At 38.2% G+C, this 72089-nt stretch overlaps 1 protein-coding gene across 1 annotated transcript; it reads left to right on the top strand.

Moving 5' to 3' along the window:
- The first annotated feature begins 15219 nt into the window (after positions 1-15219).
- Anxa1 (annexin A1) lies at positions 15220-32184 on the top strand. Its single transcript, XM_070035754.1, has 13 exons — positions 15220-15389; positions 21152-21231; positions 21331-21439; positions 21945-22039; positions 23101-23214; positions 24134-24224; positions 26207-26286; positions 26928-26984; positions 27791-27884; positions 28697-28792; positions 29777-29835; positions 30870-30992; positions 31819-32184. Exons 2-13 carry the CDS (start codon positions 21166-21168, stop codon positions 31873-31875), a joined length of 1041 nt encoding a protein of 346 aa, XP_069891855.1. The 5' UTR covers positions 15220-15389; positions 21152-21165; the 3' UTR covers positions 31876-32184.
- Positions 32185-72089: the final 39905 nt, after the last annotated feature.

The following is a 72089-nucleotide window of genomic DNA, read 5'->3' on the forward strand; positions in this document are numbered from 1 at the left end:
AAATGTTTTATAACTCAAATGATGACCTTTACTAGTTAGTCATATGTATTAAGAACATCAAGATTTTTGTTTTTGTTTTGGTGAGGAGTGTTGTGAATATTGGGTGGTTTTGATGAATGTCAGATGTACACATGTATGCACACATTTAAATGAATTTTTCTGCTCCACAGCATATATGTTTCATACATACATGTGGTATACTTGATCATACATGAGACATACCGCATGTCTATTCCATGGAGGATCAAACCTTATAGGAATAAAATGTATCTACTACAGCAGAGTGGATCACTGGCTCCTTAGACAACACTTGGAGAATGAGAGTTCCTTCTACCCTACAAGTTAGCAGATAGAGGATTGGCATTCCTGAGTCTCTGCTCATCTTTGTATCCCTTTGTCCTTTTCAGAGAAGTTCAAGCTTGCCTGAAGGTCTCAGTATGTGTGTGAGTACAAACAACAGGGTGGAATCGGTTGAGTTTCAGTCTTAAACCACAAGGACCTCAGCTAGTCAAACATAAATAAACACTACCATCTCATTCTCTAGTCTCCTGCCCACCTGAGAGCCATGCCCTGTGAACGTTTTATGTTTCAGAGTTTCATAGTCATGGGTATAGAAAGTCTGTTGATTAACTGGAAATGTGTTTTGTATTCACCAGAGCTTAGAGAAACAAAGAGAGTTAATTCAGGTTTACCAGGAAGATTGAATTTCCTTCTGGCTCATTTAATCAAGTATCTCTGTACTGACCTCATAAAAAGCCCTTATTTAATAACCTGTCCAAACCAGGCAGGTACTAACAGTACTTCTTTTATCTTTGATCCTCTAACTTAGTTCATCACTCCACCCTGCTACCTTCACTTCAGTTTTTTAAAGTTATAAATCCAAGTGAGGTTTAGTGTTTCTTACAATGAGTTCATTCTAAATACCATTGTAGTCACTCAAAGTTTGTTTGTTAATAAAACGTCTATAAGAGCTTATCACACAAGAAAACCATTTGTCATCATTGTCACAAGATGGTTAAAAATAAAGTGTCTTACTTTCAGATGAAGAAAGAGAAGAAAGAAGAATGTTAGAGTGTAGAAACTGAAACTAGAATTGATTTCATAGATATGAATTTTCCATACCTGTTGTTCAACCAGGGGACTTGGATTGAATTGTGGAACGGGTCAGTTTTGGCTCCCATTCATCCTGTCCAAACAGTACTATCAGATGTCATTCCAACAACAGAATGTAAACCAGATGGTCTTGACTGATTTTTTTTTTATCAGTAGAGTTCTTGTCCAAATGAACTAATTCTGAGATAGGGACATCCCATTGTTTATTATTCAATTAATATTCACTTATTTATTTGTTTTTAGAGATTTGATGTTTCATTATGTTGCCAAGACTAGCTTTGGAATCTGAGATCTTTCTGCCACAGCCTGCTAGGTACCTGGAATTATAAACAGGTGCTAATTTACCTGGCATTAAAAAGTATATTTTTAAGTGAGTACCATGTATCATATACTGTGCTGAAGGATGGGAGCAATAAGAAATAAAGTAATTTCCAGATGTTTGGAAATATAAAACTCAGACAGAATTATACAGATAACTTCACAAGTAAACCATCTCTCTATATATGTGTTATATATGTTTAATTTAATATATATGAATTTCAGATACATGAATATATATGAATATATAGAGAGAGATGCTAACTCACTCAAGAGAACTTTAGCATAATCTCCATCATAAGTACCAATTATAAATTTATTTTTCTAATTCTGACTCTATATGTGCATCCAAATCCCCATTATCCTTTGAGTCTTATGGAACATGGCTGCATTGATGGTAATGCCACGCTGGTCTCATTTCAAATTCTCACTTAATTCATCTTTCTTGAGAAAAAAAATCCCTAAATTTTGTATTTTTCTTTAAACCTTGACCCACTGTAACAATGAGATGCACAAGACACTATGTTGAAAACAAACTTTACAATTTCAAGGAGGGGGAGGGAGGAGTTGGGGAGGTATGGAGGGAAGGGATGGTAGGGGAAAAACAAAGGAGGAGGTAACAATGCTTGATAGGAAATGTGCTTACTCAATGACCTTACTCATATAACTGTAACTCGTGGCTCTCACAGAGAAGGAGGAATGACAAGGAAGGAAGTCGTAGCCCTTCCCTGCAGGTTGGAAATTGGGGAAAGAAGAACAGGAAGGAAGGAAGGAAGGAAGGAAGGAAGGAAGGAAGGAAGGAAGGAAGGAAGGAAGGAAGGAAGGAAGGAAGGAAGGAGAAAGAAAGAAGGAAAGAAGAAAGAAAAGAAGAAAATGATATTTAATCTATCTGTAGTCTTCCCATTTTTATGACATTTTGGTATTATGTAAGGGATGTAAACTCATGCTCTAATTTTATAAATTTTGAGTCTTATGCTATTTCTCATTATTATAACATTGATAGAATTTTATTTAAAACATGGATAAGATTTATAACTTCTGTATGAGTCACACTTGAGTGACCCAGAGGACATGTACTTAAAAATGAAAATCAATAATACCGAAGATAATTCTATCACTAAGAGCATATTTAATTGACTAAACTTGATATAAACTTCTTGCAATGTTACCCTTTTCTTGAGATTCATCAGTTGCATAATTTTCAAGATCTTGCATTTCCCTCTGGAACCTATTTCTTTAACCTCTTCCCTAGTCAAATATTCTTGCCTTTATTTAGTTCATTGGAAGAGCTCTATAACAATTACTAATTAACTATTAACATCCATCAAATTCCACCCCACTTCACATAATGTGAAGAGTTGTTGTTAAATACTATTCGAGCTAGATTTAAGGGATTTACCTTTTCTGATTCCCCTCCTCTACCACCCAGCATTTATTGGCCCCAGTGTAATGAGGCATTACTTCTTAATTTGATTTTTAATTTCAGAGACAGCACTGATAATGGCTTGTCCACTATTTCCTTTTCCAAAATCCATTTGTGACACACATTTTTAAGAGTGGAGCATTGAATTCAAATGCTTCAAAGGTCTATTTTTTATTTTTGCCTTATGTTGTCTCTTTTTTAATTGAAAATTACATTTTTATTGAAAATTGACTATGCTTATAACCAGATAAGCTAAGTCCTGAGACAAATAATTTCCATTTGTGATGTATTGGCTGTAACCACTTACCACATAAGGCAAAAAACAAAAACAAAAACAAAAAAAACTGAAATAAGGATACAGGTTGACCCATTGTAACAATGTGGTGTACAAAACACTATGTTGAAAATGAACTTTACAACTTGGGAGGGAGAAGTTGGGGAGGTGGGGAGGGAAGGGACCGTAGGGGAAAAACAAAGGAGAGGGTAACAGTGCTTGATAGGAAATGTATTCATTACCTTACTTGTGTAACTGCAACCCCTCTGTACACTATTTTACAATAAAAAAAATTTAAAAATTGATTTCAAAGTCTGCACTATTTAGGAACAGACTATTGAAATCCCTTAGGGAGAGAAAGAGTCATCTTACTTTTCTGACATAATACAACTTGTCTCATTAAAGTGTAAATTTTTTGAAGGTAAGCATTTTTTTCGTCTTGTTTATCACAAAATTCTTAGCGTCTAATTGCAAACAGTTTCTGCAAAGTTAACATTGCTGTGGAATATTTTTGGAATGGAACTCTAAATGTATGAGATCCTATGAATAATTTAGGTATGAGTAAGAACATGTTCTTTAAAAAAAAAAATCTAGTTGAGAAGGGAGGGGACAAAAAAAAAAAAGATACCTACAAATTCCAGTGGCCTGCTTCTATGTTCAAGATCCAACCAATGACTTTGCTTTCAAGAGAAGTAACACCTCTTCTGAAAGAATTGGGAAATTAGGCTTTCAATGCTGGCTTTAGTTCTGGGATGTAAAATAAGAGGATTTCAATAGACCAAGCTCCACAGCAGAGAATGTCTTGCTCAAAAGTCAGTGTTAAAATTCCTTCTGAGCCTATATAAGACTAGCATGAATACTGTATCTCCATCTCCGTGGCTGAAACAACTTCACTGGAAGCAATTAAACACACAGCTTCTGCAAGACAAGTATTTTAAGTAATTCCCAGGGACCTCCCTTAGGGGGTGTAAAAATGTGGCATTAACCACTTCTTAAAGTGAAAGCAGTCATTTGAAAAAAAAAAAAAAAACAATAGTTCTAGTTTTCTTACGAGCTCCTAGTTCCATTTTAAACTTCTGCCCTGTTTTGAAGTGCCACTTCCTATTAAAGAAACACATAGGTATTTCAAGAAAAGGGACAATATTATTTTCAAAACGAACTGTGCAGTTCCACCCACCCTCTCTGGCTCCCCCCCTTCTTCCTTACTTCTGGGCAAATTTTAAAGCTATGATTCATCACACCACAGCCAGAGAGTTTTGTAACTCCTCCAGTGCAAGTTTGTTCACAAAATGGATTCTTCTTTGCCCATAAATTCTATTTATGGCAATGACCTTCACTGTGTAACAATCCTCTTTGATAAAGTATTTTTTCAACAAAACCTAGTCTATAGAGGTTTTATTTTTTAACAAAAACTTTTTTTTCAAATTTTTTATTGTGATTAAATGGTTACATAATTTCCCAAATTTCACAGTATTGTGGCATAGTGATGCTCAGTTAAAGTCACAAACACATTCTAATTTTCCTGGAGCAAATTGTCTATCATGGTCTATAACATTTATGAGTTCTATGAGATTTACGATACAGTTATTTCTTCCACATTGGGTGGTATGAACATTTCTTTTGTTTTGCATAGCATCAGCTGTTCCCTCTTTCCCAATTGTTCCCTCCCTCCCATCACTGCCATTGAGTTGCTTAGTTCACTTTGGTCATTGTCCAGTGCAGCTGATGGGTCCCGCTGTTGTATGTTTTTCCCTGATTCCCTCTAGTTCTGTGTCATCTTCTTGGTTTCTCTCCGGTGTGCACATATATACCATACATGTGATCAGCAGCATGGGGTTATTTAGTAGTGATTCGACCAGATGAGTGGAAGTCCTTTGTTTCTTAAGCCCTGTTAATTTTGTTGTATCACCTAACATTTTGGATTTAACATCCACTTATCAGGGAGACCATATTTGTCTCTTTGCTCTTGGCTTACCTCGCTCAACATGATTTCTTCTAGCTCCATCCATTTCCCTGCAAATGCCATTACTTTGTCATTTCTAATGGCTGCATAATATTCCATTGTGTATAGATACCACAATTTTTGGATCCATTCATCTGTGGTGGGACATCTGGGTTGTTTCCATATCCTGGCTATGGTGAACAGTGCTACAATAAACATGGAGGTGCATGTGTCCTTGTATCCTGGTTCCTGTTGTTGAGTATAGATGCCTAGAAGTGGTATGACTGGGTCATAGGGAAGGTCAATATTTAGCTTTCTTAGGACCCTCCAGACTGTTTTCCAAAGTGGTTGTATAAGTGTACATTCCCACCAGCAGTGTAATAGGGTTCCTTTCTCTACATCCCCTCCAGCATTTGTCGTTGGCTGACTTAACAAAAACTTTTATAGTTATTTTAAACTTAGTGTTCTCTCTCAAACAAAGTAGAGATGCAACGTAACTTAGATGTTTCAGGTCCAAGGAAGTTAGGAGACTTTCTGATTTAAGAAGTTTATGAGGAAGGCTTTCTGATCTGCATTTCATTTCCATATTGCAAATATCAAATGATATAAAGAATATTTACCTAACCCATCATTTCTAATCCCAGGGAGTCTTCTGTGCTCCCTCTCTACCCAACTAAGCCTTTATTCTCTTTACACTTAGAAGACTTTGAGCAAATTTACCTGTGTCCACAATAAATAAGCCTTAGCCCCAGCAGCTGACTTCTTCGTGTCCCAGGTGGAAATTAAACCTCGAGGTGCACATTGCAAGCACCTGCCACAGCCTCTTAAACATGCAAAACCTCCAGCAGCCAACAAGATACAGTTTCCAGTCGGGAGGGGAGCTTCTCATGTAGCCAAAAGGCCTTTAATTCTCTGGATTGCCAACTGTAAATCCAGTAGCTGAATTTGAATTTCTTGGGTTCTTCTGCACCTGGCGATCACAGGTGGAATTTAGAATTGTTTCTCTTTCACTTTTTGCTTATTTTTAGTCTTTCCAAAACAAAAAAGGAGAAAAAAAAGACTACTGATTATATATCAGGTTTAAGGGAAATGTTAGAATTTGCATGTTTGACCTTGAGCTTAAAGATGTAATCATAGTTATAAAAGTTTGCTGCTGACCAGTGTTCCCCTGCCTTTCTTATGTTATGATGCTCTCATGTTAAGGTAATTTCATGATCTTCTGTCTTTGAATATATATATATATATATATATACATATATGTATATATATATATATATATAGAGAGAGAGAGAGAGAGAGAGAGAGACAGAGAGAGACAGAGATATCTGAAAAGGGTAAGAGAATGTATTGTATATACTAAGTGGCTGCACATTAGTCTCTTCCAATAGATCTATATGTGAGAACACTGAAAGTAATTTTAAGCTATCCAGTTATTAAAACTGGCTCTGTCCCCAGCTGTTATGATAGCTGTTGAAGAAACACATGTTGTTGCAAAACTAAAGCCTGTCCATCTTCCTTAAACAACAGTTACGGCTGTCTTGCAACATAAAAGTGGAAGTTGCTCAGGGATCTTGTCAAAAAATCAGAGATAGGTCAGGCAGGGTGGTACACATCTGTAATCCCAGCTTCTAAGAAGTTGGAGGCCTAAGGATTGCAGGCTGAGGCCAGTCTTTGTACACAGTTGAGGTTCAATTCCTAGAGTGGCAAAGATCAGTGGCCATGTCCTGTGCCACCTCACTGGGATCAATTTTCCATGTCATCAGAGATAAGGATCAATCATGGGATAATTCTGCTTTCCATTCCTTTTCTTAAATCCAGAAAAATGACAAAATAGGTGCTTGTTTTCTTTTTGGGCTTCCACATTCTTGGCAGTGCTGATGAGCATTGATTGCACTTCGGAAGGCCTGGCAAGGCAATCTATGACCTAAAAGAAGACAACAAATAAGAATGCTAGCAGGTCTGGAACCTTCCCTGGGATCTGAGGGATGCATCTATCCCAGGACTGATTCCTCGCCCATGTCTTGACTTGTGCAAGGCATTCTTCTCTCTAATCTTTCCCAAATATCTTCCCTTTGAAAATTTTGTGCCCAACAGATATATAGGTGACCTACAATGGAAGAGATACCTGGTCTTAGAAGCAAAAGTCTTTCTCTGTATTGTTTCTTATCTAATCATGTCGAGTTATCTGATCTGTCTTATCTAATCTGTCGAGTTATGCTGTTTTCCTTCTCTATCTTCATTATCTTACTTTAATCATCATTCTTAATTCCCCCCCCCCACTAAAAAAAAAATCATTCGTTTTTCTACCCCACAACTAGGGAGTTTTGCCCTTCTTTTTTCTTCTTACCATTAAGTGCAAGTGTGCATAAGTGAATACACATTCATTTCGTTTTTGTGTAGCTAAGTGCTGCTGGTATTTACCACCAACTCCTCCTTAGTACCCACGCCCTTCTCAAACTCCTTTCTCCTCTCTGTGCTGCCCAAGCATTAAGAAGGTGACTCCATCTTAGTTTCAAATTTCACAACCCAGGTTAAGTTCTTTCTTAACTATTCTGTGGTCTTTAGAGAGTTTTCACATCTTCCTTCCTGATCTTGTTATGACAGGGCTAATTTCTCTTGGTTGGTTTGTTGCCTGACCTTCAGATGAATCCTCTGCTGTGTATATTTTATTTTTATAGTCCCTGACAAATTTGAATGTGTGTGTGTGTGTTTGTGTGTGTGTGTTGTTCATGGGGTTGAACTTGGTACCTGGACACTGTCCGTGAGCTATTGTGCTCAAGGCTAGTGCTCTACTACTTTGAGCCACAGCTTTTCCGGAGTTAATTGGATATTAAAGTCTCATGCACTTTACTCAGCCTCATGAGTAGTTAGGATATAGGGTGAGCCACTGACACCTGACCCAAATGGTTTTGTAAACAAACAAGCAAGCACAGGGCTCATCAACTTCTCTGTGGGAGCATTAAGATTTGTATTTTTGAATACCTGTTTTCTTCCTGTTGGTTCTTAAGTTTGCTGGCTTTTTTTTTTTTTATTGTTGTTTGTTTTTTGCTTGGTTGGTGTTTTTTGTTGTTGTTCTTTTTTTTTTTTTTGGTGTTTTTCTCTGAGTCATTTGTAAGAGCTCCTAGATCATGAGCCTTTGGCTAATGCATTAAAAATGTTGAAAAACATTGAAACACAATGCAAACAACAACCCATTCCAAAGAGGCTATCTGAGTGTATAGAAGAAGAGTCAGATTTTTGCTTGTCATTTTTTGTTGTTGCATACTACTTACTTTTTCTTCATCATGTATTGCTTTCATAATACAGCGAACTAGAGAGCATTAAAAAACACAGAAACAGATATTGACTTTTGACACTTTAAAAGAGAATCTACTGATATGGTTATTTTTTTCACATGTGGGATTTTCTTTTTTATTTATTAAAAATATCTCACACTGATGTTAGGATTCCAGGCAAGAATAAGTCTCTCAAGCCAGATAATATATATTATTTTATAGAAATAACATAGAAATAGAATAGAAACAAAAATAACAAATATAAATATGTATTGGATATAACATGCAATATTACATATTTTCACATAGTATTTGATGAGGATGCAGTTTTTTATTGTTTTGGGTTAAATGTTTAAATATTTTTTAGGTTGTTATTTAAAAGAAAACTGAAAACAGATATAGTTCTTCAATTTAAGGAGGTGACTGTCTTGTCACTATCATAACCAGAGTTGACAATGATCATCTGAATACTTTCTACATCATAAAATGGAAATGTAAAATTTGAGATATGTATTTTAAAGTATTTTCAATTATTGTAATTATAAATTGTTAATAAATATATCAAGAATTATATAGTCAAATTGGCTTCTTTCGTTAACAGATTTTTAAGGGAAATTTTATTTTTTTATTTAATTTTATTGTCAAGGTGATGTACAGCAGGGTTAGTTACATATAATGGGAAATTTTAGTTTTATGAAAAAGCGATCAGAAATACAGATAATTTTCATACATTGCATTTCCCACTAAATTCTTCTGTTATTAATATTTTGCATTGGTGTTTTGCATTTGTTATATGTAGGAACCAATATTGAAAGATTATTTTAACTGCCTCAGTAGATGTAAGGGCTGATTCTTCATGTTGTTGGGCTTGACAAATGCATAATAACCACATTATATATATATATATATATATATATGTATGTATAATATCAGTTTCACTTCTAAGAATCTCCTATGCTGCACCCTATCACAGGTGCTTCTGATAGTACCTGACCACTAGCATCCACTGACCTGTTATTTTTTGTCCCGACCTGCAGGATATCAACGAGGGCAGTGAACCTAAGCGAGAAGGAATGAAGGGACAAGAGACATGAAGAATGACAGCAAGACAGGGGTTCTGATCAAGCTGCAAATTTTTATTTTTTCACACAGGGGTATTTATATGCTTGGAACAAGGAAGCTTTTTCATTGGCCGTTAAGGAAGCTTTTTCATTGGCCATAGCAGTTCAGGATGTTTGTTTAGGGCAGGGGGAAAGGGTGGTCTTTAGCAGTTGCAGGATGTTTACTTAGGGCAGGATGAGGGTCGGATTCTGTAAACTCAGCCTCAAGATGTTCCAGTGAGATAGTCAAGATTATTATGTTGAGAGACTCAACTTTTGGCTCCCGACAATTTTTCTCTGGTTTTTCTGTCTGCAGAATGCATGTTGTTGGAATCTGTTTATACATATGTATACATATCTAGCTTTCCATACTGGCTTCCTACCTCTAGCAACTTTTACCTAGGATTCTTCTTTATCTCTGTTGATCTTGGTAAAATGTCTTTTGGTCTTTGAATGATATTTTATCGCATGAATGTGCCAGTTGTCCTATTCTTTCATCTTTTGAATGTACCTTGTTTGTTTCTAATTCTTGGTAACTATTAATAAATTGTTGTTATTTTTTGCCAAGGGATGGGATTATGTAGATGCACATTTCCCATTTATTTGAGAAAACCTAGGAATATGATTGCAGGATTGCATGGAAAACACTATATTTAAATTCTCAAGAAACTAGCAGATTGCATCTTCCAAAGAATTGTGTCCTTTTGCATTCCTACCATTAGTGAATGAGAATTCTTCTCAGCTGGGACTTTGAACAAATATCTGTTGATCAAATGATATTATCATGCTATGAATTTATGCCTTTTTCCCCTCAAAGGGTTTTGCTAGCAGTGGATTAGAATCCGGAGAGAAAAAAAAACTTACTTTAAAAGTACAGATAAGGAAAGATTAAGGAAAATATTTGTGTACAAAGTATTTAACCCTTAGGCTCTTGCTAAGAATCTTGAAATTTCACAATTTTGTAGTTAAATAACTGCTTTGATCTCTTTGAAACAAAAAGTAGAATTTTACCTTTTGACCCTAGCACATATCTTAATTTTCTCCCTCCCCCCAAACTGGTTGCCTATTTCTTGGAATAAAATTTGACATAATTGTGAAGATGACACATTATTTTTCTTCTTTCTATAATACACGGGAAGAATAGTACAATCCAAAATAAAAAAAAAAGACTTACAAAAAATGTGAACCATAGTTTGATACTGCTTGTAGGCTTATAATAATATTTGTCAAGTCTCTAGTAAATGATACTAAGTCATCACTGCAGTTGAATTTTTATCTTACCTAGGATAATAACATTTTTAACCCAATACAGAAAATGTATAGAAGGAAAGAGACAAGGTTTTGCATAATTTATTAGCAATTACTATCTGGTAATTGCTGAATGATAGTTTGAGAATGGAAAAAAAACCTAACACTCCGTTAAGTTAAAAGTTAAATTAAAGAGGTACACATTGAAAATAACAATGGTTTTAACACCTCACCCTAAAATCCCAGTGTCTTCCTGGGACTAGATCTAATGATCAATTTTCGGTTTTTTTGAGATATGGAAATTCTAGTCTCAGGTTCTTCAAATCCTGCTCAGTTTGTTGGAGACAGGGTGATGCCCTCTTTCTCTCTTATTGAATCTACTGAGAAAGAGAAAGGTAATCCATCAAAGGGTTAAAGCAGATCTTATGCCTGATGTACTCAGGGAACTTCAGCCCTTTCTTCTTGCACATAGATGCATTGCCTTTTATTTTCTTCCATTAAGGCCCAATAAAGATGCAGCCTTAGCCTTCTATAGGACTACTTCATTAGTAATATTCTTCTTATTCCATGTGATGCTGGTAATAACTGAGCAATAACAAAATAATAACAACCTCATGAAGTGTGGATGTGTATCTATGGGAGAGAGACAGGAAAGGAAATTATGGAGGGAGAGAGACAGGGAAGGTGAGTGGAAAAAAAATTTGAGGTCAAGGAGGAAATCACTTAGAGTACTATGCTTGAAAAAGTCATTTTCATTGGCTGTAAATAGCTGGTGGGAGGAAGCTGTGGGGAGATTTGGGGACTTCAGCAGAGCGCGATCCTTCGTGATTCCTTCATGATTCTGTCTTCCACCTGCAGAGAGATGTGTTTAGATAGGGCTTATTAATAAAGAGGGACAAGACATCTTACTAACAGGAAATTTTGTTTGACGCTTGCTCTGTTGTGCTATGTGAGGGTTGCCATTTTGTCGTGCAATATTCTTTCTCCTCACTATGTGATTTAAATATGATGTGACAATGCAGTGTGTACTGGTTATTCTTCACCGGATTTCTGGTCTGCTCTTTCCTTATTTTATGCTCTTTCTTTTTTTTTTTTTTGAAACAATGGAGCTGTGAATCACCACCTTCTAGAAACAGTAAGAGTGGTGAGTCACGTCTCAGCAGTTACAGTGTGTGTGTGTTTACTCCCATAAGACACTTACCCCATGTCTCTCCCTTAGCTGTTAATGGTAGCATACTTTAATGCTGTTTTATCTCTACAAATCCATTTGCTGTTATTATTGTCTAGATATAAGTGATTCCAACAGATTAGTCACAGTCATCTTGCGTCAGTGACTCTCTTTGCATCTGATGGGGTGTTTCTCTTCCCTTTAGAGTTATAGCTGGAAGTAAATTCTGAAAAGTGTTTTCTAAACTTTTTTTCTCATTATTAGCACATGTATCACACTTGTTTTTGCAGTTATGGGTTTAACAGTGTATGGTAAATATGAATATATAAAGTAGTTCCATTTGGTTCATGCAAACACAAAACAATGCATTTTATTTCTCTTTTTTCTTGTCAGTATTTTTTTAAATTAGTTTTTTTTTTATTGTGAAAATACTGTACAGAGGGGTTACAATCACATGAGCAAGGTAATATGTACGTTTCTTTTTTTGGGGGTAGGGTCCGGTCATGGGGCCTGAACTCTGGGCCTGGGTGCTGTCCCTCAGCTCTTCAGCTCAAGGCTAGCACTCTACCACTTGAGCCACAGCGCCACTTCTGGCTTTTTTTTCTTTTTGTTTATGTGGTGCTGAGGAATTGAACCCAGGGCCTCATGCATGCAAGGCAAGCGCTCTACTCCTGAGCCACCTTCCCAGCCCAAATATGTACATTTCTTATCAAGCATTGTTGCCTCCTCCTTTGCTTTTCCCCTACCATGCCTTCTCTTCCATCTCCACAACTACACTCCCCCCCACCTAAATTGTAAAGTTCATTTTTTGACATAGCATCTTGTATATTTCATTGTTGCAATGAGTCAACCTGTATCTCTATCTAAACAATTTGTTTTTCCCCTTCTGCTCCCCAAATTATACCAACATCAAACACAATGAAAACAGGGGTTATACCATCGGGGAGAGATATACAAAGCAACAAAAAAATAGCAAAAAGAAAAAACCACTTGTGTCTTTATCTTGGGGTTCATTTCACTTCACATCATCTTATCTGACCTTCACTGTTTGTCTCAGATATGTACTAGAAATGGCTATATTTCATCATGGAGATAGGTTTTTTTTTTGGACTTTTAGATCTCATGGGTCCTATGGCCTGATTGTCTTTTTCTCAAACCATGGTTAGAGTTTTACATCCAGGGATATGTTGTGAGCTCAGTTTTCATATTTATATTCCACAGGACCCATTTTGTATGTTTGACTCATTTCTTCATTCCATCCACCTTGGACACTTTTCATTGTCCCATGTCTCTGTAGAGGAGCTGGGACTTTCATCCACATGCATTTACAGAGCTATAAGGGGTTATGGAGAGGACTAGAAAGGTTACTCTGGTTTAAATACAATATATGCATTGTGAAATACCACAGTGAAAAGACTTCAAACAATTGCTAAACACTTATAAACATGAATGACAAGACTATGAAATGGGTTGTGATCAAAAGTGATTACCAGTGGGATAGGAAAGGAAAATGGAAAGAGTGAGGAAGGGTGAATAAAATTGACGTACTGTGTAGATGTGTATGGACTAGAAGCAGGAAGGGTGCAGGGGATATGGGGGAGAATGACGGAGAGGGAGCTTAATCAATATACGTTGTGAGCGTGTACCGATATGTTGCAATGATGATCACTACTCCACATACAATTAAAAAATACTATTAGCATGTTTTTTATTTTTTTGGGGGTCCGGTCGTGGGCCTTAACTCTGGACCTGGGCGCCGTCCCTCAGTTCTTCAGCTCAAGGCTAGCACTCTACCACTTGAGCCACAGCACCACTTCTGGCTTTTTTCTTTTTGCTTATGTGGTGCTGAGGAATCGAACCCAGGGCCTCATGCATGCAAAGCAAGCACTCTACCACTGAGCCACCTTCCCAGCCCCATGTTTTTTAAAAATAAGAAACAAACGGTGAAGTTTTCCTTAATTCTTGAATGTCACTGTGTACCCAGGCTCTAACATTTCCATTGCCAAAAGTTAGGAGTACACATTCAAAAGGAAAAAAAAATGAACCAGATTTTGTATAATTATCTCTTCCCTTCTCAGCTGGCACCATCAATATAGCATTAGAAGGCTAGTTTACATTTGTCAAGATCAATTTAAAATGATATCCATCAAATTAATTAGTAGATGCTAATTAGTTTCTTCTTGTTTCCAAAAATATATAGCAAGTGTCAAAAATAAAGATTAATACTTTCTTAACTATTCAGATTAAATAACCGTCCTGGTTAAGACAAAATTGACATTAAGAGTAGAGAGGGCTTTGTAAACATTTCAAATTTAAAATTTCCATTGCTTTTTATAAACCTGGAGTATATAATTACCTGAGCAATGTATGAGGAAAAAGAAAGAACCACAAGCTCTTAGAGTACAATAGAAGCAGAGCCATGACGTGAGAGAGTTGACACTTGTGCATAGTTTGATGGATTCATCACATAAGAACTTGTAAGGATTTGTAAAGAATAAAAATGAATCACTATTGAGAATACGGAAATAAACTTCCTTACATCAGGTGGGAAATTTCACATAATACTGGTTTTGTGATCATTACTAATTCATGAATCCTTTTAATCCATAGCTTGACTTCCGTTTTTTTTAAATTCTTTAATTCCTCATTAATGTCTAGGATGTGTTACATATAAATCAAAATCTATGTACATAAGACGTATGTACAAAAGAAGTAATGTTCACTACTGCCCATGTCACAATGCCAAACTGTTAGCAATCACTTTGTTCAAAATTTAACTTCACTGCTTGTGTGTTCCTTAGTTCTATGGAGGTTTAAAAGCTTTATTTGGAAAGAAGAAAACATTTCTGGTGAAATAAAAACAGAAAATTATCTCGTAGTGTATAATGCTGAAATTTACAAATACATGTTTTATCATGGTTGTCAAATGAACTACAAAAGTAGAATAGATTGTGCCTGTAGGGATATAGTAACAATTCAGGAAACTTAACTCTGTGCAGAGGGGCTTATAGTAAGTCCTAATGGTGAAGCTGGGATTCAAACTTATTAGTTTTTTTTAAATACCACTGAATTTTTATTTTTTTATATCAATGCTCTTTTAATTCTATGATCTACTCAATTTAACAAAACTGCCAACAATTGCATCTAGCTTGGGGCAGACAGCACTGTAAACTTTAAACTGCATTCTGTGCCTTTTAGAACTAAAAGTGCAAAAGGAAGGGGAGAGAAAAATGTATCTATCTGTATCTGTCTTTCCTTTTCACTTCCTTTTTGCTCTCAGCTGAGCAAGAAACTCCGTTGAGCTGGTGAGTAATTTTGCAAGACTTGTTTCACTTTGTTTCTGGACAAAGCTGAGCTTGTTGCTTCAAACAAAAAGCAGCCAATTACTAACTTCTGGTTGCTAGGTGTGGCCTCCCTTCAAATCCTATAAAACCAGACTTCTGGAGCTCCACGTCTACACTGACTGCAACCTTCAGAGAAGAGAGAGTCTCTCCTTAGTTCTTTGGCAGAAGGTTGGAAAATAAAACGGTAAGCCTTGATTTTCCTGTAAGCTAATTTTGGTTGTCTTGAAAACATTTCCCACCCCAGAAGAAACTCTTCTTTGAGTTTGTTTTCTTCCAAAGAAGTTTTGTTGCTGTTCAATGCTACTACTTCTATAGGATTGATGAATGAGGAGACTTTCTGTAACATTGCATTGGATATTTATGTTTTTTTTAGGCCTCATAAATTGTAATGCTTTGTTGGACTGAGTTAGGAATGCAATTTCAAAAACTATACTAAATTCACTTCCTTGGACAGATGTTGGTTTCCATAGCAGAGAAGGAAAGAATGCACGTAGTCTCTGAATATGTTTCCTTTCCACCTCCCTGAAATGTGTGTTTTGTAAGGCATCTTGCTAGGGAAAGAGGGCTTGGGGAAGGTGTTTGGGGGTTGCTTGTTAGAGAGTGCTTGTTTAGGGGGTGCTAGTGTTGCTTTTCAAGCAAAGCTGCTTCAAATTAGCAGGAAGTACATAATTCATTTTCCTCTCTTGTAAAGAAAAGTAAATAGACTTCAGAACTTAGAGTGGTATTTGCTCACTTTTTAATTAACGTTTTGAAATTAATGTTATATTTACTCAGCCAGCTAAGAAGGTCCACTTATTACTCATTTCATTGAAACAGGGTGTGGCTACATTCTTCCTGGAATCTCTGCCCTGGACAGGCTTTTCCAGTGTTGATTTGAAAACCCAAAGGGGAAAAGAAACATTTCTTGGGTGATGTCAGATAAATTATCCCATGGGAATGTCAGAGTCCTCCACTTGGATTGCTGGATGAGCTCACCATCATAAACTTCCTTAGTACATAAAGCACAAAGCACATGTGGAGTTTTACTGGAGTTGGATATATTTGCAAAAAATCGGAGCTCATGATTCATATCCATGCTTGGCAACTAGTCAAGGACTTTTTCTCTTAGCCCTTGTAAAATGTTAATTGCATGCCTCGATTTCTAACTTTGGATGGTAGTTCACTATAGTACAGTCCTATTAGCTCTGATTGCCCTTAAAATGATATTTGAATGGAGAAAAAGAAAGCAAGGTCCCCTTCCCTCCCCCTGTTCAGAGGAATGTGTTTTGGTAACTGTTAGAAGGCCCATTGAAAGTGAGTGGAATGTGGAAAATGCTGGCTTTGTAATTCTGGGCCTCTCCCACTAAAGCGATGTTGCCACCCTAGCCCCAGGTCCAACCACAGCTGGAAGAAACCCAATGTGGTGCTGATGTTGACAAAATTATGATTACATTGTTAATGAACCAGCGATCTAGCCATGCTTATGAAGTACTTTTTCAATCAAAACATCTGCAAGGTTGATTTTATAGATATCAACTGACTGAGCTGATGGTTCTTAATTGTCTTTAGGCCCATTAATTTATGACAGGCTTAAAATTAGAGCAAAAAGTAATGGACCTATTTTGGTGATAAACCATCAACAGTTCTTGTAGTTCTATTTCCTTTGAAACTGGGCAGGTGTGTGTGTGTGTGTGTGTGTGTGTGTGTGTGTGTGTGTGTAAGTTCAGAACAGATGCAGTTTATCTATGCCTTCCTTCATTAGACTGTTTTGTGTATCTCTATCTCCTTGAGGTGAGGTGAAATTCACATTTGACATTTTAGAGCAATATGGATCTTAAGAAAGATACTACCTAGCTACTCAGGAGGCTGAGATGTGAGGATTGCAGCTCGAAGTCAGTGAGGGCTGTAAAGTCTGAGACACTTATCTCCAATTAACTACCAAAAAGGGCTCGGAGTAGACAGGTGGCTCAAGTATTAGAGGAAGAGCCTTGAGCAGAAAAGTGTAAGCTCTAAGTACAAGCCTTAGAATGGGCACTCCCTGCCCCCCCAAAAAGAAACAAAACATTCCAAGTGAGACTCAAAACATTTCAGTTCTTACATCCATGTCTTATAGTTGTGCGTAGATGTTTATTTCTTAAAATGCTAGTATCCACAGTATTTGTGGATTGGGTGATATGATGAGTATATTAAAGCTTTGTGTTTTGCCTGAGATTAGAGGTTCAGAGAGAACAGCACATGTATTCTAACCTCCTGGGAAGTACCAGTACCAAAATGAAGGACTATCTTCAAGGCAGAATGCATGGAAGGTATCCCAGTTCAATGCAGAAGATCCATGGAAGGTTTTTATGGAGATTTAGGGAATCCTCTAAGCAAAGTCCTTACTGAGAAGAAGCAGTCAAAAGGCAGTGGGGTGTGGAGGAGGAAAGAGCACTTCAGGCCCTGAAAACTCTCCATCCAAAAGTCTAAAACATGTCTACAAGCTACCCTTCCTGTAGTGGTTCCTCAAATGCATCCATTGTATTGAACATGGGTGTAAGAATGACTTACCAAGTAGATACTTTAGGTAAAGCTGTGCACAAGACTAAAACATTTGAAAACACACAACCAGGGCTCTATGATAAAGTTTGTCATAGGTTCTGTGGGTTGACTGAATGAATCCTAGTCTCATATTGAGTAGCTTACAATGATATTGATCTTGTCATTGTTTCTTCTGTCACTAATGTAAAGGGGTATAGAACAGTTTGGAATCTGAAGATGTAAATTTACATCATGATTCTTGATACCACTGGCTGGAAATTAACCTGAAAATGACATTCTTCCTAGATTGGAAATAAGGCCTAGAAGTTAGAGCTACCCCTATGGTAGAGTTCTGACAGCTCTAGTGTGTAACTAAGGTAGGCTGTACTCTAGAGTCACTCTGTCATTACTCAATGCAAATTTAAGAATTGTTGTGTTTTGCAATTAATATAGCAACACCATTATTGTAACCAACATTATTGTAACCAAGACCACAGACCAGAGGTTCCTCTGTCATAAATTCGGGAACAAACCTTTCACAAGGTTAAAATGATGAGAAAGCAAAAGGGTCTTTCAGCCAGGTAACAGTGGCTCATACCAATCATCCTCACTATTCAGGAGGCTGAGATCTGAGAATCACAGTTCAAAACCAGCCCAGGCAAGAAAGTCCATGAGACTTTTATCTTCATTTAACTACCAGAGAACCAGATGTGGTGCTGTGGCTCAAGAGGTAGAGAGCTAGCCTTGAACAGAAGAACTCAGGGACAGCACCCAGGCCAAGAGTTCAAGCCCTATGATCGGAAAAGAATGGGGGAGGTCTTTCTTCAAATACTTAAAATATACAAATATGCCAAACTTTAATGACAGATAAACTAAGACTGATGAATAGTGAATGAGCACAAAGAGACTAGTAGTTAGAAGAAACATTGAATACTATTAGGTTCCAGATTGATCAGTTCATGTGTACCTGGCCCAATTCATCTTCCATCTACCTGATGTAATTTTGAATTTAAATCTCAGTGGGACTGAAATGCAATATTTGTTGAGCTACAATGGTAGAAAAGGCTGTTCAATACTAATTATGTTTTAAAGTTACAATAAAAGAAAGAAGGAAAGCATTTGTGAACTCACAGGACTGAGGATGATTGCTGTAGCAATCAACCTTGGCTAAAATATGTTTTGCTATGGAATTTATAAGGTGTGTCGAGGTTGGGCAGAAGTTCTGTTTATTCATGTAATGAGCTTGGGGCACTTACTTAACGTGCAGCCAGAATGAAATCTTTTCCCTTCAGAGCAGTTTCTTGCATCCTGCCATAATCCCTGTATTTTAAACTTTGCTAAGAGCTAGATGGCTTTATCTGACTGACTTCAGATTCTGTTTTCATACCTAGATTTGTAACAGACAAACAAAAAAAAGCATAGTAGATTTCCTTAAATTCATTTTGAGTTTACTGGACTTTTTTTTCTTCTCGTTCTAAGAATGCCCCATGTCCCTAGGATCTTGGATTCTAGGCAAGTACTCCCTACCACTCTTACTTTTATTCTTACTTTTTGTTTTATTTTGTTTTTTGGTTGGTCGTGGGACTTGAAGTTGGCCTGGGTGCTGTCTCTGAGCTCTTCAGCTCAAGGATTGCTCTCTACCAGTTAAGCCACAGTACCACTTCTGGTTTTCTGGTGGTGAATTGGAGATAAGAGTCTCAGGGACTTTCTTGCCTGGGCTGGCTTTGAACCACAATCTTCAGATCTCAGCTTCCTGAGTAGCTAGGACTACAGGTGTGAGCCACAGATGCCCAACTTACTCTGTTTTTGATAAGGGGTCTTATCAGTTCTTTTGTTCAGTCTAATATGAACTTGAGATCCTTCAGCCTCTACCACCTCAGTAGCTGGGATAATAGTATGCAATGTCACATCCAGCTCTATTTTGAAGTGTTTCTTTACTGGCTGAAAAGAGTGAAATTATTGAATATTTTAAATATTTTTGTTTATTTTGAAGCTCTTACTCTATTAACGATTAAGATGAACAGACCACACTATACATTGTGAATAATTGAGACTGCTAGAATTGTGAACTTTGGGGTGTGCCAGTGAAGCAATTGAGTATGAAATTCCATTTGCCAATAACCATTACACCAAATTAGCCTGTAATGGGAAGTACATCACAACCTTAAGAAATCATTTTAACTTTTGTCATTGCTGGAGCCTGTATTAGTGAATATACAATATATTGGTTCTTCCCACAAGTGACAAAGGAGTAACTTAAACAATGATGGTAATTAAATGGAGGTTGTTTCTGGCTGTGGATATTATTTCCTGCAGTTATTTAAACTCATGACTTGGAACTGCTCTTATTTTTCAGCAGGTGTGGACTTGAAACATTTGAGCACACTGAAGGAATCAATCACTTTATTTACTTCTCATGAGTCATTTAGTTTGGGATTATGAATTTAAACCTGTAGAAGTTACCTTGCTGAATTCCACCACAGGGATTCATGGTAGTCATCTCTAGTGGCGTATCACAAAAGGGTGTGAGGAAAAAGAGGCAACACTAATATTCAGGTAGCTCAAAAAGGAAGAAACATGAAGATGTTAGGCGCCAGTCACTCTAAGTACTAAAATAAATTCACACCAAGAAATAGAAAAGCAAACTTTTATTTTGGGAGAAATCAATGGATTTGAGTTTTGAGTCAATCCAGTCCTGCACTTTGCCCCAGGTTATTTTAACTTACAAACATGGATGTATTTTCTCTAGCCATGCCTTTGATATAGGCATGGTTAATCCAACACAGAATGTCTAATGGGTCACTAAGTGATCTCTGCTCGTGAGGGGTGAATATCTCTTAGCCATTCTCTGGGATGTCTCCCCAGTGATTTTGGATATCCATTTAAACTTCTTTCGGCTTCTATCCAGTTCACTTTTGTTGTTGTTGTTTTAGCTTTTCAAATAGGACCAGTTTTATTCTCTTCAACTTCTGTCTTGACTCATTTGAAGAGAGACGGAGCTCATCTTGCTCTTCCTCTAAGGAATTTCCTCATTCTTGTGGTTTTCTCATGTAGACCACACACTAGTTCTTGGAGCAAATGGTATTTGAAGGTTCTGTACTCTGAGTAGTTGGCATCCGGTGGGTGATCTTTAAATTTAAAGTAATGAAGCAAACCATAGGATTCCTTCTTCAATCTGTGCTGACTTACAGCACTGATCAGATCCTTAGAGGTGAAGACTGAACATATCTAGAAAGAGCTCAGTTTCTGATTGGAGGCCCTGGGTTCTTTGGAAGGATACATTTAAAAAAAAAACAAAAACAACTAAAATTCAGATTTCATTATAGTACTTAGTGTAGTCTCAAGGAGTTAGGATGCAGTTATTCTGTGACATTGTGTTTCCTGTGTATAAGGGGATGTGTGCATGTGCAGTGGGCCTGTTTAGTAATAGCATCTATTTTTTAATTCCAGACCCTTTTTCAAACATGGCCATGGTATCAGAATTCCTCAAACAGGCCTGGTTTATTGACAATCAAGAACAGGACTATGTGGTAAGTAGTGAACAACAAAGTGACTTTGTTGTTTAACAGTATTGGAATAGAAAGCAACAGAAGTGAGTAGACACTAATTGATGTCTCTGTCATCTATAGAAAACTGTGAAATCATCCAAAGGTGGTCCTGGCTCAGCCGTGAGCCCCTACCCCACCTTCAACCCATCCTCGGATGTGGAGGCTTTGCACAAAGCCATAATGGTTAAAGGTGAGCATGTGTCCTTAAAACAGTTCCCTCCTGAATATTGTATGGTTCCTATTTAAATAGCAATTGCAAAACCGACCTGAAAGATGGGAAGGAGCTTCCATTTGATGAGATAAAGAGATATCTTCATCGAATAAAAATTTATTTCCTTTTTCAGTTCTTAAGGGAAGTTTGATCAAGTCAGTAGGAGCCCGACTACGGCAACCATTTGTTTTTTTGTCTAATAGAAACTCAATAGTGAATAAACACATGCAGGGTCTGAACCCTGATCTTTCCTTGTGACTGAAGCCCCAGAGCAACGACTTGGCTTTTCATTTGCCTTTGAAATGGATAGGCTATCTTTCTAAGGGTTTCACCTTGATAAGTAGTGTAGGACTTATTTTCTTAGTTTATTTAAGAACTTAGTGTGGGTTACCTTGATGATGAAGCATTTAATGTCAGTTGTAGATGGTGGGAAAAAAATTGGTATTAATTGATGTTAAAGCTGAACACTTATCCCCCCCCACAGGTGTAGATGAAGCAACCATCATCGATATTCTCACTAAGAGGAACAATGCTCAGCGTCAGCAGATCAAGGCAGCTTATCTGCAAGAGAAAGGAAAGGTGGGTATGATAGTAAACTCAGAAATTTCATTTTGGGTCCTTTTTATGCTTAAACACAGATGTTGAACCACAGTGCTAAGTGTTTTTTTCTTTTTTGGTGTGGGGGGGAGAGGGTTTGTTGTGATGCGTTTCTAACTATTGTTTCCCCAGTATCAATTAGATAGCCATTGTGTTTATGTAATGTAATTTATTGTCATTGAATCAATTCTAGCAAATTTACTGGTTTCATGTACTTGCCAGTTTGATATAAGTCCTCAGATCTGTGTACTGGAAACAATCCTTCCATTTGAACACACTAAGCATCAAGATTACTAAGGATAAGAAAGGATATGTTTTGATTGAGATGAATTTTCTGCTGAAGTTTACTTACTTTTTGTGTTTTGGTGGACTGAGGTTAGAGCCCAGCTAGGTAAGCGTTTGTAATATTTCAGTGGGCCTTTTTTTACTGTAGTTATTTTCAAAGAAGGTCTCTGGTTTTTGTCTGGGCTTAGTCTTTAACCATGATCCTCCTACTGAGGAGTCCTAAGATGCCCCATTTCAGGCTTAACTCACGGGTTTGTAATCTGCTAAAATTTAAAATGAACTCTATGTTTCTACCATCCCAGTGATTTTTCTGTTCTATATTATAGCATATGTGAATAATCTTTCTTTTATTGTTAAATGTAATATTTTATTACTGCGTTTATTTGAGGAATGCAAACCTCAAAGCCTTGCAACATCAAGAAACAGTTTTTTTTATAGTATTTTACTACTGTTTTATTAATACATAGCTTCTTACATTTTGAGCCCTGTCATTTCTTCCTTGTAGAAAAGATGGAGAGCCCTCTATTTCAGAAGTTACCAATGGATTCAACACATTTTTTTAAATCAAATTCCTTTTAAAAGATTAAGGTGCCATTCCTAAATATCTGGTATGTTTTTCACTGTGAAAGGAAAGACCTGTGAAAGACAGTTGGGCCTAGGAACCTGTAGCAACATGACAGAAAGATCAGGCGATGCCAGGTTGTTGTGTAACAGAACACATAACTTACTAGGAGTCCTGATTCTAATCTGTTTTGCAGCCTTTGGATGAAGTTCTGAAGAAAGCCCTTGTGGGTCACCTTGAGGAAGTTGTGTTAGCGCTACTGAAAACTCCAGCCCAATTTGATGCAGATGAACTGCGTGCTGCCATGAAGGTAACATGACGAATGCTAAGCAAATGTCTTCTCTCAAGATCATGTCTATATTAAATCGGCCTGTCCCTACTGTGTTACCTTTGATAGCTTACATGCATGTCAATCAGTGGCAATTCAGTGATTGTGTGCTTGTGCATGACTACTTCAATACATGAAGACATATACATGAAAAATAATAATATTGCTACCTTTATCCGTCTTATAGTTTTCACTGTATAAGTCAAATTACTTCAGCTTTCTCCTCCTCCTCCTCCTCTTCTTCCTTTTCCTCCTCCTCTCCTTCCTTCTCCTCCTCTTCCTTCTTCTCATTCATGTTCTTCTTCTTCTGCTTGTACTGCAGCATGAATGAAGGACCTCACACTTTCTAGGCTGGTGCTTGACCATCTGAGTCATGTATCCAGCCCGCTGGTTTCCTGGTTATTTTTATGGTTGAGTCTCATCACCAAGACACAAGCCTGAGTACAACCTGCCTATGTTAGCCTTCCCATAATCCCCAAGCTACAGCTTGCTTCTTTGGAAATGGAGTCTCATACATTTTTCTGTCCAGGCTAGTGTCGAACCACAATCTTCTCAATCCCAACCTCTCTGCTAGCTGAGGGGTAACAGGTGTGCTTTACTACCTCCAGATATTACTTGAAAAGGGGTCTTAAGAGCTTTTCTGCCTGAGTTTGTATCCATCCCCATAGCTAAGACTATAGGCATCAATTACCCACACCCTCTAAATATATTCATCTGTAGTCTTTTACTCCAAATAGTGACTATACTATCTATTTTATTTTAGACAAATATAATACATTTTGTGATTATTATATATTTATGGGTGAAGTTACTAACATATTTCTACAAAATTTGTGGTACAAAAACTAATTTCTCACATGAAATGAAGATGTTTATATATTCTTTATTGCTTTCAATTTAGGGACTTGGAACTGATGAAGACACTCTGATTGAAATTTTGGCATCTAGAAATAACAGAGAAATCAGAGAAATCAACAGAGTCTACAGAGAGGGTAATTGATAATGTCCAATAGACTCAATTTTAATTGGGGAAGATATATTATATTCTTTCCTTTTAAATTTTTACTTTATTTGTGCCGGTACTAGGGCTTGAATTAAAGACCTAGGTGCTCACCTTGAGCTGTTTTTGCTAAGATTAGCACTCCAGATTTTTACTGATTGATTGGAAAAAAAAGAGTCTCAGACTTTTCTGCCCAGGCTGGCTTTGAATCGCCGTCCTCTGATCACAGCCTCTGGACTAGCTAGGATTACAGATGTGAGCCACCAGCACCTGGCATTACATTCTTCCCTGAAAGGGATTGCAGGTGTTAATTATGAGAACATTGAAAATTCTTTTTTTTATTTTTATTTTTATTTTTTGTGAACATACTGTACAGAGGGGTTACAATTACATGGGCAAGATAATAAGTACATTTCTTATCAAGCATTGCAGCCTCCTCCTTTGTTTACCCTTCACATCCCTTCCCAGCCTCCCCCCCATCCCCCTACCCAATCCTCCGCCCCCCCCACACCAAAGTTGTAAAGTTCGTTTTCGACATGACAACTTGTACTTCTCATTGTTGCAACAGGTCCACCTGTATCCTTAAACGACTTGTTTTTCCCCATCTCCTCCACAAATTATACCTATACCAAATATAGTGAAAGCAGGGGTTATACTGTGGGGGAGGGACATACAATGCAACAAAGAAATAATCTTATAAATGCGTTAGAAACAAATGCATGAAAGAAAAAAACATTAAAATACATATCTAAGGGAGAACATTGAAGATTCTATCCAGTGAAGTGTCTCCTTACTGTTTGGCCCTGTCTACACACAGCCAACAAGCAGCCTGGGTGCTTAGGAGGGAATCAAAACCCTCTCCCAGTTGGAGTTTGAGATTTACTAGAAAATACATGTTGTTATAATGGAAACTTCAGAGTGAAGACTTCAAAAAGTTTTCTAGAAACCTTTTCTATTTTTCTGAGAATGATTTCATAAAAAATATTCTGCTCTCTTTCATTTTAAAAAAGAATTAGGTATTTTGATTCTTTATAGGAACCTTTACCATTATGAGCAGCCATAATGATTGGCTCTTTATCTGTCATTGGATCCAGGGGGCCTGATGGCCCTTGGAAACTTAGCTATTGAGGGAAACTGCCATTTAATGCTATGTTCAGAACTGCAAAGATGATAACGGCAAGTCTCTTGCTGTTTCCTACTTTCCCAAAGCTGCCAGTGTTTTACATTTCCCAAACCGATGTCACCCTATAGAGGATTTTTCTGCCTGATTCGCTCATTGTTTCCACAGACATTTAGTAAAAAGGAGTAAAAGGAAGAAAGCTTTTATCTTCATTCCCTGCAATTACAATTAATAGCTACCTGATAGCTATTTATCAGAGATAATGATCAAAGCGGCAGTATTTTATTTTGCCTGATTAAAAAATATCCTTATTTCTCTATCATGCCAAAGATAAAGTCCACTGAGAGTTTATTACGGGTCATTATAAATTCAGATTAATTATGTCTGCACACAATAAACCACATAAAAAAACTGTATAAAAATTCATCTGAACATACATGAACACATAACATTTTGTGAGATATTTTTAATTTTCAAAGTAATTTATGTTGAAACATAACATGTGTTTTATCATTATAAGTGAAGGATCGGCTTGTATTATTGCCTAATTTTTGCATATTATAGTCCACAAATAATTTGAGAATTAGTTATTTGATTATATATACTAAGCAGTTTATCATCACTAGCTAAGTTTACCAAACAAGTTTTCATTTACGGTACTAGTCAACTTGTTTCCATTGTCCTAAAAGAAATAGATTTGATAGTCTAAAATTTCACTTGGTCTAATTTCTCTTATTTTTTTTAGTAAGGATTGCAATGTTTTAAAAAACATTTCTATAGTTCATTATCATTAATTATTGTTATCCTCCATTATTTGAAAGAGTTTACCACAAAACCTTTTTTTTTCTTCTCAGAACTGAAAAGAGATCTGGCCAAAGACATCACATCAGACACATCTGGAGACTTTCAGAAGGCTTTGCTTTCTCTTGCAAAGGTATAACTCGAGAACTCTAAGAAATGCCTCTCCTTTCATAAAGAAGAAACTCTTAAATTTGAGCTCTCTCTAGAACTGGGTGATTGATCATTTTGTCTTTTTAACTACTATTATCTTGGTTGATAAATCATAACTGTACATCTTTTGGAAGTTCAATGTTCTGTATAACCTACGTATCTAATATAGAGCTGATGAATCAAGCTAAGTTACATGTCCATTACCTTACTTACCTGTCGAGTTCTAGGATGGGACATTTAAAACTTTCTCCCTTTGTTAGAAATATACACTACATTATTGATTATTGACTTTGGTCGCTTGGCTAAGTAAAAGAGCCTGCCTATTTGAAAGTCTGTACACGTACTCTCATTTCACCCCTTCCCCTAACCAACACAACTCTCTGCGACTATGATTCAACCATTTCACGATTCCACATAGATGTGAGAGCATGTGGCGTTTGCATCTCTACCTGGCTTGTTACACTTTCTGTAATGTCCTTTAGGTTCACTCATACTGTTGCAAAAGACAAGATTTCCTCCTGACACTTTTCTTCAACAAATATTGCCTAATACAAAAGGAATTAAATAAACCATGTATTTACTTGCTACAAAAATGCTCACAATAGGATGGAATTTTTTTTTCAGGGTGACCGAAGTGAGGATTTGGGTGTTAATGAAGACTTGGCCGATACAGATGCCAGGGTAAGGAAGAGCTGAGAAACTACTCCTGCAGCCCAACTTTTCCCTTGGTGGGCTCAACACTCGATGCCCTCCATGTTGAACTCACATCTCAGATCCTTTGTGAAGTCATGGTCCTTTCATCTTTGTTCCCTAGTGACATACAGCTTCCAGAATGAAATTTAAATTATTTTAGTAGAAATTGTTCAATATATCAAAGACAACAAGAGTTAGCATTTAAATTATGCCTATATTGATAGTGATTTCCATTTTCTTGTGACATTTCTGAATATACATTTTACATTGAGGCTATCAATTTATATTTATGGGACTATAGGAATTAATGTGACCAAAGAAGATGATAGTCATTAGTACTGCAGAATTAATAGAGCATAAGTGAGACCATAAAGAGATTTATCTTTTTCATTTACAGAAGAGTAAGATCTGTTGCTTAGTAAAGTTAAACCATTTGTCTAAAACCACAGAGCTTTTAAATTTCAAAGTTGCGATTTGAATCCAGAAATGATAACATCAGAATGCCAGATCTAGCTTATGGTTGGATTATTGACTCATAAATACCCTTTTCGAATAATAAAGAGTAAAAAGTCTGTTTCAAGGAGAAGTTTTGATATTAAGTATAATTTTAAAACAACTCAATTCTGCAACCATAGAAAAAGTTCTAATTTTACAGGTACATTAAAAGATACTGTGAAAGTCCTTGACAAACACAATAAAAATCCGTGGAATCTTAGTGCAGCCTCTTCTGATTGTCTTGAGCCCAAAGCTATTGCCTAGAAGTTCTTAGAGGGTCTATTTTTTTTTCTTTACAGGCTTTATATGAAGCAGGAGAGAGGAGAAAAGGGACAGATGTGAATGTGTTCAATACCATTCTGACCACCAGAAGCTATCCCCATCTTCGCAGAGGTAACAAGGGAAAAGATAATCTTGGAGGTTTGATGGGAGTTGTGTTTTCTCTATTTAGGGCAAACAAAAGAAAGAAAAAGTCAACTGGTAATGGTCTTTCTCCATTATTGCAATTTGACTATTTCTTTGTCCAATGTGTCCAGCCACCATTCCACAGTAGTAGACACATGCTTTACATAGACATGAGAAATCTCTATGTCTTTTTTTCCCTTTCTATTTCTCTAAAAGATCTGGAATATATATGACAATAAGATAGATATGCAGCAGGACAAATGAAATTATAATGAAGTAAAACAAAACCTACATAAATTCAGAGTTCACTGAAGGAAAGGAAATGTAGATGTTGGAAAAATGAAACAAACCTTCCAGGAAAAAAAAAAAGTTCTGACCTTTATGCAAAAGACTTACCTCCATGTCTCTTAGAAGCCACAACAAGGGTAAAAGTCATCATAATGGCTTAAAGTTTATTATCTTATAATAAGAGAAATTGTCTGTGTAGGCACTCACGTACACGAAGGTCTATGGGCTATGGGTGTGTGTACTGTAGTGGTTATTGGTTTGGTTGTCAAGCAATGTGATTTTCAATAATTGTTTGCCCTTGTACATGTTGACTTCCAAAGATGGGAAATAGCTGTGTGAGTTACATTCTTAGGACATGACATAATATTCCCATCATCCTGCCTCCTGTGAAGAGTTTAAAAATGGTGCTGGAAATTCAATTATCCAAAGAAATCCGTTTACTCTGATTCTGCTTGAAGTTTACCAGAGAATGCAATGCTTTCTACATATCTTCATTTGAGTTGAATGTTCAGTGTTTCAGAAATACACCAAATACAGTCAGCATGACATGAAAAAAGTCCTGGACCTGGAGATGAAAGGAGATATTGAGAAATGCCTCACAGCAATCGGTGGGTAATCACGCAACTGGAATAATTTCCAAACAGAAATGACATTTTCAGCATTTTACTTGACTTAATGAAAGCCAGAAATAAATGAATGGAAATAAATACCCTTCAGAAGTGGAACATCTATATTTCAGACAAAGGCATCATGTAAGACCAGCAAGGAAAGTCCATCTTAATGGTGGGATATGCTTACTTGACAGCTACTTATGACAAGCAAGACATGCCCGAGAAATTCAGAATTGTCACTAAGAGCATAAGATGTAGAACTAGACAATTGTTCCTTAAAAGTCCTGGTGTACTTGTCAGTTGAATGATCTCAGGCAAGTCTAGGGGAATCTGATTTAGTAAGTCTGGGTGGACTTCAGAAATTTCCAGACTTTTCAAGGTAGTTCAGATGACCCTCAGGGTTAGGGAACCTATCGGCTCAAACAATGCTTCTCGCCCACCACAAAAGCTTCTGGACTCATGGTAGCAGGTAGCTTCTGATTCAGTAGTATGATACTGGGTCCTAGGATGTGCATTTCTAACGAATTGCGTATAGACTTCTTTTGAATAACAACTAAGAAGTAGCCATACAAACATACCCACTAGCATATTGTTTGGGCAGCTGGTTTATATTTAGTGTTTCTTCTCTCCTAGGACTTAAAAAAAATTGTCACAGCTTGAAGCAAGTATTTATTTCCATGGCCTTGAACATGTTCTGTTTTCCTTATGATTAGGGAGGATATACTTAGGATAGCAATGATGATTGAAATTGTTCTTGGTATGTGTTTAAAGCCACTAAAAATAAGTTGAGAGGAGAAAGAATACTCAAAACCAATACCTGGAGCGCCATCACCTACCTTACACTAAACCCAATATCCCATATTGGGAGGGGTGATAGAAGCTTGGTGACAAAACTTTTCCTTTAGTGACAAATTACTTTTCCTTTCAAGTGCGTCTTTCCCCTGTGGTGAGCATGCCAACTAAACTCTGTGTCTCTTGTAGTGAAGTGTGCCACGAGCCCCCCATGCTTCTTTGCTGAGAAACTCCATCAGGCCATGAAGGTAACGTTCTATTTCCACACTTGGCTGAAGAGCAGAAATGGTAGATAAGACGGAAAACGTGTGTTTGTCTGGAGACCGTATTTTATCTTCCCCTTAAAAAGCATCACTGCTCTGAGTCAATGCAAGAGTTGATACACTAGTCTATTAGATTATACTTCTGTTCTGTGTGACATTTTTAAAAAAATGTGTCGATTTGACTGTGAAGCGAGCATATAAATGATTTTTTGCATGATTTACGATTTGCTTAAAACCAAATTCACCTAAAGAAGCATGGTAAAAAGTTTCCTTTTAGGGTGTGATTTGAGAGAGAGAGAGAGAGAGAATGTGTGTGTGCGTGCACGTGTGTGAGGGAGACAGTGTGTTAGTGTGAAGTGAGAGAGAGAGAAGGAAGATTGAGATTTAGCCAATGCAATAATGAACCGATAGTCATGTCTGTGACAGCAGTGACAGACATGCTTCACTGCTGCCTTGTGCCTGCTGACATCTAGTGTAGCATTTCAATGGGTAATGATAAATATCTGATGGCACAGAGAATAAAGAGGACTATTTGCCCCAGACCTCAGAAATCAGTCCGCTTGCTGTCAGTCCGCTTAATACCTGAAGTGTGAATAGGAATGAGGTTAGTTAGAGTGCAGGTGCACAAGGTTAAAAGACAGCACATATAATTAGAGTTCTGGTGCCCAGGTGTCCAAGAGAGTGGTTATAGAATCCGGTAGGGCCTTGTAAACCCTGATATGATGATTGTTTTTTCATCCTAAGCTTAATAAAATACCACCTACTGATATGATTTAGGCAGATGAATTACTTGAGATCATATTCCAAATTTCATCAAAAAGCGCACCGTTCCTAATTACTGGATGGTACAGACAGGAAAGAGGGCAGAGTCTGCTGCTTATGTAGTGGTTGGTGTGCGTGTGTGTATATGTGTATGTGTGTGGCGGAGGGAGAAAGTTTCTCTAGAAAGAACACATTCAAGGGTATTCCTTAGTGAGTGTTTCTCTGAAGAAGAGTAAAGTCTACTTGGCTTTGGACAGGGTGCTGGGACCCGGCATAAGGCACTGATCAGAATCATGGTCTCCCGTTCGGAAGTTGACATGAATGATATCAAGGCGTACTATCAGAAGATGTACGGGGTCTCTCTCTGCCAAGCCATTCTGGTATGTTGGGATTTTTTACAATTATGCTTTTAAAAATGCAGACTCGTTTGATAACATATTTATAATAAACAACTGACCTAATATATCCATTTTATATATAATCATAATTTGGAATGTGTTTGTGTGAATACTTTATGAAGAATCCCACTGGAAAAATGCATTTGGAATTTTGTTAACGGGTAATTTCTTCCATTGTAGATAGACATCATGATTTGTTGAACAATTAATAATAAAAGATAAGGGACTAATTACTAAACATACTTTCTATACATTTTACTTGGTACTACTAAAATAATCTTGTAATATAGAAAATATCTAAAATTAGTGTTCAACTTACTAGAGCTTTGAAAGGAATATAGAAAGAAAAGTGAAGGGTTTTGAACCTATTGGAAAATAAATGATTAAATTGGCAGTATTTGTATTTAATAACTAAAATCAATCAAGAAAAAGTAAGAAAATTGTGTCTATAATTTTCTTTCTAATGAATGAATCAAGTATTTTTCATTTCTGAGATAAGATTAGATTGTGCTGTTTTCTTCAGTTCTGTGGTATTATATTTCATACGTAGAAAATAGTTGCTCAAATAATGAACATAATCCAGAGAACTATTTAACCTGCTTGTGTATAATTCAGGTATATTACTCTCTGTTCTACACATTTACTTAGCTGTAGAGTTCTTTGGTTAAAGATCCTAGAAAGCATTGTGTTGTAATAGGTGAACTGACCTATAGTTGACTCTACAAATACTATAGTTATTGTATCATTAAGCAATCTATGGACTATGATTTGGCATAGCACTGATTGATGTGTATTTTTGTATCAACAGGATGAAACCAAGGGAGATTATGAGAAAATCCTGGTGGCTCTGTGTGGCGGGTGCTAAGTATTCCTTTGGTGCTCTGGATCACGTGACCAGTAGCTACTTAATCATAGCTTTTCAGTCTTCACCATAGGCATAAGTAGGAAAGTATTTCATCAGCATCGCAGCGTAACCATCTGCTTTCTTAAAAATAAATATGAATAATGTTATAGTCTCTACAACGTTTTATATCAGAACTTTATGCAGTAGAGATACCTTTTTTTTAAAAAAAACTGTTAAGTACAAATGATAAAATCCATAAATAAATTGTTCTGGTAACAATACTTGCAGAAGATGTTTATGCAGCTGAAAATAAAGTGATTTTATTTACAAGATAGTTGGTATATGGCTCTTCTGTTGGGATTTTCCTTTGTTTGTAATTTAGTTGTGTGTAATTTAGTAAGGGATTAGATTGGGATCCATACTTGCAAACATTTAATGACATAGATTCTACATGCCAGACGTATTTACAGACGTTGAAAATCATCTCAGTGATTCCTTATCTTAGTACAACTTTTCATGGAAGTAGATCTGTGTAAGAATAGAATTTATTGTCTCTACATTATGAGTTAAGATCTTTTCCATTTCTCATGTTTGGATTATTATCATGACCAAAATGAGATGCTTAGTTTTTCTAAAAAAAGAACCACCATCCCATTATCACCACCACAAAAGCCAAACAACAATAAAACAAACTGTTTCTCAGTTACAGAGTCATTTTACTTGCCCATCAAAAATATAACAATGTCTGTTTTCTCTACATCTTCACCAACATTCAATGCTATAACTATTTTGTATTTTATTCATTTTACTTTTTGAATTACTGAGCCTGGACTTCTTTATATCGTCTAGGTAATACTGTTTCTTCAGATATATGGTTTTTAAAATATTTTCTTTCCATCTGTGACTTTCTTTACCTAAACGGATTTTCATAGAACTAGTGTATTGTGTTATAATAATATTCAATTTATTTTTACTTTATAGACTGTGCTTTAGTATCATGCTGATAAACTATTAAAGTCTCAGCCTGCAGTTTTTTTTCTTCCTTTCTTTGCTAAACACTTACAGTTTTAAATTTTACAAGTAAGTTTAGACCCAATTTTTACTCTTGTGGTACTCAATTGGAGAGATTTTTCATACAAATGTCTCATTGCTGCTGCATCATTTTGGTTTATTGGAAAGGTGATTCTTCCTCTTTTAAATTGCTTTTGAATTTTTACAAAAGCCAACTGTACCTATGTGCTCTTGGCACTTTAATTTTTAGAATTTATCTTCAGTAACACAAACACACAGACGTTAACACTTTGAATGGATCCCGATTACTCTTAAGAATAATAGATTTTTTGGGGGGGGGGTCCGATCATGGGCCTGAACTCTGGGCCTGGGCGCTGTACCTCAGCTCTTCAGCTCAAGGCTAGCACTCTACCACTTGAGCCACAGCGCCACTTCTGGCTTTTTTCTTTTTGCTTATGTGGTGCTGAGGAATCGAACCCAGGGCCTCATGCATGCAAGGCAAGCACTCTACCACTGAGCCACCTTCCCAGCCCAAGAATAATAGCTTTCTTAAAGAAGCAAACTGATCTAACCCACCCAGCTCTCTATCATTCCAGGACTTCCTACACATTACCATATAATCTTCTGCAATTCCTATTTCCTAAAGGACTTCTGACTTCATCCCAAACATTATTTTAACTTTACTCATCTTAAAGACATACACTGAATTTAATGAGCACCTTTAGCATTATATACCTCTGCCCTCCGGCACACACAAGAATTAATTACATTTTATGTTCAACTTATTTGGCAAAACGGCTTCACAGCTCGGAAGCTTGAGATGAATCATGATGCTTCTCTTTGTAATCACCATGGAGCATTGCTAGGCAGGAGAAAAGACATATATGAATATTTGCTAAGGATTTGTTATGACATAAGATCAGAATAGTACAGTGATAGAGGTGTGCGTTACAAGGATGCCTCTCCCATTTGTTAGTTCATTATCACAAAGATAACAATTGCTTTCGGAAGCGATGAATTTGCATCAGCTAAAAGATGGGGATAAAACCACCACCTGCTGTTTGAAGTTCTATCAAATTAGACATAATGAGGTGGGAATGACTGGACTTGATCATTGCCTAAGAAATTGAAGTAACAGCCAGTGTCAATCCAGCTAAGAGTACATTTTTAAAGCGAATCAGTGTTTTTACATACTGAGATAACTGGCCAACCCAAATAATTAAATCAGATTTTGGTTTGCTCCCATATTGTTGCCAAAAACATCACAGATGTCTTGTGATTAAACTTTAGTGAAAGTCATTCATTCTTGCCATCAAATTGCAATGATTTGCAAAGTTACAGTGATTGGGGAAGACATTTCTGCACTGGAGTTGAGTATTTGCTAGAGGTTGGGCCAGAAATACAGGAAGAGAAAGAGCATTTAGTAAAATGGAAACCCAAAATGCAGTCCTGTAGCAACGGTGTCCCATCCTGTCCACCCCCCATCCCAAGTTTAAACAGTAAGGATTTTGAATATTGACTGAATAGCTAAAGGAATCCATCTTCTGATCCCTTCTTTGGATTTGATGTGGAAACAATACCCTTTCTGGCCATGTTACCATCAACTCCATTCTGACTCTGAAAACTCTTGTCTTCACACTCTCTTTAAATTCACATCCTGGTCCCACCTGTTATGGGCTGTGGGACTGAGGCCTAAGTTTTCTACCTCTTTATGTGTCCCCTTGGTGACTCTTGCAATGAAGATCTTGATGATTACAGTAAAACACAAAAGAAGCTCATAAGCAGGGGGCTTATTTATTGAGTAATAAATCTGAGGTCCCTGGAGCTCTGGCTGTGGGAGACACATCTTGATAACACCGCTAAGGACGAAGCTTTCCTATCATAGGCTAGAGCTATGTGAAATAACCATACTACCAACCCCATGGCTTAATTTCCAGTGCTGAACCCAGCGCTTGAGCTAGCAGGACTAGAAGTGGAGGATGGTTGAAAGACTCTGACAGGGTCTAGTGCTACCAAGGGGGGAACGAAAAGGAATGAGAGGTGCCGGTGGCAGCGGGGACCATGTTTACAGCAGGGGAACACGCGAAAAGGCCTGGGAGAGGCTGAGCTCTGCGCAGCTCAGCTCGGGTCTCTGCTCATTCACACCTGGCAGAGCATCACGCCCCGGATCTCTCACAGATCACACCTCAAGACCCTCGCTTATCATTGTGATCATGCCATTGGTTTCTTAGTGGGGTAAGAGCCCAGGCGGACCTCATGGATTGGGGCTATTATGTAATTAGCTGTGGGTCCTGGTGTAGTAAATCTTGCCATCTACCAAAAGAACACGACGTCGTATTTTTAGACGCTGGGAGATATTCCAAGGGGAGCCTTCGTTTCCATGGCTGAGTCTCAAGCTGAGTCACCAACAAACTATTTACACATCTGGAAAAACCAACCAACACACCCCAAGCTGGTTTGGCTGGTCTCGTGGAAAGAAGCCTGTGGGCACTTTCCTCTGACTGGAAACGATTTCCATTCTCATGGTGCTTGTGACCACTGCAACTTCTGTGTGTGGGGGAACAATCACTAGTTACTGATTTCAAATGTCTTTGCTTTTATGCAGGAAATATCTGTGTTCTGGTTTTCTAGCGTCTTTACATCGTCCCTTTGGATTCTCCACAGGTAGAGCTGCAGTTTGGTCTTTCTTCTTCTTAAAGTCTTTTACTGGAACCTATAATTTATTTTTAATTATTGGCATGCATTATTTGTACATGGGGCTTATTATGTTCCTTTCCCATCCTCAAATCATTTCTACTGGCTTAATTGCTATCTATCTATCTATCTATCTATCTATCTATCTATCTATCTATCTATCTATCTATCTATCTATCTATCTATCTATCTATCTATCTATCTTGGCTATACACTTCAGTAATTTCCTACTTATGTTAATTGCAAATGTCTAATTCCATCATCTATTTCAACATGATTACTCCTGGGAGAAAATGTTGGCCTCTGATTTCATCCAACTTGTAATCATTGCTGCCATCTAGTGTTAGTATTTTCAATTTTCCCTTAAGTGTGCGGGATGTGCATAATTGTATCATGAAGTGGGGATAGAACCAAAAAGAGTGCTCAGTATCTTTGTAAGGCTTACAGTCTTACCAGGGACATACAGAATGTATGTATAAAAATTTTAAAGTATTTAAAAATACTATGAAAAACAGATGAGCAGTAGTGGCACCAAACTACACAGGCAGTGTGGAAATAAAGTCATTACTTCCCAGACCTGTTGTGTTAAGGGAGACACGGGAAGGCTGCCCTTCAGGGTTTCACTGCGTATGATCGATGAAGCACAGCATTTCAGAAGTCACTTAAGGCAATCCTGTTCTGTTCTTGCCATATTCCCTAACAGAACCCCTAAGTCTCCGGGCAGCTTCCCACTTCTTCACTTCTGTTCACTACTGGAATGTTCTCAGAAAACTAGGAGTGACCTTATCAATAAACATGAACAATTTGTAGGTCTTTCCCTTAACTGTGTTCCATGGCTCTCCTTTCAATAAATCAATCATTTGTTTTGCTTTTCTCCCGGTTCTTGATCTCCCTTCCCCCCTTCCCCCCACTTTCCCCACCCCCGTTCTTTGTCCTCTGAAGGTCATTAGTATCCAGGATGGGCTGGTTGGCTTGTACCTGGTCCTGTGGTATCATTCATCTTCTATTTGCATTCTCATGCCCTTCAAGCTAATGTGTGAGCACTGAATTGGCAGGGTCCATGTCTACACAGCTATTGTCCACTTAATTTGGGGGAAAGCAACATGGCTCTTGGCATCTGTCCTTCCATTGGAAAGCAAACCTGGAGGCTGTTGAAGAAAATAAGCCTGTGAGAAACAGAAAGACATATTGACTGCAAACCTGTCTCTCTCTCTCTCTCTCTGGACTGTGAGCAACAAGAAATGTGGTGACAACGCTGATTACACATGGAGATAAAAGCAAGCCCAAGAAAACACTATGGTGTTTGTTTCTCTGGGACAGGGTCTTGCTGTGTAGTCTCCAGGCTGTTCTTGAACTTCAGATCATCCTGCTTTAGACACCTGGGTCTTGTAACTGCAGACATGGGCCACCAGCCCTCGGGGTGGTGCTACATTGGGTTTGACCAGCTGTCTCTATCACTCAGAATCGATAACTCCATTTAGAACTTAGCAAGGTGCAATCAAAGCATTCTTAGGGACCGCTTCTTGCTTTTAAATACTGTAAGCTTCTTCTCTTGCAGTATTGTACCAATTGGCTCTTCATTTTAATTTAGATTGTTTAAAGTCAGTTTTAAAATACAGAGGTCTCTGAATGCTATGACAATTAGCATGGAGCTGGGTACATTTGACACCGTGGGAAGAAATAAAAGGTCCTGGAAAACTAAAAGGCAAAGGAACAACTTACCTGTGGATGTACTTACTGATGAAGTGATTATTTAATTAATCTTTGTGATTATTTATTTATTTAATCTTTAAGACTTAAACTCTACCCAGATATTACATATTCTCTTTACATTCATTCTTGGCATGAATGCACATGGAAAATTCACATTCTTCAGCTACCTACACTCTACATTTCCTGCTGGACACATGTAGATCTACCTGTTAGCTTGTTAACTCTAAAAATTATATATTAAAAGACAAAGAGCCTACCTTTCTTATTCAATCCCTTTGATGCCACTAATTCCTATAAATGTTTGTTAATTGTGTCACTATTTGGAGTTTTCCTAAGGATTGCATTTTTCTAATGTAGCCTTATTTCAGACACTTCAATTTTAATGTTTTCTTTTTTTTTCTGCCATGTTTATTTCTACACACAGTTTTGTTAAATCATTGGATAGTATTTTTTAACATATAGTGGAGGCACTCAGGTTTGAACTCAAGGCCCTTTGCTCTCACGTAGCTTCTTTTGCACAAGGCTGGTGCTCTACTACTTGAGTCACACATCCACTTCTGTCTTTTAGCTGTTTAGGCATAAGAGTCTCTTGGATTGTTCTACCCTTGATTCTCAGATCTCAGCGTCCTAAGTATATTACAGATCTGAGCTCCTAACTCCTGGCTCCAAGACATTTTTTAAACACAAATACTATTTTTCACTGTAGCACAGTTCATGCTGTTTTTGGCTATTAACAGTATTAGTGTTAGATGCAGGAGATAAGACTGAGAATTAGGAGAGAAATTAGAGGGAAAATGGAATGACAAGAAAGAGACTAAAATATAGGAAAGGGAAAGGAAGAAGAAATGGACAAAGGAAAGATAAAACGTGGAAGTGAAACAGGAAGCAAGAAGAGAAAAGGGAAGAGAGGGACAAAGGAAAAGAAGAAGTCACTGGACTGTGATATGAGCTAGAGAAAAGAGTTAGCCAGGTTGCAGATTCATGGGAATTCTTCAAGCAGTCGGAAGCCAAAACAGCAATATTATAGCCTCAAAAAGAGAAAAGAAAAGAAACGAAAAGAGAGGGGAAAAAAAAACAACCAAACAAAACAACTTCACACACTTGGCATTTGGAATCCTATACCCCAGGGCAGTACAAAGCTGGGATTCAGAGTTGGCCCTGAAACTTGCTGAGCCTGTGCTCCTGCTGCCCCCTGGTGGCTGGAGTGCTTAGTGGTCACTTTGACAATTCTGTCTGCTGATTGTGTTTACATTAATGTAAACAAACTTGTCAGGAAAAGCTGTAAAGTTGGATATGAGCTGGGACCTTATTTAAGACAATCTCCCTTTTGTATTGACAGGAAACCGTTCATCAAGAATGCTTGTAAAAGAGCTTGGAAGGTCTGGCTTCTTATTGCAGCAGCCTGTAGATTGAGGCTGCAATGCTATGAAATAGAAAAAAACAACTCCTCCCCCACAATTCTTAACATTCTGCCTTATCCTTGGCTTGTTCAAGGGAAAAACTTAATTTGGTTATCTGAGTATAATATAAGTGATCTTACTTGGATGTAACAGGTATGAAATGGATGAAAGATCCTTGAAAGGGACGTGAGAAATTTGTTGGGAAATTTACTTCTCCGACAAAGACAAGACTCTCCATAGGAGATTGATTCAGTGTGGTATTCGATTACACTTTCCATCTGCCTCCCTCGTCATGTCAAAGAAAAACCTGATCAGATAATTTGGTAAGGCAAACTTTGCCCGTCTAGATGTCAAGGTGACAGTGGAGAAATATCTTCCTACGAGCAAAGTGGCATTTTGTTGTTGTTGTTCACCTGTAAAGACTGCAGCATGGGTCCAGGGTGACTTGATGAATAAGACATTTACATTATAAAGGCGAAACGCAGAGCACATTCAGAGGAAAACGCATAAACACTACCCATCCATCACGCGAAAGGCTGAAAAGAGCACAGCGCTATTATAGTCATGGTGGCCACTAGGTGGAGCAAGTGTCATTTATTGGAGAAAGCCATGCCTAGGTTATCTATTTTTCTGCCCTGAGAATCAGAGAAATTATGTATGTCCTCTGTGACCCACAGCAGGCATTATTATGGCTCAGTCCCCCCGCGCCCCCCCCAAGCTCCCCAGCCCAGAACACCCAATACACACAATACTGAGCTCCTTTGAAAGGCACAGGGCCAAGTTAAAAGACAACACACCATCTCATGAGTTAAATAATGGATTGGCCACCACGGAGCTGCGAAATAAATTCAGAGAGAAATATCCAGCCACGAGTCTGACATTGTAATTACAGGAGTGGAGTGCAGGTTTTCTCTTGAAGCCTTGGTGCATTTTCCATGGGTTAGGATAGACACGTAATCCGCTCAGCTGCTACTGTCACAGCAACAGAAGGACCCTAAAAATAGGGCCCCTCTGGTAATCTGTCTGGATTACTAAATTCAGTGACGGCTTGGCAACAAATCAGGGAAATGTTTGCGGAAAAAGGGATTTAAATATATCATGAAGTTCGATCTGCATTACAGAGAAGCCACACAAGGCCCCCACTGCCGAGCTACTGCAAACAACTGAGCTCATTTTGTCAAAACATCACCTTTCTGCAGAGCTTTTTCCAACTCCATCATCTAAACCCATTAGTGGGGGCAGGGGCGTAAGGAGATTTCCCAGTGTTCCCAGGGCAGCTGCTCTTCTCCGGCGCCCCAGCCTTTGGCAGTAAATGTTAGTTCATTAATGGTGGTAGAGGGATGAGTGGAGAGATACTATGGATTCTCACACACAAAGAATGCTATAGTTTAAAACAGATGAACGTAAGGTTTTCTTTTAGTTGTGCCATGAGGCATATGACACATTGTGGGGTGTATAAATGGAAAGTAGCTTTAATATTTTCGGTTTAAAATAAGTCACAAAGCGAACCTCGATGTAATGGTTAGGAGAAAGAACCTGTCTGTGTGTCTTGAATGGAGGCACTACAAGACATTTGTGTCTGTCTGTCTATCTATCTATCTATCTATCTATCTATCTATCTATCTATCTATCTATCTATCTATCTATCTATCTTTCATCTATCTGAATTACATCTGTCACCTCTGCTTTAGTTGGGATGATTTCAATTGTGTCTTACTTTGTATCAATCATCTTTGGTGACTGTGATACTCATCTGGAGGAGTATGTTTGTTGAGTGATTATGAAGGGGCTGAGAAATGACCAGGCTAATGGTCACCCTAGAAATCACTCATGTAGCATTCACCCACCTTCTTTCCACAGAGGAGACCTCTGTGCGGACTTGCAGAGAACATCCTGATGCTTTTCTAAGCCTTTCCTGTGAGTAGAAGAGCAGGGTTTGTTGGCACGGATTGTTGTGGCATCTTGGACAGACCACGGTTCTTAAGCTGCTCTTGTATCTTTCCTGAGTACAGTGCATCATTTTGGGTCTTTATTTATCAAATGCGATTCTTTCCATATTACTGCATTACGATTCTCCATCTACCTTACATTTTGCTGGACCTTTGTGCTTCTGTGGTTTTGTTACAATGAACTATGTTCAACTATGTACAACAGCTTGTTGAGAGATGTGTAAACATTAAAAATCCTGAATAAAACATGCCCATCCAGCATGTTCCCCATAGGAAGAGCATTATTTTAACTATATCACTTCCTTTCAGTCAATTATAAATTCAATACAGTATCAATTCACCCCTCCCCCTAATTTCCTAAACGCTGTTACCACCAATTGAATGAATTTAATACCCCAGCATTTCTTTCAGCATTCCTGGCTGAAAATTTACCATGATTCCCTGTTCTCTGGGGTTGTGCTGTCTGATATTGGTATCTCTAGCTTCATGTGATCACTTAAGTTTTAATTATTTAAAATCAAATATGGTGAAAGTTCAACCTTTGCAGTTGCACATTTCAAGGGCTCCGTTGCTATATGTGATTAGCACAGCGGACACAATAGACACAAAGTATTTATCTCATCACAGAACATTCCACTGGACAGCATAATGTGCCAGCTAGCATGTTCTAGAACTGAACACTTCAGCTCAACACACTCACAGAAAACCTCTCAGAAACGTGAGCACCTTCCGGAGTAGAGTGTAATAACCACTTTGACTTCACTGTTTGGATGCAGTTCTCTCCTTGTTTATTTTAAAATCAACTGGCCATAATCATTACTATTACTCTTATTTAACGCTCAGCTCATTGTCTACACCATAATGGTGACGATCTTCAGCATATTTTTTTCTTTGTATCCTGTTCTTTTTTTTTTTTTTTTTGGCAATCGATATCTTCGTGTGTTGGTCAAATTTGTATTGCTGCAAGGGAATATTTGAGAAAATTAAGGAAGCAAAACTTATATTTGACTCCTCATTAGGCTCTACATTTAATGGCATCCCAGGTGCAGAGATAGATAGACAGAGAGAGAGAGGGGGAGGGAGAAAGGAAGAAAGAAGGAATCAGAGAGAGAAAGAGAGATACGTGAGAGAAACAGAGAGAAACAGAGGTAGAGAGAGACAAAAAGAGACAGACAGAGACAGAGACAGAGAAAAACAGTGACAGAGATTACATATACATGCAGATAGAGAGCTATAGGAAGAAACAGAGAGACTGCCAAGGTCCCAGCTTCCCCTGCAAGGCCGTCACAGTGGCATCCCTCATGGCTTCATCCCCTCCTTGGGCCCAGTCTCTAAAAGCTTCCCTCCCCTCCTTCAATGCCATAATGGGGACCAAACCTTGGCACATGGCCTCAGGGACACATCTCAGTTCCCAGCTCTACTAGGGCTGTACACTCTTGCTGACTCTTGGCTGGTGACTCTTCCAAGAAGGACAGAGGTCTCTCGCTGGAAGGGCTTTCGCCGTAGCATGGATGGCTCGCTCTGTGCCCTCCCACAGCCCCTGTGGACTTCCTTTTTCGATGAAAACACATCACAGTCTTGAGCTTCACATTCCCCTCATATCTCTGCAGCTTTGATGTGTGTGCAGCTGCACCTCTCTTCAACATCGTGTCCATCAGAAGACCTCTTTCTGGCTCTGTCCACCACCTACATCGTCCCCTCCCCTCCTTGAAATCTCTGGATTGAATGTCTGACCACGTCAAGCGTGGCGGTGACGTTGCCCCTGCCACGCCTCCTTACTCGTGGAAAGTCGCTAGAGTGAAATACCACACATTGGTCATGGCTACGTATGCCCTCCATCGCTAATTCCCCACGTTGTCATTGGCCACAGGTCCTAGGTTGATACATGCCCTATGTAATGTTTTCAGAAAGCTTTGTTACATATTGGTTTTCAAAGAATTGGTGGACTCCTCCATGCAGGTGTCTGTGTCACTGTGTCACTGGGAATTTGACCAGAGTCAACGTTCATAGAGCCTGACTTGCTGCTTTACTGTCTCAAGAGACAGCCAGGATCAAGTCCATCTAAGAGCTCACAAGACAGGTTTTTCCCCCTCTCCTTCTTTTAGTTCTACTCCTTGCAACCTACTTCATTCCAGCTGATGATATTTATTCATCCATAATGTCATATACTTTGCATGTACTGATGATTCTGTAACATTGATGAGCAAAAAGACAGAAATGGGATTTGCTGTTGTGTCAGCCAAGCTCTAGCTCAGTGATGAAAAATCCAACAAACAAACAACAACAGTGAAGCCATGTGACCAAATCCCCTCAGAAAAACAACCAGGAGAACACATTCTCCTCATGATCCAGCTTCTGCTTAGTGATGAGAGTCTTGATTCTCTGAACCTCACGTTAGAATCATTAAGAAATCAAAGGGGAGGAAATTTTACTGCTTTTAATAAATGACTAAAAAAAGTATAAGTCTTACTAATTGTAAACTACTGAAGTGATCTTTACTGGAGATAAACCAAAACAAAAAAAACCCTGTTTTCTTGTACCCGTTCACAAACTACTTTCAAAGCAATAGCAGTCAGCTGTCCTGAATCAACGTAATCACCGCATCCCCTCCTGGGGATGTGTGGCTCATTACAGAATTGAAGTCCATTGCTTTCTTGGAGCAGATGCTGCTTTTTCCTAAAAATTACCAATGGCTTTATTCGTTACTAAATATCCTGGACTGTGGAGATATCAAACCCTTATTTCGTGGCTTTGCTTATCACTTTGCCTAATCCCCTAGATTGGTAGGATTCATTTTCGATTCTGTGTTAATTCGTTCTTCACCTCTAGCCTACCAGGAATCTATGCATTGGGATGTGATTGTCATATAAACATAATTGCCAAAAGTTGTTTGCTTATTTTTTTTTTTTTTTTGCCTATGAAGTCAATTTTACCTTCCAGAAATCCAAATGTACTTAAAGCCGTCACAATGTATTGCTTCTTTGTTTTAGATCCGGAGGGTTCTTTTATTTGTGATCAGCATGTTGTTTTTTTTTTCTTTTGTGTGTGAAGTTCTAAGTTTCAACATTTACAACATTCTTACAGACTCTAGTGAGCTGGAGCAAAGTTTTGCAAAATTCACTTATTTCTTCTATGCTAAGTACTAACAAAGTATAGTTGCATATGTATATCTACATGTAGAGAATTGATAATGTTTCTCTTATCTCTCTAACCTGGTAGAACAGATACTGTACTAGACTTGAGAATGTGTCCCATTTATCATTATGACACATTTGTATTAGTCTTCTATGTAAATTTCTACAACTTTTGTTGGACTATTAGCTCCCTAGTTCTAGGAGCCCGTGGCTTGATTTTATCAGTATAAACAAGTTGGTTGGGGTTGTCTTTAATTAGTTTATGTAAATTGTACTTTGAAATATTCCCTTAAAAGAATCAATACACTACAAATTGTGACTCATTCTTATTTAGTAAAGCAGTTTCTCTAATGACTGCTTCTAGGCAACATTTTATTAGCCTAGTGTGAGAAACTCAAGGAGAAAGATAACATTGACTTCTGTACCATCATTAATTCAAGTGACTTCGCTTTTACTTAGTGCTTCAAGAGAGTTTGCTAACTAAACTTATCTCTTGTCTTCCCTGCCTCAATACACAAAATTAAACCCCCTAGAGTTATACAAACAGATAAGATCTAAATCGCTTTCCTTTTAGAAATACTACCATTAAAATAGTAGAAAATAGAAACTATGTAGATAGTATGGGTTTGGTATGTTAAATTCCACTACTACGTAAATAGGGTGGTGATTTTTCTACCGCTTTCTAAAAGATCATTAAAATAGTAATAAAATGTCTAACCCAGTTCCTGTTCTTGTGTCTTCAGTAATGAGGTAGAGATGCAGAATATTGTAAGAAAAACTTCATCTTCACTTTCCAATTACAAGGGCAATGCCAGAATGCTCTAGCTTGTGTGTGTGTGTGTGTGTGTGTGTGTGTGTGTGTGTGTGTGTGTGTGTGTGTGTGTGTGTGTGTGTGTGTGCATTCGTAAGTACAGATCAATTTTCTTGCTGTCTGTCTATAGATGAATGAAGTGGAATTTGAATGTGGGTTTCATGGATGTATGTATGTGGTATGCATCTATCATCTATCTAGCTCTCTATCTACTGAATTACATGTGATCAACCATGAATAACCTGGCAAAGTACTATTCACTAGATGGCGTGGATTGATCATCCCCTTCATTACCTTTTCCTTTTTGCTTGGTCTCAGGGCTTTGTGCTTGCTAGGTGGCGTTAAACCACTTGAGACACGCTCCCATCTCTACACATGCAGGTAGTTCCCGGCTTACCTGAAGTTTTGCTTCCCAGGGTTTCAGTTATACAGGTAACTGTGCTCCAGAGATGTTAGACTAATAATTACAGAATTTAAAAAGATCATACATTTTAGTTGCATACAGATCTGTGTAACTCAACCTATTTTTATGCACATTGTTCTGCTCTGTTCCACTTACATACAAATCACCATCTCCTTATCCAGTTGAGCCACATGATACACATTTTCTGCCCATTGCTCCCTTGGTAGCCATGTTGGTTATCAGAGTTCTTGCTATAATAGCACCATGCTGTGTTCAAGTAAGCCTTAGTTTACTTAATAATAGTTCTAGATTCACGAGTAGTAATGCTGGCGAATTTATCACAGTATTCTTTTTATACTTGTTCTACTACTTTGTATTATTAGCTTTTGTTGTAAATCTCCAATTATATCTAATTTATAGAATAGAATTCATCATAAGGATACATGTATAAGAGAAAGGTAGTATGTATAAAGATAAGCTAGCCGTGTGTGTGTGTGTGTGTGTGTGTGTGTGTGTGTGTGTGTGTGTGTACACACGTTCACGTGTGTGCTTTGTTTGCAATACATCTACTGGGGTTCTTGAAAATGTATCTAGTAAAGGGGACTTCAATATACTATTTGCAGTAAAAACCTTATTCCAGGGTGAACTAGTAGACAAGGCTCACCTCTAGATTCCCTTGTACACCAGTGCACCATGTTTCAGCCTTGCATGAAAGGATTTCCTCAGAAGGAAGGATGAGAAGCAGAATGGATTTTAAGTCAGGGCATCAGTTGTACAGATTCAAGTTGAGAAATAACTCAACCTACTATAGACAGAGAAAGCAGGAGAAGGAAGAGGTGATCACATTGAACAAAGACATGGCTATGCTATTCTGTAAGGGGCACCAGAAAGAATGCGGGCCCAATGGTCGCAGTGGTCAATTGCTTACTAGTTTTAACTTTTCTCCTATCAGTTGGCAAACTGACATAAGGAGGTAACGTGAATTATTAAGTCTGATGCACTCATTTGGACTGTGTTATTACTCTGGGGAAGATGGGTGACAGGGCTAGGCTGGGTAGCTTCTTCTCACGTATATAAACCACACTGACAGCGACAGTCCTCACTCTAAGGAGGAGATAAGCAGTACTGGCTAGGGCATGTATTGAGAGCATGTCCTGTGCTTACAAGCTCAGTAATCATTATTGATCGGAAGTCTCCTGGGAAATGACATTTTCAAAAGTTATGATTGACTGTGAAGATCGGCAAGAATGCAGTTTCGCTAAGTTATTGTGATTTGTTCATCTTGATACATATTTACATTGGGGAGAGCGTTGGTTTCATAATCTAGGAAGAGCCCAATTCTTCTCTGGTATTGTTACTATTTTATGGCAACTTAAAATACTGCTTATAATTGTGATATGTATGTGTTTGTATGTGTTCATGTGTTTTTTCAAAAAGCTAATTCTCTAGCTGGGTGCTGGTAGCTCACATCTGTAACCCTAGCTGCTCAGGAGGCTGAGATCGGAGAATCATGGTTCAAAGCCAGCCTAGGCAGGAAAGCTCTCCAGACTCTTTATTTCCAATTAACCACCAAAAACACTGGAAATGAAGTTTTAGCTTTGAGCAGAAAATGCTCAAGGACAGTGCACAGGTCCTGAGTTCAAGCCCCATGATAGCCCCCTCCCCCCAAAAAAAAGGAAGGAAAGAAGGAAGAGAAAAAGAGACAGAGGCAGAGATAGAAGACAGAAACAGAGAGAAGGACAGAGAGAAAATAAAAGAAAGAAAGAGAGAAAGAAGGCAAGCAAACAAGCAAGAAAGCTAATTTTAATACGATGCCATTTGGTGTATGACGGGTTGAACCAAGGTATGATCTCACTTGGCAGATTGCTCAGAACTGAACGGAAGCTGCATGTTTCTCCAGTCTCTCCAGTGCATGCTGTGTGTGTGAATGTTCATTAGCATATGATGGATCTATAATTTGTTTTTTTTTTTAAAACCACAATTACCCAGCCTATTAGGAGCTCTGTTTATAACTTTCATACCTAATCTCTTCTTAGTCAGTATCATACCTCTAGGTTTTCTCTTCTGAAATATAATATGTATCCAATGTACTATTACCTTCAACTAATTGTACCAAGGGGTTACAATTCAGCATATCCATCAATGTGAACCGTGCTTCAGGATCAGTGACTCTTCCCACTACTACTTCCTTTCCCATCCACCCCTTCTCTTATCTGTCCTGTCAAGTCTCCCATGCCTGTGAATTGATGCCTGAGTTCATGTTCCTCTTTCCGTTCACGCAACCACCCCCCAAAGTCCCCCCCACTCATCCCCACAGTCAAGCCATGATGCAGCTTGCTGATACTCATTTTCTTAAATTGCCTTTTCATTTGCTTCTTGAAAGATTGGGGGCGGTTCAAGATTTCCAACCCTGGGCCAGGCCACTGCCTTCTGATCAGAAGCAGAAATAGAGTAGGAGAAGCTATGGCTACTGGAGATTCTCTGACTTCTTGTTTTGTGGTTGAAAGCAACGTCTGTGTAGCAAAGAACCGTTGGTCTCAGCCAAGTGTCCCTCTGAGGTGTGGTTTTGAACTTAGCCCTCAAGGACTTTGTCTTACTGTCCATCAGTGGATCAGTAAAGTCCATTTGTAGAGAGGTTGTGAACAGAAAAAATAGTGCATGAGAGAGAGAACCCTAGTAGTCCAGATATCTATCTATCTATCTATCTATCTATCTATCTATCTATCTATCTATCTATCTATCTATCTATCTATCTATCTATCTATCTATCTATCTATCTATCTATCTATCTAATCTATCGATCGATCGATCGATCTATCTATCTATCGATCGATCTATCTATCTATCTACCTACCTACCTACCTACCTATAGTCACTGCTCACATTGCTTATTAAACTAGGGGGCTTTACAAATTCCTTTCATGGGTATTATTGAATTTAGTTCTCAGAACAATTCTGCAGGGTAGAAAGAAAAAAAAAGTTCCCATTTGGCAGATGAGCACACTGCCAGAGCAAGCGATGGCTGTGAAAGATGAATTGCCAGCTGAAGAAACTGAAAAGAAATGATAGGCTCCTGGATTTGGGATTTAGATTCAAATTCTCATTGACTTATTTCTATGTAATAAATGATAAACACATGTGTACCCACAAATAGAGAGAGAAAAGGAGATAGAAATAGAGACAGAGAGCAAGAGAGAACTAGAGGAGACGGGGGGGGAGAGAGAGAGAGAGAGAGAGAGAGAGAGAGGGAGAGAGAGAGAGGGAGGGAGAGAGAAGAGAGAGAGAGAGAGAGAGAGAGAGAGAGAGAGAGAGAGAGAGAGAGAGAGAGGGAGGGAGAGAGAAAGAGAGGGAGGGAGGGAGAGAGAGAGAGGGAGGGAGAGAGAAAGAGAGGGAGGGAGGGAGAGAGAGAGAGAGGGGGAGGGAGGGAGGGAGAGAGCACACGTGCACCCCGATCTCATCCAGGGCCCACTGCACCTCTTCTTGTCATCTCAGATTGTCATGTCTGACCTGCCTTAGAGCTGTTTGAACTACCTCATGGTGAGTGTTTACCCTGACATTTCTGTGTAGCTTTTAGCTTCAGCCCAAGGTCATTTCTCCACTCCTTGTCAGCTGATTTCTCCCAGTGTGCAGGGGATAGCTCTGGTTACCCCCACGCAATGGTCAAGGCGTTTTTCGTGCGCACTGCTCACCTGTGGGATGTAAACTGGGTACTAGGTCAGCTGGCTTTTCCATTAGTCATGTTCACTGCCTGACTCTTCAGAATTTCTCTTCATGTCTTGGTCCTGTTCCTTGGCAGACTTCTAACTCGGGTCTGTATTTGTGTTCTAAACCGTATCAGTTCTGAGTGTGGTATGAATCTCGCTCATTTATGCTTCATTCAAGCTCCAGAATCTCACAAGACTAATTCAGTCTGGAATGGAGACTCCAAAGAGAGAGGTCGAGCAGCTGCCATTGCTGCTGGCTACCTCTTATGTCTGCAGGAGAGAGGAAGTGGTCTGGTTTTTGGCAAGTGACAGACTAATAACACATTGAAAAGCAATATGGATCATGCCCACCTACTTTTGTCCCCGTAAGGTAGATTTAGGGAAATTCTAATAGATTTGAAACAGTGTTATGTTTACCAAAAAAAGTTTATTTTAAAACAGTTGTACCCTGAAAGTAAAGGTATGGCCCACATGGGAGAGTGCCAATCTTGACAGGAAAAAATGTTAGGCAAGAGCTCAAGGCCTTGAGTTCAAACCAACCCAACAAACAAGCTAATAAATATGCAAAAATCCCCACACGTGTTGTATCTATTTCTTCCTTTACGCAACGCTCACTCTTGATTGATTGTATAAATGAAATGCATTGATATCCTCCCCCTCCCCCCCATTGCTTCTGTTTTTTGCCCAGGAGAACGCTACTGTGCTACAAGCAGACATATTCTGGAAACTTCATTTAAGGCTTCATAAATGTGTTTAATTGGAAGATAACAACAGCAATGGTTTTGTGGCTACTGGCACATGTTTTCTCCTAATCGTATCCTCGGCTTCTGTTTCTTTAATGTCAGTCGCTGTAGCATCGCTTGATCAAGAGAAGCGTGTCTCTTGATGAAAGCAGACTGTTCCTCAAAGAACAAATTAAGGACTTTCGGCCCTGGAGGTAAAACACTGTGAGTTCATCATGCAGTGCGGGAAAACAAATGTGTTGTGTGCCTGGTAACTCCGCCACACAATCAACAGGAAGCCTGATTCATGGAGACGGGTTGATTTGCACATTTTCATCAGGTATTGCAAATGCAATCAAAATGAGCCAATAGGCTTCCAGACTTTCTGTCATGACTCAGCCTCTCGGATTCTTCCCCCCTTTTAGCAAATCATTTATTTTACATTAAGTGCACGTGTTGAATTTTTGAGCGTCATTTCAAAGTCTGTCAAAGGGAGCAAATGCATTTTAATTAGAACGACCTCTCAAGGAGCAGGCTTATGTGCTAAAGAGCGAAGAATTGCTATGTCTCCTCCACCCTTCTTCTCTTCTTCCTCATTTTCCCCCCTAACCTGCTGTCTGCAACTGTTCCTTTCTTTATTTTATTTCTCCTTATTCACTAGCTCCAATGGTCTTCATAGTAAATGATGCTTATAGGAAAAAATTGAAGCAGGACAAATCTGTGTCTCTTGTTAAAGCATTTCATTCATTTAACCAAAAATTGGGGGGAAGCACTCTCTGTGTTATCATAAATGTGTTTTTGTTTTGTTTTGCAAACCCCAGTCTATACTGAAATGTGGTTCAATGAAACACATTCATTATTTAAATGATTGTTTTTCAAATAGTTTCCTTTACTATATGTTAAACATGTACCAAAAAAAACCCCTAATAACTCATTCTCTTCAGTAAATCCTATGTCAGGGTGAAGGATGAGCGCTCCACTCTCTAAATCTTTCAGGAATGTACAATGGCTGCATGAATATAAGTCACATTCCGTCTTTCATGAAGTATATGTCAGGATTTAACAGCTGCTGATACATTTATTCAAATTGGTGTTATCAGGGTCATAATGTTATCCTTGAGTTTAGGTGTTCATTCAGCAAAGAGTCTAGAATTTTGCACAGACTCCAGGAGACTGTTTTATAACACATAGGGTAGGTAAGCGCGTAATGCTTTGCACATGGGAGCTGTGGAATTACTCTGACGTCATGCTCCCTTGGATATCAGCTATTCCACTAAAAATGATAGTGTGTGTGTGTGTGTGTGTGTGTGTGTGTGTGTGTGTGTGTGTGTGTGTGTGTGATTTTGTGCTCCTTATGGTATTTCTTACCACTTAGTATTCTTTGAAATCCTTGAAAGTGTGATGAAATATGTTCATCTACCAGGTACTCATCTGGAAAGTAGACTCTTGGAATAAAGTACTTGATTCATCAATGAAGCTATGTACTCAATTTTGTCATGTATTGAGTTGTGATTTCCCTGCCTCCAGTTTGTGTTATGAAGTCCTAGTCTTTAGCACTTGGGCCTGAAGCCTTATTTGAAGATAGCCTTTGCAGATGTAATTGGTTAAAATGAGGTCGTGCTGAGACAATATGGTAGCCTGACAATTGTTTTCCTCACTTAAAGGCTCACTCCAACAGGTAGAGAACTAAATAATGATCTGAGGCATCTTCCCACAGGCTGAGACTTCTAGAAGGAAGAAGAGAAGCGCCGATGGATGTTTATCTGCTGTCTCGGGCAGCATGGTCCTTCCCTCCCTTTTATCTATGGGAGACTTCCAAATCTTGACTGGGAAATGAAATATACATTCATTGTGTAAGCGTCACAGTCTGTGGCATTTGTATATCAGTCTTAGGAGTGAATATAATTTTGTATTTTGAGACACTTAGTGCCTTCAGTACACATCAAAATAATATAGTAAGAAGTTCTCAGTACCAGCAGTAAGTCAAGAGAGTTCCATGTGAGAAATGTCCTTTCAGACACTCAGCTCAGAAGCAGAGAGGATAAGTTTTTGACTCTACTAACATGAGATGAAGGCAAGGTAACCACATTGATGTCTTGGGGGACTTGAGAGTGATAATTTATCTCCAGCAGATGAAAAATGATATAAGCACTCAGGGCTGGTCCATTAACTCCGAACCCCAAATCCCTCAGCAAAATTCATGAATAGCTCCAAAACTCCTAAGTGTTCCAACCTCTACTTTTGCTGCAGAAATAGCTACAAGAGAAGGAAATTTCAACAAGCCTAATCCCTGTTAATTATCCATCCGTTTAGGCTGCAAGATTTTTATTATCTCAAGAAGATTGTGAGAGTCTTGTTCTAACAACACATGTGTGCACAGTTAAATAAATCAAGATATTAGAAAAGTTGGCAATGCAAAAAAAATAGCGGTGCCATTCTACATTTTAGGGTCTGAGAACACATCTTTGAAAATGAAATACAATTAAAAAAATACCTCACACCACCATCATCCTCTGCTTTACAGAACAACAATGCATACAACAGCAGAGTCTTAAGAAAAGATGATGGAAAATGAACTGGAGAAAAAAACAGCTAAACCAAAAGTGAAAATTTAATGACCAAATTAATAAAAGTATTCTCATATGGGGAAATCCTGTCATTTCCAGATTTTAACTGCAGTGCCAAACTGATCTTTGTTATGCATACCTAAAATAAATGCAACAATAAGATGACTTTAATCTTATTGTTTAATCTTTAATCTGCCAGTTGCTTTTCTATGCCGTGTATCTGTTAATATTTGCCTTACTTTGATAACCGAGTTCTCACTAGTTCGTTTTTATACTTGAGTAGCCTGAAACTGGAAGAAATGTCACTCCTAGGTGACACAGCTAACTAGTGGAAAGTTCGAGTTGGTCCATAGTATCAATTCCAAAACAATGCAGTTTGCTGTAAGTATATTAACAGAGTAACTCTTTTCAAAGTTGGCCATTTCAGTAAAATAAGGACAAAAGGAGAGTGAATATAATGTGTGCTGTAAATTCCTTGGCTTCCGAACAGTATAACAGTAACATAGAAAGGAATTTATGTTTTTCACCTAAAATGAATTAAGAGTCAAATATTTAATTTCTACTTGACATAGTTGGAGAAGCATCTGTCTTAACACTGTTATTATCTATGACTATTTCTGAGACATGTCTTGAGTTCATGGGAGGTAGTCACTAGGAAAAGAATGCTGTGGAAACATCTTTGTGGAATATTTCTATGTTTGGAAGCTTTGGCTTATTTCTCTCTGGGTGGAAAGGAAATCAGGACTAAACATTATATGATTCATATTGTATGGCTATCAGATAATGCTTTATATATTTGGTTGCCTAAAACTGAACAGCCTGAGTATTACCAAATTGGACACTGGTCATAATTTAGCTTTTATTGGTATTCATAGATTTTTTTTTTTAGGATGGATGGATCCCAAAGTTAGATCCCAAAGAGGCCCATATAGTGACATCTGGGATTCTGTTTATTTGTTTGTTTTGTTTTGTTTGGGGGTAGTTGTGGTGCTTGAACTCAGGACCTTGGCACTGTCCTTGAGCTCTTTTTGCTCAAGGCTAGTGCCCTATTACTTTGAGCCACAGTGTCACTTTTGGCTTTTGAGTAGTTAATTGGAGATAAGAATCTCATGGAATTTCCTGCCCCGGCTGGTTTTGAACCACAGTCCTCAGATTTCAGCCTCCTGAGTAGCTAAGATTACAGGCATGAGCCACAGGCCCTGGCTTCAGTCTAGGATTCTTGATGAATATAGAAGTACAACAAGCAGGTTCATGCAGCTGCATTGGAGTCTACGGGAGAACCTGGAGATTAAAGAGCAGATCTTTTTAGTCTTATATGGAAATGGTGATTTTTTTTTTTTTTTTGGTAGGTCTTGGAGCTGGAACTTAGAGCCTGGGCACTGTCTCTGAACTTTTCTTGCTCAAGGCTAGCACTTGACCACTTTGAACCAAAGCTCCATTTCTGGCTTTTGGGTGGTTAAATGGAGATAAGAGTCTCAGGGACTTTCCTGTCAAGGCTGGCTTTGAACTGCAAGCCTAAGATCTGAGCTTTCTGAGTAGCTAGAATTACAGGTATGAGCCACCAGCGCCTGGTGGAAGTGGAGATTTTGTGAGTCAACTTGGTTAGCTTTTTTTTTTTTTTTTAATCATCCACTAGAACTAGCTGTTTTCATTGCTTGGTTTGCTTTGTTTTGTGTTGTTTGTTTCATTCAAGAGTGACTTTAACCATTCTTTCAAATGGAATATTAGTGGAAAGTCTGCTCATGTAGTACTTTGTTGAGTATCTAAATTTAAAGGAAACATATAATATGGTTTTCTTCTACTATGTCTTGTCATTAAAGGTCTAGCTTTAGAAATCCCTTCCTGGGTAATAGCTCAAATATGCTAGTTTTGTATTTTCTTTTCCTCTTGAGTTATGTAGCTTTGCTTAATTCCCCTACTTGTTATTAGCTAACATCTAACAAAAAACCATAACTAACTAATTGCCTACCGGTATATTTTATTTTGTTAATAGAAAAGTGACTCAGCTCTTAAATACACCAATCTCAGTATATAAAACCAAATGACTTTATATCTAACTTCTATTAGATAGTGGGAATTTATGATTCAAAGAGAAATGAACTCCTTTGAAAGGTTTGGTCATTTTATCTTATGAAATAAACTGTAAGTAATTAGTTAGGGAAAAAGAACACAACAATTATCAATTGCAGAAAAATAGGAGCCATGAACTAAATCTAAAACTCACAGCTTGGCTAAATGGTTAATATTTAATTTTCTTTTTCAAAGAGAAGAGAGAAAAAGAGATGTAGGCCATTTTAGAGGGAGAGCAGATTATTTTTCGGGCAGATAAATGAGCATACCTCGGTAACAAACAATGAGCTGAGACAGGCTCTAGATATGTTCACACTTTAGTCTTCCTTCCTACAACCTGAGTTGAATCTCTAGTGAATTCAATTTCTGGAAGTAACAGAAGGTGGCTGTGTTTCTCTCTTGGAGGATTTTTGTTGGGTAAAGAAATTATTGCAGGCAACTTCTCCCTCTACTTCGAGGGAAAATGAGTGTCCTCGTGAATCTGAGATCGCTTGAAGCCCTGTTCATATGTCTAAGCATCAGCCATTAAGGCCTGGCTGTTTGAGCCTCAACTTGGAACTCTGAGCTTATGTTTCTCAGGCAACACGTGACAGTTCATGGTTCTAAACTTGCTTTCTCCTGTTCTACTCTTGGACCGCCTCAAGCTCCTGGTATGTTTCCCTCATTGATATTTCCTCTGTGTTTGTGAGGGCATTTGAGTTTCCCCACTGTGTCCAAGATAGGCAAGATAAATTAAAATAACATTCTTCACTTAATAAACTGGTCCATTCTGTGGCGTCCCAGCCCCAGGGTTGAGATGAAGAGCAAATTGTTTAGAGTGGCAGGCCTCTTTATTGAAGAATATCATCCGGAGGGAAAACAACCTCCTGTAGTGTTGATATTAGGCTTTTTCCCCCTTTGCATCTGATTTATTGTTTTTTTTGTTATCATCTTGCTCATATCATTTTGTTCAACTTGAAGAATGAAAGAAAAGAGCCATGGCCTCCATTTTTCTCTTAGTTTGTGTTTGATTTCCTATTCCATAGAAGCTATCTTCTACCTTGCTTTCCAAAAATCCTATCTTTTACAACTATGAATGCTGCAAACCTCAGCAAGAGTCTTCTAGAATGTGTGCATCAGGAGAAGAGAGAGGTGCAGGTGGGAGGGAAGGGATGGTAGGGGAAAAACAAAGGAGGAGGCTACAATGCTTGATAGGAAATGTACTCATTACCTTGCTCATGTAACTGTAACCCCTCTGTACAGTATTGTTACAATAAAAAATGTATTAAAATAAAAAACTATGGTAACTACATAAAATACACAATGCTGAGTTAAGTTTATATTTACATTAATCAGTAAAAGAGTTTTAGTCTGTGTACCCCTAAATATTTCATGATACACATAATTTTTTTAAAAAAGCATGCTATTTAAAAATTCAAACTTTGCTGATATTCTGTATTTATAGTCACTAAATTTGGCCATCTTAAATAGCTGTGGCTTGAGCAGGAATACTAAAGACTATGTGGAAGACTGGTGGGACTATTGAAAGGTCCCCAGCTGATGGAATTCTTCAAAGATAACTCAATCGTGAAAGCACTAACTTTATCAATGGACGGATATGCTAATATATTCATCATGCCTGAATGGCTAATTGGAAGTGATGCCTTGTTGAAGGAACTCAGTTACAGTTCCAAGACTGTGTTCTGTCCCAGGTCCCTTGCTTGTCTTGCTCTCTTTGTTTCTCAGGTGCCACAAGATGAGCTGCCTCTCTGGCCCCGTGTTTTTGTTACCATGATGGCCTACCTCACTGCGGGCCTCTCGCAATGGAGCAAAGCAACGAGGGACTAAAACCTGTGATATAATGTGTCAATAAACCTTCCCCATTTTGAAGTTATTTACTTAGCCCTTTCCCGACACAACGAAAAGTGACAAATGCATGAATTAAACCTATTTTTAGATATCTAAGGCGAACAATGACATATCCTTTGGTGCTTGTAACCCATTAACAAGATACAGTCTTGCACTTGGAACCCACATTCCAAGAGGGGGAAAAGAGACTTGGGATTTGAGGAACCTAGGCGTTGATTCATGAGCACTGTTTAATTTACTGAAGGCTTTAGGAACAAATTATACAAGATTCAGAACAAGATCATCTCTGATATATTTAATCCCACAGACTGGTAATTTTATAGATGAGAAAAGGAGAGAGAGGGAGCCCTGAGTGGGAGTCAGCTTGTGTTACTATAGTTTAAAAAGAGCGAAGGAAAGATTCATCCTGACTCATAGTTTGGAGGGTTTCGGTCCACCATGGGTTGGCCATCTGCATTCAGACCTGTCTGTAGCATCGTAGCCAGTGATCACAGGAGTGCATGGTGGAAAATGCTGCTTAATCAGGGAAGCCAGAAAGCAGGGAAGAGAAGAACCATCCAAGGCTCAGATATCACCATCATGGGTTCACCTGCAAGGACCACTCTGACCCGTATCTTACAGGTTCTACCACCTCCTGGTAGCATCAACACATGGATATTTGGTAGGTACTTATGCAAACCATAACAGCATATGTTAATTAGTGACACAGCGTATGGCTCTATTACACGTAATAGTCTTTCCAGACCTTGAAAATTGGCCTATATATCACTCTTCCATCACAAATGTATGTGCGTATATAACTCTGATCTTTCTCCACTACGATGGAAAACCATTCATAATGCATACACTAATGCTGAATCCAGACTATATCTTGTCAACAGAGCCAGGAGCAAAATATTGGCTGTGTTTAAGTTGCAGAATATAGATAGATGGAAGGAAGCCATTTGGTTCATATTAAAACATTAATTTTTTTTTTCCTTTTCCTTTTGCCCCCTTTTTTTCTAGTGAATCAAAGTCACAGCTACAAGGCATTAAGTGATGGCTTAATCAGAGGTTAGAGATGGTCTGGGGTTAGCTTCAGTGAGTAAGAGGCTGGCACTAAGGGCATTTAAGCATCTTCCAGCCATTTCACAGAGTTGATTGTAATGATTGTTGATTGTAATGATTTCTGAGCCATTCTATATTATGGGAAATGTCAAAATCAGTATTGTCCAAGAACTCACACATTTGGAAAAAAAAAGAAAAGAAAAGAAAAAGAGTGTATGAGATGTGGAGATGGAGAAGAAGCCAGTAGCTGTGGACAGCCACTAATCTAATAGCTGCATTTTTTCTTTGTTAGATTGAAGTGGCTCTTTATCATTGTCAACCACTCCCCACTGCTCTTGCCCGTCCCTCCTTCGGTCTCCCCTCATCACTTCAGACTGATTATTCGGATTGCAGGGTCTTATTTGTGAAGTGCTCTGCCATTGGTACTAGGAGAAAGGTCACTATTTGTAGCACTTGCAAAGTAGAACATCCCCTTATTCGTGTTATGCAAATTATTTTCCACTCCTATTTGCCAGGGCAGAGGCTGTCAAAACATTTGGCAGGTAGCTATAGGGGAAAAATCTGGATGCACCTGGCTACAAAAAAGTCTCTTACAAGCAGGATCTTTGCTTTGAAAGACACATGCTTTCCTTTGAAAAATATTTGTATTTTCTTCTGTTTTGTTATGTTCTCTCCTGCTCTCTTGCATTCTGTTAAAATTCTCATGAGTCACAACAATTTCAGAACTTATTAAAGGCATTATTTTATATATTTCACCGTGTTGATGTGGGCATGTGTTCCTTAATGTTGTTGTGTATGTATGATTCTTCATCTCAGAAACAAGGTGGATTCTATGGGTTCTCCTTGAACTCAAATACATTGGGACATCACAGTTAAATTATGTGTGGTAAGCTGAGAAGCCTTGATGATTCTTTAATTTTGTTTTCAGTTTTCATTTTGTCATTTCCCCATTATAAGCACTTAATTTCTTAAAAAACACACTTTTAATTTCCAGATGATATGAAACCATTTTAATTTTTTTTGTATGGAATAATTCTAAGCACTAACACAATTTTATTAATGGTATTGGTAATAAACAGAAAGTTATTTTGTTTTGACATATGCCTGCTGCTAAATTAAAATATTTACTTATTTATCTTTCTAAATACTTAGATTTTAAACTTCTTGATCTGTGCTAAATATAAATACGTATACAGATGTATGTATGTGCCTATTATAGATTTCACAGTATAAATGAACTATTTAATTGAATGAACAATTAATTCAGATTTTAGAAACACTTGCAGTACTGAAGGAGGTCATCACAGAAGAGCCAACAAACCCAGAAAGTAGTTTAATAACCACAAAGCTCATATCACAACATCCTGCATTTACTTCAACAAAACAACAGGATAGGCCTAATGCCTTTATAAAAACCAAGACAACGTTAATGCCATGATTAATTAGTTTCTATTTTTATGCATCTTCAAGGTCTAGGTGCTGGCTTTTACTTCATTGTTATAGTGTGCTCTTGATTTCTTTCACTTCCTGTTGGTATCCTAAATCATAACCATGGTGGACCAACTAGTGGAAATACTATGTTAGGATGCTAGTAACAGATGTCTCTACATTTTTATTTTCTCCACTTTTTAATGTCTTCTTTCATCAAGACTGGAAGGAAAATGGTAAGGTTAAAGATAGACAATGACAGTTATCACCATCTATCTATCTATCTATCTATCTATCTATCTATCTATCTATCTATCTATCTATCTATCTATCTATCTATCTATCTGTCTATCTATCTATCTATCTATCTATCTATCTATCTATCTAGATATGTATGTAGTAGATAGATATAGATATAACTATGTGTGTATAATTGTTGTAGTGTCTGAATTCTCTTGTCCCTCATCTACGTTCCCATCTTCATTATAGTTTCCAAAAGAATTCTAAGATGTTCTGAATGATGTTTCTTCAGACAAAGCACAGCACAATCATTTTAAAAATCAATTTATAGTGAATGTGAACTTGGAAATCTGTGAGCACACTCCTAGGAGTTAGACATGTTGAAACTAACATGAATCTGACATACTCCTATGTTTGATGAACAAGACGTGTGGTGGTTCTTAGGGAACAAAAGATTTGGGGGATGAAGATTTCATTATACTCAGATGGAAGATGAGGCCGATGGGAAAACAGCATGATGTCAAGCCTCAAGTTGGTGCTTTGAGTCACCATCTCAGGACGTGTGACTAAATCATGCACAGGAGAGGTGCAATCAGAAAGGGAACTCATTTCAGGAAGAGGAGGCCCATGATAAACAAGAAATACAGTGTGACTCACAGGACAAAGTATATCACAGATAGGTCTGGATGACATCTTTTGCATACACAGCCTTGTCACTCAAAGAATTCAGGGTTGTGGTGATACATTGCTACTTTTTCTGCTGAAGAGTTCCTTCCCCACAAATGGGGCAAATCTCCCATTCTCACACCCAGAGCTGAGGGCCTTCAGACCCCTGAGATAGAAGACAGGAAGAGCCAGGGCAGAAAAATCTATGCAGGAAAGTAGTGAAGATGCAGAGAGATTTGGGGAAGGGACACTTTAGAAGCTGGAAGTCTTTCCCTACAGTATCTACCGGTAACATCTGATATTCTTTTTAGTAAATGTGAATGAACTACGTGCTACCTACAAACTGCCAAGAACTTGGCAAAGTCTTCACCTAGCTGAAACATGGGCCATGAATATATGGCATGGTTACGAGTGGCCTCTGGCCATAGATACATCCCAGGAATGGAATCTGCGCTTGTTCAGCCCAGTTGGAGCCCTGCCCAGAAGGTTCTTCTCCATGTTTTGTGAGAGTCTCTGACTCCACTCTCTAACCACAGAGCCACAGAACTCTCCAAGTTCTGAGAAACCCAAACAAAAACTGCTCCTAAAGCTGAGGAGACATTGAGATCCAGAATAAGCCAAGATCATGCATGTAGGAAATGGAGAAACAAGACCAGCAGCATTCAATGATATATTGAGAGTTGCTATGCAAAATGAATGGAAAAAGCTCTACATATATATATATATATATGCATATGTATATATATATATATATTTGATTTTGCTTTCTGATATTCATTAAACTGGCTACTTAATTCTACAGATCCTGCCTTTCCAGTTTAACCTTCAAAAAGTACGTGAATAAAAGTAATTTTGTGCAAGGGAAATAAAGCATAGGACCGTCCCTTGATGGCAGAGCCGTAGCCTGTTTTCACTCGTTAAGATCAGGGTTGGATAATGACGGTGAGAACAAGAGCCCTGGAGGACAGGCTGGAAAGCCATGGGGGAGTCTGGATCACCAGAGCTCCAGAAGTTTCTTCTGTCCACAGTTGAAATGCTTATTCAAGGCCTTAAATCTATTTCCTTGCTTTCTCTTCCAAATCTCTTTACTAAATCCATCACCTTTCATTTGATTTGCTCCTCTTCCCTCAGCCTTTTACCCTCTTCTCTATCTTCTTTTCTATCTCTTTCCTTTTCCTATCTCTCCTCCTTTTCTTATCTTGTTCACTCTTATTGTCAAATGCATTTCCAGTATTTTCACTGCTTTATATGCATATCAACATTTAAACATAAATATTTGTTTCCTTTTATTCTTACTGAAATTGCCAAAAATGCTTAGTCTTTCTTGGTATACTAAAAAAAATAACTTCCCAAAGACTAAAATGATTACAGATTACAGTGAACTGTCATTTGTTGGCTGTGAACCTTTAAGAGGAGAACCAGGACTCAGATGAGCTGGAACTTGATGCTTTCCTCCATTATCAATTCTTATCAATACTGAGGAGATTCTCTTCTCTATATAAAGGTAGAAGTGAAGCGCTGAAATAGTAAAATAATTTTTTCACCCAAAGCTATATGAGAAAAAGACTCTGTCAGAAAAGCAAAAAAAATGAATATCCTAGATGCCCTGCAATAGATGAATGGATCAAAAAAATGTGGTACCTATACAAAATGGAATTATACACCGCCATTGGAAAGAAGAATACATTTTCAGGAAAATGTATGGACCTAGAACAAATCATAGTAAGCGACGTAAGCCAAGCTCAGAGAGAGCCAAACAGAACATGTTTTCTCTCATATATGCATAAACTAGATCTAAGATAAACTGGGACATGATAAATTATACAGGACTGTAGCCATTCACTCACAGTGAGACCAAAGGAGGTTATTCTCAGGAGCAGAACACAAAGACACAATGCCTATATGCATCTGATTATATAAAATAATATTTATTGAAATGAACCCCAAGAAATGGAAAGAAGAAATTTGTTCTTTGTTTAAAAAGTTGGAACAAGCCAAGTGTTGGTGGCACACACCTGTAACCCAAGCTACTCAGGAGGCTGAAATCTGAGATCCATGGTTCAAAGTAAGCCCGGGAAGGAAAATCCATGAGACTTTTAACTTCAATTAATCATCAGTAAGTGGGAAGTAGCTCTGTGAATTAGAGTGGTAGAGGGCCAGCCTTGAACAAAAGCGCTCAGGGGCAGTGCCCAGGCCCTAAGTTCAAGCCCATGACCAGAACCAACCAAACAAAAAATAAATTTACTCATTTCTCTGGAAGCAGTGACATACACTTGTGAGTAAATAACTTTTTCACACCTGGAAAACTGTGGGTCTGTGAATGACTGAGATAGTTTTATATTATAAAAACTATTTGTCAAGATATCTTGTTAGGGCCAGATTATGCAAAAGAGTTCATGGGAAGCGTTGAAGGAATAACAAAAGTCTACATAGGTACAAAACCCTCTAACATAGTTCCTATCCTTTATTGCAACAAGGATAAAACTGGAGAGGGTTATGTTTGGTAAAAATAAGCCATGCACAGAGATACAAGTACTGTATAATCTCGCTCAGACTTGGGGTACCAAATATTGGCCTCATAGAAGTTGGAAGAGGTACCAGGATCTCAAGAGATTAGACAAAGGAAGAGGAAGAGAGCTATGGAGAAAAGCATCATATGTAGGAAAAGTTTTCATTTGGTATTTACAGAGCCACGAAAGCAAAGCACAATTAGTCAGTGTTCAGAGGAGGAAGATCTATTAATGTCTAGCCATCCTATTGACTGTCTCTAAGAATTTATAATCAACCTGTCATTTATTTGAAACTATAAACTGTCATTTATTTCAACTATAATGATTGTTATTTTAGGTATAATTCAACTGGACACTAAATATTCTTCCTGTGGAGAAGAAAGCAAGCAGGAACTGGCGAAACCTCTCCCCCACCTCCTGCCCTTCTTCCCTGATACCCCGACCTCCCCAACCCCAGTGATGTATCAGGAAGCCCTTGAATGACTCCTTCTTCCCATCCACCCTCCTCCCTTTCCCACTGTCAGTGATGAGTGCTCAGGTGCTAAGTGAGCGCTGAGGGCAGATGGCTTTCTTCTCTCGGCCCTCATTGAAATTCAGCCCTGATAAAGCCCTTTTACGCGCCACTCAAAACTCTTCTCTTTTTCAACATTAGCTGACAATATTTATCTAGTCCTTTTGGTAGAGAGCAGCGAAGTACCATGTTCGTCAACAGGCAAGACAACTCAGTAGACAGAAAAAAGGTTGATTAGATTTTATTCCTGGCTGTGAAAAGCATAATGCTTGAAGAGGGAAAATTATCACCAGAAGAGCATCTCTCGCCTCTTGGGCTCAGAACATGTGTGGGAGGATCCCGAGGACTCGCTCTTCGCATCAATCCCTTCTCCAGGATTCATCTGTGCATGAGTCATGATGGGTAGGTGACCTGGCTGGATCCACTTGCTGATGAACATCCAGTTTGGAAGTTTGTGTGTGCTGAATACGCCATGTGGATTGTCTGCTTGCAATTGACCTGGCAGGTGCATCTCCACCTAGTTGGAGAACACGTGTAACCATGTCTGTGCTTTCTTTCTTTCTTTTTCTTTCTTTCTTTCTTTCTTTCTTTCTTTCTTTCTTTCTTTCTTTCTTTCTTTCTTTCTTTCTTTCTTTCTTTCTTTCCTTTCTTTCTTTTCTTTCTTTCTCTCTTTCCTTCCTTCCTTCCCTCCCTCCTTCCTTCCTTCCTTTTCAAACTTCTCTCCTTCCTCTCTTCTCCCTCTCTCTCTATCTTTCTCTATTTCCTTCCTTTCCTTCATTCCTCCTTTCTCCTTTCTTTTTTTATTTTTTAAAAATAGGTTCTTTTTATTGTGAAAATACTGTACAGAGGGGTTACAATCACATGAGCAAGGTATGAGTACATTTCTTATCAAGCATTGTTGCCTCCTCCTTTGTTTTCCCCTACCATCCCTGCCCTCCCATCTCCACAAGTACACTCCCCACCCCCACTCCCCACCCACCACCCCTGCCTAAATTGTAAAGTTCGTTTTTTGACATAGCATCTCATTTTTGCAGTGGGTCAACCTCTATCTCTATTTAAAAAATTTGTTTTTTTCCCTTCCCCTCCCCAAATTATACCAACATCAAATACAGGGGTTATATCATGGGGGAGGGACATACAAAGCATAAAAAACATCACATGGTACCTTATGAAATACATTAGAAACAATAGCAAGAAAGGGAAAACCACTTGTGTCCTTATCTGGGGGTTCATTTTGCTTAATATCATCTTATCTGACCTTTTCTGCTTGACTCAGACATATACTAGTTATTGCAAATAAGAGAAACTATGGGACCTATGTTTCTTTGGGCCTGGCTTACTTCACTTAATATAATTTTTCCAAGCCTTTCCATTTCCTAACAAATGGAGCAATGTCATTCTTTCTGATGGAGGCATAGAATTCCATTGTATATATATACACCACATTTTCTTGATCCATTCATCTACTGAGGGGCATCTGGGTTGGTTCCATATCTTAGCTATGGCAAATAATGCTGCAATAAACATAGTCATGCTGGTAGCTTTAGTGTGGTCTTGGTTGTGAACATTTGGGTAAGTGCCCAAAAGTGGGATTGCTGGGTCATAGGGGAGCTCTATGTGGAGTCTTTTGAGGAACCTTCATACTGTTTTCCAAAGTGGTTGAACAAGTTTACACTCCCACCAACAATGAAGTAAGGTTCCCTTCTGTCCACATCCCCTCCAGCATCTGTTGTTGTTAGAGTTCTTGATTTTTGCCATTCTAACTGGAGTGAGGTGGTATCTCAATGTTGTTTTGATTTGCATTTCTTAGGGATGTTGAGCATTTCTTCATGTGTCTGTTGGCCATCCTTCTTTCTTCTTCAGAGAAGTTTCTCTTTAAGTCCTTAGCCCACTTATTTATTGGGCAGTTGTTTCTTTGAGGATTTGTTGTTGGGGGATTTAATTTTTTGAGTTCCAAGTATATTTTAGATATGAGACCCTTGTCCGTTGTATGGCTAGTGAAGATCTTCTCCCCATCTGTGGGCTTTCTATTGATCTTGCTGGCTATGTCCTTTGCCATGCAGAAGCTCTGCAACTTCATGCAATCCCATTTGTCCAACCTTTCTTTGATTTGTTGTGTTTCCAGGTCTCTATTCAGAAAATTCTGGCCTGAGCCAAGGAGACCTAGGGTTTCTCCTATTCCATCCTGTAATGTTTTCAGAGTGTCTGCTTTGACTTCGAGGTCTTTGATCCATTTGGAGTTGATTCTGGTGCAGGGTGATATATAAGGATCTAGCTTTAGTTTTCTACAAGTGATTAACCAATTTTGCCAGCACCATTTACTGAAGAGGCTGTCTTTTTTCTATTCTCTTTTTTTTAGCTCCCTTATAGAAGATTAGGTGGTTATAGGTCTGTGGATTCATTTCTGGGTTTTTAATTCTATTCCATTGGTCCTGAGGTCTGTTCTTGTGTCAGTACCAAGCTGTTTCTCCTTTCTTTCTCTCTCCTTTTCTCTCTTTCTCTCTTTTTCTTTCTCTCACTTTCTTCTCTTTCTTTCTTTCTTCTCTCTCTTTCTTCTCTCTTTCTTTCTTTCTTTCTTTCTTTCTTTCTTTCTTTCTTTCTTTCTTTCTTTCTTTCTTTCTTTCTTTCTTTCCCTCTTTTGTTTCTCTCTCTTATTTTGGCTCTGGTTCCAGGGCTTGAACTCAGGGCCTCACACTCTTGCTTGAAGTTTTCACCCATGATCAGTGTTGTACTACTTGAGTTACACCTCTTGTCCAGCTGATTAATTAGAAATAGAGGTTTTTGCACTCTTCTTTCTGGGCTGGCTTTGAACCACATTCCTTAAATTTCAGCCTCCAGTGCAGCTAAGATGACAAGCAGAAGTCATCAGTGCCTGGCTGAGACTCTGCAGTATTAAAAGAACTCTGACAAAGTTGAGTGATGTGTTAATATAAGCAGATACATCATAAAGGCCATAAACACACACACACACACACACACACACACACACCAGGTTACGGTAAATATGACATAACTTAATATAATATAAAAATATAATATAATGCCTAACACTTATTTTGCTGTAATGGCAAGGCAATAGTTTTATCAGCCACCAAATAGGACAGAGATCCTTGATGCAGTCAGAATTAAGCGTTAATAATGTCTCCTTTTTATGTCTTAATTGGGTGTGATTTGCCTCTGATAGCACCTTTCATTTCAGTACAGCAGGGCATCGATGTGTTCCATTTCAGGTGTCCATTGTTCTAATTATTCCTACATGCCGGCCACCTTCAATGCATGTTAAGTAACACCGGTAATGGTAATGCACTGTGAAAAGAAGCAATACGTGTAAGTATATTTTAGGTGCTCTGTCAGCCTGGGATTGCATTTTACTCTCTAGATGGCAGAAAGCTCTGTGACTATTTTACATTGATAGGCATTTGTATTGATTGGGGGGTGGGGGGAGAAAGTGCTCATTACAGAGCTGCTAGTGGTGTAATTACAGGCTGGCACACGTGCATTAAGAATCACGCTCCTCTTTAACACGGTGTAGCTCAGTGGAGTTTCCTCTTTGTACTTGCAATGGCTTACAATTAGAAAACATGGGCAGTAGGTATCTTTCTACCATTCCAAATTGGATGTTGGGGTATTGGGCACTGGTTTTACTTTCAGTCCTCAAAATTACTTGATTGTGGTAATCCATGCAATCAGAGTAGTCTCCTTTTAGATTTGGATAAAGATTAAAGACCTTTGGAATCTATGATCTGTCACTTGTTAGCTCTTTAAGTTTAGGGAATTTTTATATTTCATATCTGCCACCCTCAATTTTCTTCTCTGTGAAATGGGGTAAATAATAGCACTTTCTGGAAAAAAATTGATGAAAGAAGTAAATGCAGATGCAGAGGAATCAGTGTGTGAAAAATGGTAATTAAAATAATCATGATCATTATGGCATATGAATCAACCCATCCTAAACCTACATTAGTTTTCATTACATTATCTTCCCACTGCCTCTAACGTTCTTCTGCAATGTTTTCATGATGTTAATAGAAATCAGCATGCAAGTTAGTGTCTGTTGTCCTTAAAGACATTTTAAATGCCTGCTGTCTGAATTCACCCTTGTTACATATTCTTGAAACCTTGCCCATAGGCTGAACTTCCCTTCCTCTATGATGGTTTCCTATTCATTTGTCAAATTGCCTGAGTTCCATGCTGCTAAAAGCAAATTTGGACACAGCTCCAGCGCAACTTGAGATTCTTGGCCGGCTGACAATTTGACCTGCTCACAGCTTTGCTCTGTGGAAATATGGAAGGTAAAAGACAGAATGATTTGCTTCTCAGTGAACTGATCCAGGGCTTTATCTATGCCAAATAAGGCCCGTGCTTTATTTATTACACCTCACAGACACCCTGGTTATAGAATTCAGTCAGGGATAGTACTAACATTTTATCTCTTATAATATCTGATTAGGTGGTTTTGTGGTTTGAACAGAGATGTCTGAGTTCTCCTTTGTCATCTGCAGAAATTAGGGCTCAATGATAAACTCTGACGGAGCAGGAAGCCCAGGCTGTTAGTATTACTTTTGTTGCTTGATAGCTCTTTAAGTGATTGTTGTCAGTTAGTTATTTTTCATTTATTATGGTAATTATAACTAGTTCTTGGTTGTTTTGAGGTGAGAAATAAATGAGAAAACACAAGAAATCCAGAGTAGATCTTTTCTTCCTGTTTTAAGATTTTTTTATAGTGCATTGATAAAGAAAATTCCTTAGTGTATTTTTCCTGAGTATCTGAGGGTCTAAAAGGTCTAACTCTTTTCCAGTTATATGAGCATATAGCTGGGTAAAAGAACTATTTCTCTACCTGGAATGCAATGGCTGTTCCTATAGATTGACATCATTTAGGGACATGAACGGAACAAAAAAAAATGTTGTAAGACTTTGCCTCTGCTCACATCATGCAGAAAGTAAGACAGGGTAAGTCATTTAAGCTCTGTGCATTACACACACTCATCTGTTTATTTTGTAAAATGGTTCTCTTAAGGACCCAGGTTAGAAAGTTTAGAGGTCCTTCTGTGGCCTCTGCCTTCCAGAAAGATACCAAAGTAACGTGTGCTTAATACAGGACAGAGAGGACTTGATTGCTTATTGAAGAGAGAGGAGCACCATCTACATAGAGCCTAAAACATGTTTCCCAGAATGGAGACTTAAATCAAGAATTAATAAAGGTTTAACTTCAGGCTCAAGGTAGATCCATTGATACACTGACTTTATTAGGACTGAGAAAAGTCCATGAAAGGAAGATTTAGGATTATTAGGTACAGCAAGGTATTTTGAGGCAAGGTGTTCAAAGAGTTTTGGAGAATAAACTAGCTATTAATGCTTTCTATTTACGACCTGATGAATCTTTTGGGACGTGCCTACAATGAGAGGTTATCTAGAAATCTCCCTAAGCAAGAATTTTCTGGAATGATGAAATTACTTTTAAAAAGACAATAGAAAGTAACATCATATTAAAGTGGATACCAATTAGACTGATGGCATTAACACATTTGTTTTTCTGGTAAGGATGTGTACTCTTAAAAATTGAACACAAAAATTGTTACAATTTTTAACAGGAAAAGAAATACATAGAAATGTGTTATTTTATTATTTCATGCCTAAGGCATGAAATATTAAGAATTCTACAATTTTTGATAGTGATACAATGACTTTAGATATTAAAAACATTTATAGTTGCTTATGACCAAATAATTCAAAGCAAAGTGAATGTCCATATATAGGCAAATAATGTATGGTACATTTAAATCATATAATTTTAAATAGCTTTTTGAATAAAAAACAATGTACAAGTTTTATTGGCAAAATTTGCACAGGCTGCTGTTAAGATAGCTCCACATAGAATATAACTCCATCTCTTGGAAAATGTTTGCATGCATGTAAGTGTGCATTCGGGAAAATACAATGCACTGTATAATTGAGGAGATGGCTTTAGTAGAATAAATAGAATGTTTATTAATGGTGGGCATGTCCAAAAAATCCCCTGCCCCCCAAAAAAAACAAAGTAAGGGAGCGTAGGTTTTATAGAAATCAATGAACAAGAAAATAACAAATAAAAATATATTAAGAATCCTGAGGTGGATTGAGGTTAGTCTTGTAAAGTAGAGAGAAGCCTTCTACATTAATATCTTATTTAGTATTGTAGAGTGTTGTCCTTCCTTCTACTGCTCCATGGAAGAACAAGATTCAGAGTTCAGCATGCCCATATGAATTTATGTGTATGATGTGTGTGTGCCTATATCTGTCATTGTGCTTCATTTTGTCATTCAGGCTTTCAGTAATTAATGACAGGATGATGTTCTGAATTAGTACTGTGCCATTGCTGATTTGTATGGATTTTATGAATATCATAGAGTACTCACAGATTCATGGGACTGTTGCCATATACCTAGTCTGTTATGGACGTGCCCTTTATACAGGGTGCAGCACCAGGTAAGCAGTGTGGGAATCAAGAGCATGCAAAAGGAAAAGGATAAAAAACCATCTACTCTAAAATCTCATCATATGATCACAGAATCTTTATTTATATATTATGGAGGTTCTCAATGATGGATGTGGTCAATGTATAAGGCTGTGAAAAGAAAGTTTCTGTAGTAATAGTATGAATAATATTCACTTTCCTTGGCCTAAAATGAACACATAGTGCAGAAGAAAATATGCAAGGTATCTAAAGGTTTATTTGCAAGGCAAATAGGCATTATTATTTTCTTTCTTTCTTTTTAACATTTTGACACTCTTATTTTATGTGCATGTCCTCTGACTCACAATTAAAATGCTCATTTTTTCTTGTCAAGGTGATGTACAGAGGGGTTGCAGTTATGTAAGTAAGGTAATAAGTACATTTCTTGTCAATCTGGTTACCCCTTCCCTCATTCTTCTCCTACTTCTCCTCCCTCTGGCCCCCATTCCACAAGTTGTACAGATCACTGTCAACACTGTCTTGTGTATATCGCTCTTGCGTTGGTTCCTCCTTGTCCTTTATCTCACCATTCTGTTGTTTCCCTTCCCTTCCTTAATTTAAATTACTGTATATTCAATTCCAGGGTACCAAAATCAAATACAGAGAGGGACTTTTCATCTGGTACTACAGAAGTCTAGTAAGCATAGATCTTTGTTATTGTTTCAACAGAGCAAATTCACACATAACCCTCTATGGAATTTTTATAGTGTTGGCAGCTATTATAATCCTGACTCTGGATATCTTTTCTAACGAAAATTACTTGTGGCTTCAAAAACTGTAAGGAATGAACGTCAGTCTACAATTACAGAGATTTGGTAATGAAGCTCTAACTCAGGTAAAGTGTCTTCTCCATACTAACATCATCAACATATACCACTGTATTTTTTAAACTAAAAGCAAATGAGGTTGAAAAGATAATGCAGGCTTGAAAACATACACATCACTAGGTCAAATGTTCAGCAAGTTGCAGGTAAATGAAATACTGACTGTCCTGTGGTTTGATTTATCTTATTACACACTTGTGTTCATAGTGCATAGCTCTTGTGCCATTTTACTACCTTATTTAAGAGTTGCACCTACTATTAGGGCTTCCTTGGGAACTGGCTTAATTTATTTCCAAGGTGGGGATATGAGATTGGAGTCAGGAGGAGGGGGAACAGATGTGTTGTGAGAAGGTGACTATGGTATAACTATTTCATATACATGTATGAAAGGACAGCAAGGAAATTGCTTAAATATATTTTTTTAAGTAGGGAGAAGACACTGTGGCCTCACCCTTGTGATCCTAGCTACTCAGGAGGCTGAGATCTGAGGATCATGATTTGAAGCTAGCCTAGTAAGGAAAGTTTTGTGAGACTCTTATCTCCAATAAACTATTCAGAAAATGCTACTCAGTAATGCAGTGGCTTAATGCAGTGATAGAGTGCTAGCCTTGAGCAAAAGAACTCAGGGACAGAGTCCAGGCTCTGAAGGCAAAAAAAAAAAAAAATGGATGGAGAGGGGAAAAGCAAGATGAGAGAGTATTAGTGCTGTGAATTTGATCAGGATATTTTTATGTGTGTGTGTGTGAATATCATAATGAAAAACCTTTTTTTTTAAAATTGTATTTTATTTTATTTGAGAACATACTGTACAGAGGGGCTACAATTACATGGGCAGGATAATGCATACATTTCTTACCAAGCATTGCAGCCTCCTCCTTTGTTTACCCTTCACTTCCCTTCCCCGCCTCCCCCCTCCCCCCACCCAATTTTACCCCCCTCCCCCCACCCAATTATACCCCCCTCCCCCCCCCCACACCGACATTGTAAAGCTGGTTTTGACATGACATTTTGTACTTCTCATTGTTGCAACAGGTAATGAAAAACCTTAGTACAGCTAATATATGCTAACACTTTAAGAATTTGGACAAGAAGGACAAGCACAAAGAAAGACAAGGATGACAAACATGTGAAATCTTTCTCTATGGAATTGGGACTTTGTCAATAAAAATCAAAATAAGATTATTCTCACGTAAAGAATATAGGGCTGGGCATATGGCTTATTGATAGAGTGCTCGCCTAGCATGCATGAGGTCCAGGGTTTGATTCTTCAGTGTGACATAAGTGAACAATACTCCCTCCCTCCCTCCCTCCCTTCCTTCCTTCCTTCCTTCCTTCCTTCCTTCCTTCCTTCCTTCCTTCCTTCCTTCCTTCCTTCCTTCCTTCCTCCCTTCTTCCTTCCTTCCTTCCTAAAAAAAAGTGTAAATTAAAGGCTAGACAGAAACTAAAACATAAAGCTATCCAGAGCACTCCGCCAAGATAATCATCTTGTCTTTTTTTAGGTGAAAATAGTGACTCCACATTTACCTTTCAGTCCTCAAAATTTTCAAGTCAGCATTCTCTAAGGGAACCGAATCATGGGATGCTATTTAATTATAAGAAGATTGATTAAAGGGATTCCACAGAAGAGGTTCCCCCTTTTTTTCTCTTACTAATTCCATTTGGATCTTTGTTAACATCATTTGTAGTCCCTATGACAATGTTAACACTGTCAGATATCTGAGAAAAACGAACAAGCATCAATGGCTGCCCCATCCTGCAGAAATGATTCCTTGAGCTTCGCACGATCTGTGGGGCTACTGGTTTCCTGCAAGACTGAATGGTCCAACAATGGTGCTCAGGGGAGGGAGCTGGGGGGTGGGTAGGAGGAGTGGCTGTTCAATCTATAAAGTTTCCAGCATCAAGAGGACCAGTGCAGCAGCCCCAGTGTGAAGCTGAAGGCTGGAAGCTCCAAGGGAGTCCAGGGCCATGGGCACGTTGACAGGCCGAAGACTCTGGTGCCCAGAAGATGTGACATCAGCAAAACGTGCACAGCTCTACAAGAACCGAGATCTGATCTGTCTGTGTGTGAACATTCCCTTTCTTTCTTCTTTAAATGTCTCTCTCTATCATCCAGGGTACCATCCAGCTCCAGGTTATTCTGCTTCACTCTTCAATAAGCATTATCCGCTTAGACTAGCACGCCCAGCATTTACCCACTTTTTGTGTTATCTGACTTACTGGATGGCGCCTGCTTTCCGAGCAGGTGTAGGTCTTGGCCTCCCAGCCAATCATCTCTGTTGCCCACCTGTCAATCATGTCTGTGAATGCCTCACAGAAACACCAGAAGTAAACGGTACCAATTTTCTAGTCATCTCTCCAGCCATTCAAATTGACAATCGAGATTAAGCGTGTAAGTCTCATAAACATCTTATTTTTTCCTTTATAATAGCAGAATGAAACAACCTTTTCTCTTATGGTAATACATTTCTCTGATCTCCTATTTTTATT

This window comes from Dipodomys merriami, unplaced genomic scaffold (assembly GCF_024711535.1).
Source record: "Dipodomys merriami isolate MVZ:Mamm:240054 unplaced genomic scaffold, mDipMer1.0.p SCAF_26, whole genome shotgun sequence".
Taxonomy (NCBI): Eukaryota; Metazoa; Chordata; class Mammalia; order Rodentia; family Heteromyidae; genus Dipodomys; species Dipodomys merriami.

What these genes read in the sequence shown, in the direction of transcription:
- Anxa1 (XM_070035754.1), top strand. Translation starts at nt 21,166, where the DNA reads ATGGCCATGGTATCAGAATTCCTCAAACAGGCCTGGTTTATTGACAAT. An exon ending in CAACAGAGTCTACAGAGAGG is followed by an intron (nt 24,225 to 26,206) that starts GTAATTGATAAT and finishes TTTTCTTCTCAG; the next exon opens with AACTGAAAAGAGATCTGGCC. An exon ending in AACTCCATCAGGCCATGAAG is followed by an intron (nt 29,836 to 30,869) that starts GTAACGTTCTAT and finishes GGCTTTGGACAG; the next exon opens with GGTGCTGGGACCCGGCATAA.